At 44.0% G+C, this 56,719-nt stretch overlaps 1 protein-coding gene and 2 pseudogenes across 5 annotated transcripts; 1 reads left to right on the plus strand and 2 right to left on the minus strand.

Annotated features, from left to right (window-relative positions):
- Positions 1-2,517: 2,517 nt before the first annotated feature.
- LOC143388476 (RING finger protein 223 pseudogene) lies at positions 2,518-3,246 on the minus strand (annotated as a pseudogene).
- A 3,741-nt stretch (positions 3,247-6,987) lies between these two features.
- LOC143640183 (uncharacterized protein C1orf159-like) lies at positions 6,988-17,445 on the minus strand. Of its 5 annotated transcripts, XM_077108085.1 has the most exons (10): positions 17,381-17,445; positions 17,014-17,110; positions 15,158-16,926; positions 14,946-15,021; positions 13,625-13,690; positions 12,048-12,182; positions 11,319-11,344; positions 11,195-11,225; positions 9,779-9,931; positions 6,988-7,046 (listed from the first exon to the last, which is right to left on the minus strand). In XM_077108085.1, the coding sequence occupies exons 4-9, from the start codon at positions 14,989-14,991 to the stop codon at positions 9,834-9,836; spliced, it is 402 nt and encodes a 133-aa protein (XP_076964200.1). In that variant the 5' UTR covers positions 14,992-15,021; positions 15,158-16,926; positions 17,014-17,110; positions 17,381-17,445; the 3' UTR covers positions 6,988-7,046; positions 9,779-9,833. The 5 variants fall into 5 exon arrangements, with proteins under 5 accessions (XP_076964200.1, XP_076964197.1, XP_076964196.1 ...); XM_077108082.1 differs by lacking the exons at positions 15,158-16,926; positions 17,014-17,110; positions 17,381-17,445 and having other exon boundaries at positions 13,625-14,072; XM_077108081.1 differs by lacking the exons at positions 15,158-16,926; positions 17,014-17,110; positions 17,381-17,445 and having other exon boundaries at positions 13,625-15,014.
- Positions 17,446-25,897: 8,452 nt separating this feature from the next.
- On the plus strand, positions 25,898-46,024 carry LOC143410749 (zinc finger and BTB domain-containing protein 41-like; annotated as a pseudogene).
- Positions 46,025-56,719: the final 10,695 nt, after the last annotated feature.

The following is a 56,719-nucleotide window of genomic DNA, read 5'->3' on the forward strand; positions in this document are numbered from 1 at the left end:
TCGCTCCTTGAATTCATTAAGAGGTCGCCTGGTTTGACCCCAGCGTGGGCATCAGACGCAAGGGCACCATCATTGTGTTTGACTTTCTGGGGGACCTCATCCGCAAATTTGGTGAGCAGTTCCGGCCCCTCCCCTCCTGGAGGCCACGCCCCATAGAAGCCACACCCTCTCCCGCTGCCCCTCCCCCAGGCTCCATTCTCCCTACTCCTGACCTGATGGCCCCGCCCTCCCACGGGCCTCGCCCCTCTGGCCCTGCCCTCTCCGTTAGCCCCACCCAGAGTCCACCCTACGACCTGCCCCCTTCTCTGCTGACCCCTCCAGCCTCCTCTGCTTGCCAGCTGCCCTGAACGCCGTTGTCCCTAGGGCTGGACGAACCAGCTGGTGCGGCAGCAGCGCTTGCAGAAGGTGCAAACCGAGCGCAGTGCCAGTTCGTGTACCTAGCGCGACAGCGCTACATCTGAGGCGAGCAGCTGCGCTTGCGCGAGCAGGTGGGGGCGGGGAGGGACTGCGTGGGCCCCAGCGGAGCGCGAGTCCTAGCGGAGGACTGGAAGCTCTGCCGCAGTCCCCGACCTGCGCAGTCCCGGTAGCCCGCGGCATGAGTTGGCTGACGGTCGGGGTGCAGGCGAATCCCACCCGTTTTGGGTGGGATCTCCTGGGAGCCAGCTGACCTGCTTCTCCGCCCACAGAGCCTGGGGGCCGAGGGGCCTCTGCCACCCTCCACCCGCGCTGTCCTGTCTGTGCCCTGGGGTAGGGCTGGAGCCCTTAGAAGCTGTTGGCTCCTCAGAGGGCGGCTTCAGGGCCTGAGGTGTTCAGGTGCGGAGTGGCGGGGGCCTGGAGTCCACCTCTGAGACTTGCGTGCCAGACCTGGACCCGACTGGTAGGAGAACAGTCTTGAGATCCAGTGTCCTTGCCTTGTGAGGACTGCAGAGCTGACAGTGACCACATGTGAACCTGAATGTGCCTCAAGTCCAGCCACTCCATGTTGGCCTGTGTGTGAAGTGAGCAACAGGGACAGTCCGTGCCTGACATGACTGCAGCCATCGGTATTAGTATCCTGCTGACCTGTGTGCCCTGCCCATCTCAGGGCAGCAGGCCTGGCCTCCTCACCACCATGCCTGTGCAATAAGGCCTGTGGAATGAGAGCCTGTAGAGATGCTCATGTGACCGTGTGTGCAGACTCACATGCCTGGCCCTGCTGGTGGTGAGGTGACTCCACATATGCGTGACTGTGTGTGACAGGGTGTGACACCCCTGCCTGTGTCCATGGAGGCACCCTTCCTTCTCACAGCTACCTGTGGCATCAGGGCGTCTCTAGTAAAGCTGGTTTTAGTTCTGTTTTTAGGCTGACCCCTGGCCCCCCTAATCCTGGGCCAGGGGTGTATGTGGTCCCTAGGACTGGACCCAGATTCTACAGGGACTCTCTCTGCTCTCTCTCTCTGCCTCGTCAGAGGCCCTGCTGGTAGGAGCAGGAAGTATCTGGGCCTCGGGGCAGGTCTGGGCCTTCCTGGTCTCACTTACCTTGTGGTACAGGATTCCTGGGGCCATGGCAGAACCTGGGTGGGGTAGGGTGGGCAGGAGGCCCAGCCCACAAAGCTGCATGCACTTGCTCGGCAGGTGGGCTAGCTCAGGAGGGCTGAGGTCTCCCAGAGGGACCCAAGGTCTAGATCATCAGGCCACCACTGCTTGTCACCACCTCTGCTTCAGGGACCCTTGGGCCTTGGTTTCCACAGGGGTCTTGGGTCCCGTGGTTCCCTAAACAGCTCTCCTGGTGGGGCTGGGGGTTCACAACTTCCTGGGGGTAGGCAGGGATGGCCATGGTGGGAGATGGGGAAGAGAAGCCCCCTTAGAGCCACTGGGTGCTGGGCCAGGCTGAGGCTCCAACCTGCTGGGGTGCCCTGGGACTTTCCCTGTTTCCCTAGGGGAACCTCATGGTACTGGAGCTGGGCCCCTAGTCCTTGGTCCCACCCATGATCCAATGGGGAACCTGGACAGAGGCTAGGCTGGGTGGAACAGGGGGCTTTCTGGAGGGGTGGGGACTGAGTGGCGGCAGGGACACAGAGTGAGAACATTTTACCAAACATGGATATAAAATATTTTATTTTAAAATGTACTATTTGCAAGCATAGAAGGGCATCTGGGCAGTTTCTGCAGTGGCCTGGGCAAAGGGCCTGCCCTGCCTCTGCTCTATGATCCCTCCAACAGAAGGGGCCAGCCCTGCCTAGAGAGAGCCCTGGGAAGGCCCTGGTGAAATGGCCTCAAAGACAGTAAGCAGTCCATGCATTGCAGTGTGTGGAGGAGGACAGGGGTCTGGCCAGCACCTCCTGGGTCCCTTCCACCACTGTGTGACAGGGGAAGGGATAGCTTCTAGGGCCTGTAGGAGCTAATCATTCTTAGAGATTTTGGGCACCCTTTGTCCATCTCATGAGGACCCTCAGTGGGGCCCTAGGGGATAAATTTCCAGTAGCTGCTGTGCTCCTGACCCCAGCAAGTCAGAGGCCTGGCCATAGGCTGGTGACCCTAGTTGCTAGCCAGGGGCTCAAGGGAGAAGGCAGCGGCAGCAGTGCTGGAGGCGGTAGGTGGCCGGGGGAGGCAGTGCAGGTTCCCAGTCTTGAGCGCGCACTGCACGGGCCAGAGCACCATGCAGAACAGCACCAGCAGCAGGACAGAGACCAATGCCAAGCACCGCCAGTCCCTGCAGCGTGCCCAGCAGCGGGCCAGGCGGCTCCGGCGAGGGGCCAGGTCTGGGACAGGCGCAGGTGGGGTAGGTTCAGCAGGCTTGCTCAGGCCCACATCCACACACACAAAGCTGTGTGCCTCACGGCCAGGTGTGGCAGGCAGTGGGCGGCAGCACAGCTTGGTGCCCTCTAGCCACACTGGCTCCTCTCATTGCAGGTGTGCGGGCATCTTGGCCTGCAGCTGGCGGCTGGTACGCAGTGCAGGGGCCCCAGCAGTTGGCACAGCTGTGGGCTTCCGGCAGAATGGGCAAGGCACAGCCTCACTGCCGGAGCCTGTGGGTTGGGCGGCCGCTAGCTGGGCCAGGCACTCCAGGCAGAAGACATGGGTGCAGGACAGTTCCTTTGGTGTCTCGAAGATGTTGTCATAACCTGAGAAGCAGATGGAGCACTCCAGTGGGGAGGCCACCTTCTCTGAACCAGGGGTGCCGGGTGACCTGGGTGTCGAGACTGTGGGGCTGCTCCGGCAGTGGGGTGGTACTACCGTGTGCCATACCTGCTGGCCTGTTGACATGGTGCTGGGCTGCGGAACAGAGGCTGCTGTGAGTGTCTCCTGCCCATCCTATGAGGTCAGTCTTGTCCAGCATCAGCCCCCAGATTCCAGGGAACACACTGTCCACTTGGGGGTACCTCTGAAGTTTCTGTGTCCCTGGAGCTCCTTCACCCAAGCTATCACCTACCCTCCCCTACTTGTCCCAGGGCTGGGTTTCCAGTGGGCCCCAGGCCTAGATGGCCCAGAGGGTGCTGGGGTGCATCTCATGGCTCAGTGGACACCTTCTGCCCCTGCCTCTACTTCTGATGGCAGTGGTCTGTGATGGCTCCTGCAACATCCCATCTTTTGGGGTACAGGCCCTGTGGGAAAGGCAGCTTGAGGGTGGGCAGCTCAACCAGGTTGACTCAACCCGGAGCCTGCAGGATGGGGGCCCTGGGCTTGTGGGCTGCCTCTGGGCGGCTGAAGTGATGTGAAACTACATGCAGTGGGCGCCTGGGCTGGTCGGCACGTGCTGGAGTTGTAAGTGGCCAAGTAGAGTGGGGGGTCTCTGAGTCTGAGGGCAGCGGAGCCCTGTGATGGTGGGAGACTGGGAAGGCCTGAGTGAAATCCCAAGGGAGGGCTTTCCCAGCTGCACCCTGGACACATTGGGGCCCACTTGTCTGGCTGGTGACCAGGGTCTTGTGCCAATGACCCCCCGGCTAGGGTGAAGCAGGCTTCAGCCATCCACTCTGTGCCCTTGAATGTCAGGTCATGGCTGCCCTTTGAAGAGGAAGCAGGATGTTGAAGGGTCCAGGGCCTTCTCTTCCATGGCCATTTCTACTTCCCTGATGGGCTCAGAAGACCCCGCTGACCAGACACCTGCCCTGCCCTGCCTGCTGCCCCTCCCCAGCCACAGGGTCCTGCCTAGAGGACAGGCAAGTGACAATGCCTTTCATCTCAAAGGCTCTGGTCCCAGGACCCATGGAGCCCTGGAGGCCTCACTAGAGGTGGCCCCTTGCCTTCCTGGCCCTGATCTAGGCTTACTGGCCAGTCCTGGGGGCAGGTGGATGGTGCAGGTATTGCTAATTGTCACTGTGATCCTGTGAGTCACCTGACATCACCGTGATGTCACGAGGGCCCCAGGCTCCTGGCATGTGAAGTCACCACATCTCAGGGACAGCTGTGGCCCTGGAGAGCCTGGGAGGACCTCGGGACGCCCTCCCCCACCTTTCTCCCACAGAACCTGCTCCTTGGCACCAGGCCCCACCCTCACAGAGGCGCCTATTCAGGTGAAGGGTGAGGACAGGCTGAGCAGCCTTACCTGGCAGCGGGGGGTCAGCAGCTCCTGGGCATGATCCTCTCCACCGACCACAGAGGGGTGCTGAGCCTCTGGGCTCCCCAGCTCCAATACTGTTTGCTCCCTCTCCTCCAGTCCTGGCTTGGCCTCGGCTCCACCTGGCAGGTGTCTCTCCTGGGCCCAGTGGCCAGCAGCTGTCCTGAGGTACTGGCAAGTGTAACTGGGCTGTCAGGAATAGAGGATGCGTGTGCTTGTCCTGGTGTTGGCCGTCTGGGACAGGTGTGAGTTCTCAAGGCATGAGCTGTGGGCAGGTGCCTTTATACCTCCAGGGTGGCTGGGGGTGTGGCTTGGGCTTCAGGATTGGCTGGCCATCCTCTTTACCTAGCAGGACAGGCATGGCCACATGGGGATCAGCAGTTCTGGGTCTGGGGTCAGCCCAGGCCTCTGCAGCATGGAGGTCTGTCCACTCTGTTCTAGTTCCGGCTGCCCATGGCTCCTGAGTGGGCCCAAAGCAGGGGAACCCACAAACACCTCACAGTTATAGCCCAGCTTGTCACCTGCACTGCTACCTGCCTCCCCAGAAGCTCCACCCCCTCCCACCCATCCACCTGTGACTATCCTTCTCACGCATGGCACTCTTCTGCCTCTGCCCAGGGTCCCACTCCAGCCCAGCCTCCCTCTATTGGGGTCCAGGAAGTGAGGTGAGAAGTCAAGGCTAGGCAGGGCCTGAGCAGCAACTTTGAGGATGAAATCAGAGCGAGGACATTTGTGATCTGGGTGGTCACAACAGCTTGTGGGCAAGAAGCCTCCCCCCTCCGGCACTGTGTTCTGTGGGGCAGGGACCAGGGGCTGAGGGAGACCCAGGTCCAGCAGAGGATCGCAGAAGCTTTTCTGGCTTTGGCCAGTCAGCATGGGGCTCTAGTCAACCACGGGGCAAAGGCCCGGGCTAGTGTCAGTGTTCACCCAGGGCTGAGGCTAGAATGGAGGGAGGGTGAGGGGACTGCACCAAAGCCCGATGGGCCAAGCAGTAGCCAGTGGCACAGACCACCCCCTCGCCAGCTCACCTGAGCGCCCATTGTGAGTGGAGGAGTACTGCCTACTCCACTCCAGATGACCAACCTGGATCCCTCCAATGGATGTGGCCCTCCCCACCCTTTCTGTCACGGTCAGGCTCTCCTCCCACGTCCTGAGCTTTCCCTCCTTCTGCCTAGCACAGTGGTCGATTCACCAGTGATGCTGAACTGGGACGGGGCCTACTGCTAGCAAGAACCCAGGTTCTGAGGTTGGAGCCCACACACAGGCCTGTGGAAAGGGCACCCTGTGAGAGGGGCCATGCTAGGGTAAGGGATGCCCCTGCTCCTCGGGGGCCCGCCCACCTGCAGGCACCACTGACCACCTCAGTGGACTGGGCATCAGAAGCCCCTGCAGTGTTGCTCCCCAAAATCCTGGTGCTCAAGGACAAGACTCCCAGGGCCTGAGGGAGAGCTGGGGGGTGACGCCTTACCAGAGGGGAACCTGACCTCAGCGTCCCCATCTGCTCCTGGAGTGGAGAGAGATCTCAGGGCCAGGAAAGGAGGGGGCCCAGATAGGAAGCAGGGGAACAGAGAGCAGCTGGGGCCCAGGGAGGGGGTGGGGCCCAGAAGGAGGTAGTGACTAGAGAGGGACTGGCTCCCTGAGCAGGGTCGGGGGCTCCTGGGGTGCTGTGATCAGCCCCTGGAGCCAGTTGTGCGAGCCCAGTGACTCAGCATCACAAGCCCTCCAGGTAGTAGACTCCTGGCTGCCCTGAAACCTCCTCCCCAGGCTCCTGTGAATATTGCCACTGTGAGGTCACCGGGCTCCTCAGGGGACAGTCAGTACCCAGAGGCGAGTGTGACATTGAGGCCCAAGGAATGTACCAGGCCTTGCTGCAGAGGTGGGGCCAGAATCCCTGCCTTCCCCCACCTGGGCCTGGGGGAGTCCCACCCAGCAGTGAGGGGACTTGTCAGGCTGTGTCCAGGGCAGTGGATGGGGCACACCTGTTACCACATCATGAGTAGGCAAGCGAGTGAATGGGGTGTGTGCACCAGCACCCTAACAATGGCCGAGTGAGCATTGTGCATGCATGAAGTGTATGGGTGCGTGTGCGCACACAGGGTCTGCCTCACTCTCTCCTGTCTCCTCTCCCCGTACCCCTCACCCTGGGGGATCCCTGGGCCAGGCCCTCACTCATCCCTCCCCACCTAATGTGGGTGGCAGATAGAGGAGCTGTCCTTGTGCAGGTGAGTCCAGGAGAGCATGGCCTTGAAGGAGCACCCTGAAGCCCATGGTTCACGGCTCTCCCACTTCCAGGGCCATGGGTGAAGCTGGTCTCCCATTTCTGACAATGCTGTACTTGGGGCCAGAGTGGAGAGGCACTCCAAGCCAGGGTGTGCCTGGTGCTGGTCATTCTGCTGACTGCCCACCCTCCCCGAGTTGCTGCACCTGAGGCTGTCTGCATGTCACAGTGGCTCTGCTGGCTCCAGCTGGGATGCTTTCACGCAGGCCCAGGTATGGATGGAGGCAGAAGCTGGAAGGGGAAGGTAGGCTCTGGGGTGGAAGGCACACTTGGGTCTGCCCTTTGCCCCACCTTCTGGGGCTGGCAACAGGCCTGGTCCCCAACCTCTGGAAAGGAGGCAGCCTGGAGAGCATTGTCCCTTTTGTACTCAGCAGTGAAACTGCAGTCCCCAAAGATCTCTTGATAGCCCCTGCTCAGAACCCCCATCTGCTGAGCCTGACTGATACATACCCCACTGAGGCTCAGAGCCCAGGCAGCCCCCAGACCCAGGCCCCATCTAACTGTGCACCCACCACCCGACATCACTCTCAGGTCCACCTGAGTCCTTGCTCAGCTGATCCTTCCCTGGTCAGCTTGGGCACCTCCCCCAGTGCTGCCCAGGGAATACTGAACGAGCAGGTAAGGGAACGAAGGGTGGGGGGCTGGACTCTAGGGAAGAATGTGCAGGGGGCTGTAGTGACCTCTGTTTCCAATTTTGGCCATGGGTGGAGGCGAGGGAGAGGTCCCAGGTCAGCATGAGTGAGAAGGGCCTGGGCAGGGGTTGCTCAGGATGACCAGAGAGGGAGGGGGCCTTCCCTGTCTGCCACACAATGTCCCTTCCTACCTGCCATCAGAAATCATGTTGGTGGGGCTGGGGTTGTGCCTCAGTGCCTGGCACCAGGTTTGACCCACAGTACCACATAAAAATAAATTAAATAATAAAGGTATTGTGTCCATCTACAACTAAAAAATATTTTAAAAAATCACGTTGGGGTCCCTCAGTCTGGCCAAAGCACCTGTCCTGCTGCAGGTACCTCAGGATGGCATGGCCCTGGGGAGGTCCCGGGTGCAAAGAGGCCCACTGGGTCAGACTCCCTCCTGTGGCTCTCGCTGCTCCTCATGTTCTGTCTCCAGGGTGGGGTCCTTTGTTCCCAGAACAAGGTGAAGTTGGGTAGGCCTACTGGGGGCCTTGTTCCCAAGCACTTCTCAGGTAGACAGACCTCAGGCTGGGCTTTCTGAGGCTGGATGGCAGCAGGTATCTGAAGACACAACCCCCAGTCCATATTCTGGGCAGAGGGGCTGGGGCAGGGCCAGGACTCTGGGCATTCCAAGTGGAAGGCACACTTGGGTCTGCCCTCCTTCTGGACAGACTCTCAGTGCCCAGGGGAGGGCCAGTAACTGCCTCGCTACAGCTTGCCCTCTTTGGCCAGTTCTGATGCCCATCAGCAAATGCCTCCATGCCCACCAGCCTCCCAAAGCACTGTCCACCTGTGGGCTTGAGGAGGGACTGCTGCCCTGGGCTCAAGTGGCCAGGACACGGGGGTTTCCCCAAGGGCGAGTCAAGCCCATAGACTGCTATTTGTAGCCTCATCCTGAGGGTTTCTAGGGTGTGAATGAGGCCTGGCAATCCCTGCCAGGTCTCCATGGCCCTGTCTGCATGCCCCTGCCAGGCCTGGCTCTTCTCCACAACAGCCCAGAAGAGATGCCCACATCTTCCCATCTTGGGTCCCAAGGAACCTCGGGTGGCCCTCTCCAACAAGGGGATTTGGAGCAAGCTGTCTTTTGGGGGACACCCTGAGAGCTGAAGGGGTGAATTCAGGGGTGGGCCCTTGGCAGGAGCCAGGCAGTCCCTGACTTGAGGCCCCCGACTAGGAACTAGGTAGTAGCACTCCTGGATCCTGCTGTCTCCCTGTCCCCTGCATATGGCAGTGGGGTGGGTGGTACTGGCCTGGAAGGGGGTGGCAGTCACACATATTTAAAAGAACAGATGACCCTTAGGGCCCTGAGAAGGCAGGGAAGGAGAAGCTCTGAATAGTTTACTCGACTTGACTTCAGATCGGCACCCCACCCTGTTGCTGGGCCAGTGGCTGGCCAGCCTCAAAGATCAAGTCCACCACTCGCGGATGAGGAGCTGCACACAGAATCACAGTGCCAAGAGCACACCCACATCCCCAAGAAGTGGGCCAGGCTTGATGGAGATGAGGCAGGACACCTGAGGACAGTGACAGACCACTAAGTGCTGAGCCCAGCACGTAGGAGGCGGCCACCATCGAGCCTCCTCTACAGGAAGCCTTGGCTGATGGCCCCAGCCAAGCTAGCCATGTGCAGGCTGTGTCTGGTGGCCTGGGATGGCTGGGACAGGACCACTGGGCAAGGGCCGCTGGCCAGCATGCCTTCCACGGGCCCAGAAAACCTGGGGATTCAGATGTGGAAGACCCATGTGTGGGCACTTCACTGTGGGTGCCCAGCCTGGGTGCCTGCTGGCCAGTGTGACCTGCCTGGGGTGCAAGGCCTGGGATGGGACAGCAGTGCCTCAGGGAACTCAGTTCTGTAGCTCCCGAGGGTGTGGCTGTGGCCTCCCAGCCACCACGGGAGCCAGACGACCTGGAGGCCTCAGTCTCAGGCAGCTGGTTCACAGCTCCGATCTGCCTGCCGGCCAGGCCCCAGCTTCACTCCTCTCAGAGGGTCTGTGGGGGCCACTGGGCTGGGTGGTGCTGGAGGGGTCCTGCTACCCTGGTTTCTCCAGGTGCAAAGCAGCCTAGTGACCCCTGCCGTCTCCAACAGTTCTGGCTGTGGGTCTGGCTGTGGCCTGAGCCCCCAGTCTCACATCGGCCTGCTCCTGTTGGTCAAACCAAGCAGTGTGGGTGGAGCAAAAGAACTTTCAAGAACCCGTGGGTGGGTTCCCATTCAGCCTGTCACTCGCTGGGAGCCAGGTCTGGCCTGTCCCAAGCCCCAGGTGACAAGGCCCTTTGTGGGGGGCTCACTGAGGGGTCCTCCAGCCTCCAAGCCGCAGGTAGTGCAGTCTGATCGGCTTCCAGGTCAGACGTTGCTGACTCGGGCCTCTGCTGTGGAGAAGGCAGAAGGGTCCGAGGCCCAGTCCAGGGGCCGCTCGCACCTGACATATCTTGGTTTTCGCACTGAAAGGGGTCAGAGATGAGCTGTGTCAGAGCCAGGGACAGAGGCTCAAGGATGGCAGAGGATGTAGCTGGAGGTGTGGGGCACCACAGGGGCCTGTTGACTCTGACCAAGGAAGAGACCAGGCGCCCCTGCCCGTCAAGAGCCAGTTCCTCCTGCCAGATGCCCCCGGGAGCCTAGCCTGGCTGTTTCCCATTAAACCCTGGGACCCTGCACCCACACATCTGGGCCTGGATCAGGGCCCGGCTGTCCCTTAAGACTAAGGTGCAGGCATTATGCATTTCTAGGACCATGTCCTAAGCCCCAGAGCCTGCAAGTGTGACCTCATTTGGGAAAAAGGTCTGGGAAGATGTGATTTAGATCTCAGATGAGACCCTCCTGCCTCAAACAGGTGGCCCTAACTGCCATGACCAGTGCCCTCCTCAGGGGAGGCAGAAAGAAAAAAGACATGAGGGAGCAGAGACAGAGGGGATGCAGCCACAGCCCAGGGAGCTGAGCCTAGGAGCTGAGAAGGTACGAGGGTCCCACAGACCTGGGAGCCAGTGTCCCCCTCTCCCACTCCTTGGTCTCTAACGTCCAACCTGGAGAGCTGTCAGAGCTCCTGCTGTCTAAGCCACCTGGGGATACTCTGCCATGAGGCCCCAGCCACTTGGGGTCCCTGTGCTCTTGCAGATGCTGTGGATGAGGCTGCTTCAGACCTGAGCCAAGTGCTGCCTGGAACAGGGTAGGCTGGGCCTTAGTTAGGAACTGCTCTGCCCCAGAGGAGAGGAACACGCTGCCTGTCCCCACCAGACCTCTGCACGGTGGGAAGAGCTTGGCCTGGGGAGGGAGGCTGGGTGATTCTGCTCTGGGCTCACAGCTGTGACTGTGGTCAGGGACTTAGCTTCACAGTCTCCTCTTATAGTGGGTCACAACTGGGTGGGGGTGCCTGGTGGGGCAAGACCCAGGGGCTGACCTGCTCCCTGTACCCTTCAAGCAGAGATGGACTTGAGCAGGGCTGGAGGAAGTGAGGGGAAGGTCTGCCCTGTGTCGGGTTCTCCTCTCTCAGTCTCAATACCTGAAGAGGAAGGGACAGCACACAGCCATGTAGGCTGATGGGCACCAGGTGTGCCTGTCAAGCGCCTGTTCCTCCTTCATGTAGTGTCTCCTTGGGACCCAAGAGGTGGGCATGTGTGTCTAGGGGCAAACCTGTAGAGGTTCCTGGGTCTGGCATTTGGAAACCGGCCCAGAGACAAGAACCCCCGGGTGACACAACCTGCCTTTACCTGAGGACTGTGGTGGGGGAATCATTGCAGCCTTGAAAGGAGAGAGAGGCAGAGTGAGATCTTGGGTGCTCAGCATGGGACACGGAGCCCAGGATGCTCAGCCGGGAGGGTGCAGATTACTTACAACTTCGCCAGGCTGCAGGCCTGGGGCTACAGAAGAAAAGAGCACATCACCCTGGAGCCAAGCAGCTGCCTGCATCCAGTGAGGTCCACAGACAGGCAGAGGCTCTTCCCAGGATCCAGGCTGGATCTGGTACCACTTCCACACTCTGCCCAGCAGTGCCCTCAGCTGAGTCTCAGCTTGGCCACATTCATGGCCTTCACCTGGGGCAAACCACTCAAGCATCCCAGGAAGAGCCACCTCCCAGAAACCTCCCTCCCACTTTCCCAGAGCATACAAGGCATGCTCCTCAGGTGGTTTCTCTGGCTCCAAGAACCCAGTATGGGGGACAGAGACCCCTCCATCCTCTGGGTTCCCAGAGGTGCTGCAGGTGAGGCAGTGGCCATCAGCCCCCAATTATGCATAAGGGCATGGGTGCCTCCACTGGGGTTCCCTGGGCCACCGGAGATGGCCACACCCAGGGTCTACTCTGCTCTAGGGATGGCCTGGAAGGCAGAAATGCTGGGTGGGCATTTCTGGGAGCTGACCCCAAGGCACCTAACTTGACTGGAGACCCCAAGACTCCTACCAGCATCAGAAGCCCAGTCTTGGACTCTCAGTACCTGAAGCTATAGTAGCCCCCAGAGGGCACCCAAATGTTGGTGTAACGTAGGCAGAGAGGGGTCCTGGCACTTACTCTGTCCCTTTGGGCACCATCTAGGCCCCTGAGTGGGAGAAGGAGGAGTGAAGTACCTTTGTCTCTCCTGTAGAAGACCCTGGGGAGCTTACTGGAGCACTTGAGGTAGAAGAACCCAGCCACAGAGAGGATGAGACCTGCGCTGACGAAGAACGTCCCCAGGAAGAGGGAAGCTGTCACGTGGGAACCCCCTGCAGGCAAATCAGCCGCTATAGTGGCCAGTCTCAACTGTGGCATGCCAGGGGCCCAGGGTCCATGCCCAACCCAGGCCACCATTCCTGAACACACCTGAGCCCTCACAGGGAGCAAGGGGCCAGCACACCTGGACATAGGCCCAGGCTTCCTGGGGAGAGGGAGGGGAAGGTGAAAGGGAAAGAAGCCTTCATTAATTCCATGCTCCAGAAGTTCAAACGCTAGGCTCCCCCTGAGACTGTGCAGGGTCAGAGCTCCAACCTGCAGCAGGTGCTTCTGCCGCACTCTACCTCTCAGGTGCTGGCAGCTGCTCCTTGCCCGTCTGAACCTGCTCAGTGTCAGGGCAGGATGGCTCAGGGCCAAGGACTGTGGACAAACTGTGACCATGGGATGGAGGAGATGCTTTAGGTGCCTGGGGAAGCCACTTTTTCACCCTGAGGCACAAGTGCCCTTGCCAGGCCCATGGCCTTGCCATCCAACTAGCCCTGTGCTATAGGAGGCCATGAGGTGTCAGAGCTGGCCCTTCCCTATGGGCCACTGCTCTGTGCTGCTGGCTTCTGCAGTCCAGGCCAGTGCTGGGCCTGAGGCCACCTTGGAGCTCAAACATATTTTCTGGGGAGGGGAAGGCCAGGCTCAAATTCCTGGGAAGAGCTGAGCCTCAGAACAGAACTCTGAACCTAAGATCTAGGACCCAGGTCCAGCCCAGGGCTGCTAGATGAGTGGCTGGGATGATGGTTCCCACAGCCTCTCAGGCACCTCAAGCAAAGGAGGCAACCTTGCTCTGGAGCTGGGCTATGGTGCCCCCCCCAGTGCTGGCCCCTCTCCCAGCTCCTGCCTTGTCCGGATCTTCCCTCTCACCTGGTCCCACCCGCCCCAGCCACTCCTAGCCACACTCCCACCCCTGGCCTGACCAGGCCCTCAACTCAAGTAGACTGCAGGCCAGGGAGAATTGACTACCTAGAGACAGGGAACACCCCGAGGACAGTGCTGTGGCAGGCATTTCTGGTGGCCCATATGCCTGCAGTCTTAGAAGCCTATGCCCTGGAAAAACCACTGGGATGGGCAGACTCCTGCTGGGGCCTGAGGTCACAGGGGCCATGGCAGCCATGGAATGAGGCAAGGACCAGACAGAAGGTGCGGCTGAGAAGGCTTCCACCAACAGCCCTTCTGAGACCATGGAGGATATGGCACCCCCCCACACCAGGGCACACCCAGTACCTGCCACACTCAGCCCACAGACCTCAGCCTCATGAGCCACTGGATTCTCAGAAATCCCTACTTCATGGTCAGGGTCCCTGTCACAGAGCGCATGGCTGGGTCTGAAGTCTGATCGTGACCTCCAAGGTACCCTACAGCCCATCAGCTGTCAGGGTCTGTGCTGCCATGGCTCTAAGGAGCCTCTACCCCAGGCCTGGCTCTGGCCTGGTGAACTAAGACTTACCAAAATGTGGCCGTCCAGGCAGCCCTGTGCTTCTGTTCATGGGGAACTGCGCACCCCAGGCAGCAACTGTGGGGAGCAGAACAGAGGGGAGGCCAGGGCCAGGCACAGGACCCGAGAAAGACCCCGACACTGCCTGAATCTGAGACCAGACATTAGCAAGTCTCGGCCCACAGCTGTTCCTCATGGACATGGGACTCGGGAAGAAAGGGCTCCTGGGGGCTGTTTGCTGATGGATAGTGGTTCTGTGGGGACAAGGGCGGCCACTCCAGTTTCCCCAAAATTGGAGATGTGGACCCCTGTGAGAAGTCCAGGATCTGGGAGGAGTATGGGGGCAGCAATCTGGGAGACATACAGCTCCTGCACTCAGAGCTGTTATAGGTCAGCACCATCCCGTTCCTACACCGGATGCAGCTGGTGCTCCAGTCCGCGTTCCAGCGTCTATAGCAGCCTACACAGAAGGCAGGCGGCTCTCAGTAGAGGCAGGATCCAGGCCAGTTCACTGTATCCTGGAGCATTTCTGTATCTTTTGAGTTTATAAATCAACGGTCACTCAAAAACACGGACACTGGAAGTTTGGGTGGAACAAGAGGCTCTAACTCCAGAGAAGAAACCAGCACCACAGGAAGCATGTCACTCTGGCCCCAGATTCCTCTGGAGGCCTGGTGCTGAGGAGGCCACAGCCTTCGCTGAACACCTTAAGAGACAGTCCAGAGGCTGGTGACGGGAATCTGAGATTAACAGTGTGGTGGCCTCATGCTCTGGAGAACTGGAGGCCTGGCCTCCACCTCCTGCCACCCAGGCTCAAGGACCACGGCTCCCCCAGGACCACTTCCTTCAGGGCATGCGTGCAGCTGCCTCAGGCACTCCACACTCACTGGACCCACTCAGGGCAGATACAACCCTCATCTGTAACTACTGCATCCTTGTACTGTTCCCCCGGGGTCTCCCTGCAGGATCAAGCCAAATTTCCATATCAGACTATCACTACCTGAAGTCCCACCCTCTCCCTGCCCAGGTGCTGGAGTGGCCTAGCTCCTACTGGCCAACAGCATGTGAGCAGCTGTCGTCCAGCTTCCTGTAAGGGTAGCGACTGGGTATTATCCCTGTACTTCTTTCCAACATTCAACACAGCACTGAGGCCAGAGACATAGGGTCCATAAACATTGATAGTGGGTGTTGAAAGCTAGCACTGGACATGAGCTGTATTGGGGCTAAACCATTCTTGTCCTCACCACTGAAGAGGGGCAGGCGGGGACAATGCCTACCATGGGATGGTGGCTTGGTAGCTGTTCAGGGGACTGCTTATGACAAAGTGGCTCACCTGGGCCACACAGGCCTGTGCTTGGGCATGTGGTTTTGGCATCCATCACGTCCACACAGCACTCAGGCTACTGGGCCTGGAGGGGTGACAACAGGCAGGCTCTGCAAGGGCCACACTGTCAGTCCACTGTGAGCATTCATGGCTCTGCGTCTTCTAGTCAGCAACAGGCTCCCAGCTTCCCCCTTGGCCTAGAAGCAGGTGAGGACACATACCTGCCCCTGCAAGAGCCCCACTCTGGGCAGTCTCCAGGGAAAACTTCAGTGTAGTACAGAATGAGCCAGGGAGATCCAATGCAGCAGGGTGGAGACTGGACCACTGACCAGACACATCTCAAGAGTCACTGATCCATTCTACCCCGTGGCCCTGGGCGCCCCTCCAAGGTGAGGATAGCACTGTCTGAGCTGTGCAGGGCATGAGGCCATTGAACACTGAATGACCACACGAACTGCCTGGGGCCCAGACCCACCAGACAGGTTCCACAGCAGCCTCCTCACTCCCAAAGGCCAGGCAGGAGGGGCCCTGGGAACCTGATCTGCACTGCGGCCTAGAGGTGATAGGACTCAGAATTCTGTGCATTTGAGAAAGAGCAAAAGCAGGTCTCTCTGACCTCCTCTGCCCTCTGTCCCTCAGGCAGACCAGGAGACCCCAAGGGAGAGGGCCTTGCCCATGCCCAAGGAGAGGAAGATACAGAGAAGAATCTTGACTACCCCACCTGGACAGATCCTGGTTCATGGCCATCAGATCACACTCTCCATCCAAGCACACTTGGTCAGGACCATCCCTCTTCCTCAAGCCTGCGCACAATCACTCAGCACCCCCACTTCTCTGGGACACGGGTTCCTTACGAAGGCTCCCGTGTAATGTAAAACTCACATTCAAATGCTGTCTCTCACACGTCTGTCCCTTGTCACAGGTGCCTCAGTCACACGGCTGAGGAAAAGAACACTTCCTCACCTACGGGGGTCGGAAGGTATCCAGCCCCACCTGGGGAGATGTCCCAGGCTGTGGGCGTCCATTCATGGGGTCTCCTCTCCCTGCCCTGAAGACCTCACTAGGGAAGTTGAGGTGGCCAAGGCCCCTTCTCCACAGGGTCTCCCTGGTCGGGCAGAGCTGCTCCAGCCTCAACCTCCCACCTTGTGGGCCACAGGGAGAAACAGGGCAGTCACCCCAGGAACTGCAGCACCAGTTCTAATGACACTGTCTTGAGAAAAGGGACACTCTCCTGGACCACGATGAATACTGGGAGGCTGGCAGGGCCTTGCCAAGGCTTGGCATGACCAACATACCCCCACAGGGAGGGGCACTTCACTGATGCCCTCTGCAATTCCACCAATGAATGCCCCTTGATGCTGCAGCTTGGTCTCAGACAAAGGGCCCAGGCCAGGCCAGCCATTCAGGGGAAATGAACTCATGCCCAACCCTTGAACCCACGTCCAATACACATGCTGAGCACTGGCCTTCACTGACAGCAGGGCAGCTGACAGACCTTGAGGAAGGAGGGTCCCCAGGTGTGACTCTACTGTCACTGCTGGGCCACTGTTTCCTGTGACTTTAGTATGGTGAATAGTGAGGGGCATCTGAGGAGTGTGAGTGACACAGGGCAGCATCAAGACCACACAGGAGGGGCCGAGGCCCAGTGGCTGCACCCTCACACTAGCCTTGTCCCGGTTAGTGAGGGACACCCCACCCTTTTGCCACCCGGCCCTGGCTCAGCTCTTCTGGACACCAAAGCTCAGCATACTGGAGTGTCACCAGCTTGGCAGAGCCATGATACCCCACTGTCGCTCTCCTGAGCAAATAGCACGTGGGCAGGCAGCTCCAGGCTGCATCTGCAGAGACCCTGTGCGCTCTACAGAAACAAGTAGGTCTGGCAGTCTTCTAGAAGGTAGAACCAAACAGCTACCGTATGGGGGCATGTCTGCTGTCCTCTTCAAGACACGAGCCCCTTGGACCCCAGCATGGAACTCCGTCATCCCTAGGGCTGAGTGCCAAGACTCCTAAGGTTAAAGGGAAGGGCCCACTGCCTCCCTGGAGGATGGTCACCTGGACATGTGACAGGAACACCAACCTCGCTTTCTGTGGACTTGCTGGCAACTCACACCAGAAGGCCAGCCAGGAGCGTGAAGCGTTGCAGTGCCATGCCAGGAGCAGGAGGACAGCGGGGCCTGTGAGAGAGGAGGGCAGTGCCAGGGACACAAGCAGGAAAAGAAGGGAACATGTCAGGGAGGTGGAGCCATAGTTGGAAGGGGCGGGGCTGCAAAAGGAGCAGCTCTGAAGTGGGGGGTGCCACGTGAGAAAGGGAAGGGGCTGCAATGCCAGTGAGAGTGCCCAGAGCTGGGGAGGACCTGGCAGGCTTGATGGGCTGTGGCAAGCAGGGGCATGCGCACAGGTCTCTGCCTTGTGAGGTCTGTGGGTGCGGTCCAGGGCACCCTTACCTGCCCCTCCAGGATGAGAGCTGCTGACATCAGCTCCTCACCCAGGTGCTCAGTAGAAAGCCTGGCCAGAGGACGTGGAGTTCATGGGCCTGACCGTTGAGCTCTGCAGGCCCAGGGTTCAAGGCCTGTGAATCAAGACCATTAGGTGAGGCCTGCTGTTGGTCACTGTGAAGACCACTTTCCCAGCAAGGTGAGTCCAGAGTTGGTCAGAGGGGCATCCTGATCTCTCTCCAACAGGTTCATTGGGTTGGCGTTTGCAAATGAGGTCACTGCATCTCTGGTCTCCCAAGACCAGATGACACCTCTCAAGGTTCTGTTGGAGTCTTGGGCATTGTCACCCAGACTTTTTCCCCGTGGGTGGCTAGGTCCCTAGGGCAGGCAGACATGGGTCCAGAATAATGCTAGAGTTCAAAAAGTTCTAGTCCTGGGCAGAGGGATTCAGGGAGCAAACACATTGCAAGGAGACTTCTTCACCCTAACTCCTGTCACCTGACCATCATGGGGCTTAGTAGTCACACCATGTTTGTTTTTTGGTACTGGGGACTGAACTTGGGTGCTTTACCACTGGGCTGTATCCCCAGTCCTTTTTTTTTTTTTTTTTTTTTGAGACAGGGTCTCATTTAGTTGCTGAGGCTGGCCTGGAACTTGGGATCCCCCCTGCCTCAGCCTCCCCAGTTGCTGGTATCCCAGGTCAGCAGGCCTGGCTTCACTTCACATTTGTAACATAAGAGAGAGCATTAGCAGCACCCACCACACAACCTTGAAGTGATATCATTTGTACTACTTTTTTTTTTTTAGTTGTAAATGGACATAATCTTTATTTATTTTTATGCAGTGCTGAGGATGGAACCCAGTGCCTCACATGTGCAAGGCAGGCGCTCTACCACTGGGCTACAGCCCCAGCCCCCCATTTGTATTACTTTCAACAAATTTCACTTAACTCACAGGGTGATTCTCATGGCGTAACGTCACAGACACTGCTGGATACATATTTTCATGTTAGTTACCTCCAGGAAACTCTGCACTTAAACACAGCTGCGGGGTGGAAGCGGCACACTGTAGGACACTCTGGCACCAAGGACACTCTTCCACAGCAGCAGTCCCCACTTCCTTTCCAGGCAGGTCCTCAGGAAGAATGCAGAGATGCTCCAGTCTGAGGCTGGGGAATAAGGAACGGTGCTCTCTGACTGGCCTGGGGCAGTGGGCAAGTTCCCCCTTGGGGATCCGGGGGAGAGGACTATGGGGTCCACACAGCCCAGGAAGGCAAAGACTGAGGGCACAAGCTCTGGTCCCTTGACAGGGAGGGGCCCATATCTGTCCTGTAATTTGCTTCATGCCAGATTCATCCAGGTCTGTTGGCAAAGTAACCACACGGTATGGTTCAGACAGTGTCCAGTCCTGCAGGATAGTTTTCTATGATGCGAGGTCCAGTGCCCTCCTGCCTACAGCAGCGCTTGCCTTTTCTGGAAGAGTGCCAGCGATCCACCCCACTAAAAGTGCACACTTCCTGAAATCCTCCTTCACAGCTAGTCCTCTTAGATGGTGCCCCTCACCTACAGAGTGTGGTCAAGTCTCACCCTTTCTTTTTGTCCATTTAACATGTGCTCAGTAGATCTCCCCATGCCCTGGGGAAAACTGGTGTCAGGGTCCCTTCTCACTTTCTGGGAAAGGTAACCGGGGCCAGGTCAAGTCACAAAAGGAACCAAAAGTCCAAGACTCCAGTCACACTGGCACTGCTTAGTCAGCTTTATTGAGGTTCAATTAGCACACAACAGACTTCATCCACTTACAACACACAACCTGGGGGTTCTGGAAAGCTATGCACACCACATATCTGTGAGCGCACATCATCAGGGCATCTGCACTACAGCCCTCTGCAACCCTTCCTCCTGCAAACCCTGGCCTGGGCACCCACTGACTGGCTATCACCACAAATCTGCTTTCTAGAATTTCTTTTGTTTTTTTGGTCCCAGGGATTTAACTCAGGGGTGCTTAACCACTGAACCACATCCCTAGCCCTTTTTTGTATTTTATTTAGAGACAGGATCTTACTGAATTGCTTACTGCCTGGCTAAGTGGCTGAGGCTGGCTTTGAACTTGCAGTCCTTCTGCCTCAGTGTCCCAAGCCTCTGAGATTAAAGGCATATGCCACTGCACTGAGCTGTATTCTAGAATTTCTTACAAAGAGATCACTTAGCTTTGTGTCTGGCTATGTCACATGGCACAGGGCCTCTGGAAGTGCCTTGTTGATCTGCACATCTGTACCTTTCAGTGGCTAAGTGGCACTCTACCCAGGGAGGCTGGGCCTCCTCTCCCTCACCACTGCCCACCCCTGTCTAGGGTGCCCCTCAGTCTTTCCCTGGCCTTGCAGTAAACCTGTTCTAACCACCTTCCCAGCCTTGCTGTACTTGTCTCTGGGCAACTGCTCTCCTCTTAGGCATCACTCCACAGCCACCTCAGCTACAGGATACTCCATTTGCTGAAGCTGTGTATACACAGCTAGAGGTCAGGCCACAAGAACCTGCTTCTGACAACAGTGTGGGCAGTTCTAGGTCACATGCATATCCACGTTTGAGAATCAGCTTGTCAGTTCACAGAAAAGGCTTGCATGAGTTCTGCAGGGAGGACTGGTCTTCCAACAATGTCAAGTCTTCCATTTAAGTGCTCTCCCCCATGCTAGGTCACTTCAGTTTCCCACAGCCAGTGCTCCGTGTTCTCAGTGAAGAGGTTTTGCATATCTTTAGTTAGACTTACTACTAAATACTTTATTTCTTGGTATGATTATAAACAGAAAAGAATTTCTGATTTCATTTTCTAATAGTTTGCTGTTAATACGTAACAGAACAGTTAATTTCTGCATATAAACTTTTATTTCCAAGATCTTTGTGATTTTACTTAATATACTCAGCTTTTTAAAAAAATATTTCTTAGGATCTCTTCATAACCACATCACTTGCAAATGCAGTTTTACTTGTCCTCTATGATCTGATGAAACCAACTTGGTTTTTACTTCTGACCTTACTACCAAGGTAAGGGCTCCAGGTGCAATGCCAGCTGCTTGATTTTAGGGATGAAGTACTTCATGTTTTTCACTGCGAAGTACAACATCTAGTGTAGGTTTTCCACTGATGCCTTTTACCACACAGACAAAGCTCCCTTCTCCTCCTAGTTTGCTAAGAGGTTTTTCCTTCATCATGAAAGGGGTTTAAATGTTACTAAATGCTTTTTCAACATTTACTGGAGTGATCATGTGTTTTTTCTCCTTTTTAGTATGGTCATTACATTATTTAATTTATCACTGTTCTATGGTTTTAGCCAATGTAGTAAGAAAAAAAAAAGAAAGAAAGAAAGAAAAGAAAAGCCATAAACATTAGAAAGGCTCAGCAACTTAGTGAGGCCCTGTCTCAAAATAAAAAACAAAAACAGGCTGGGGATGTGGCTCAATGGTTAAGGACCCCTCAGGGTCAACCCCTGGTACAAAAAAAAAGGTTTAGAAAGGAAAAAGTAAAACTGTCTCAATACAGATGATACAATTGTTTACATATGATCCTAAGGAATTTACAAAACAGAACAAAACAAAAAACTCCACTGTAACTCACAGAACTCTGTGCTCTACTTGATAACTTTATTTCTAACGAGCCAAAGGGATATGAGGAACAATTCTGAGGGTGCTCTGCATGCACACTGGGGCTGAATAAAGAAGGAAATGGGCTGCAGATGGTGGGCAACAGGGTCTTACCCAGAGTGGCAACAGCCTAATAGCATGTTCCAGGTTAGAGATTACAGACACATAGATCTGATTGTGTAATCAGATCTATCAGCAAGTCTGTCCACTGAGGTCCTAGAAGCAAAAGTAGTACCTGGGCCTTGATTCTCATATCTACCCCTCCCTCCCTCCCTCCATCTCTCTCTCCCTCTCCCTCTCCCTCTCCCTCTCCCTCCCTCCCACCCCTCCTCTCTCTCCCCCTCCCCCTCCCCTCTCCCTCCCCCCTCCCTCCCTCTCTCTCCCTCCCTCTCTCTCTCTCTCTCTCTCTCTCTCTCTCTCTCTGTGCTGGGGATTGAACCCAAGGCCTTGTGCATGTGAGGCAAGCATTTTGCCAACTGAGCTATATCCCCAGCCCCCTAGATTCTAGTTTCTAAGACCACCCTCCAATCTTAGGAATGAGAGCTCCCTGGAGAAGTGGCTGATTCTGGGTCTAGGGCAGGAAACATAGGAGTATGAGCCCAAAGTACCTTATAGCATGAGAAAGAAAGTGCTCAAAAATCAAAAAAGACAGTAGCCAGATGAAAGTGCCCCAACAACAAAGCTGAGACTACACAAGCAGAAATATACGGCCGAGCCCCAAACCACAACCAGTGCACAGTGCCACACTGGTGACAATACTTGAACCACAGCCAGTGCAGGGCACGTCCACGCTGGCAACAGTGCATGAACCACAGCCAGCGCAGGGCACGTCCACAATGGCGACAGTGCATGAACCACAGCCAGCGCAGGGCACGTCCACACTGGCGACAGTGCATGAACCACAGCCAGCGCAGGGCACGTCCACACTGGGGACAGTGCATGAACCACAGCCAGCGCAGGGCACGTCCACACTGGCGACAGTGCATGAACCACAGCCAGCGCAGGGCACGTCCACACTGGGGACAGTGCATGAACCACAGCCAGCGCAGGGCACGTCCACACTGGCGACAGTGCATGAACCACAGCCAGCGCAGGGCACGTCCACACTGGGGACAGTGCATGAACCACAGCCAGCGCAGGGCACGTCCACACTGGCGACAGTGCATGAACCACAGCCAGCGCAGGGCACGTCCACACTGGCGACAGTGCATGAACCACAGCCAGCGCAGGGCACGTCCACACTGCCGACAGTGCATGAACCAGACAGTGGAGGGCACATCCAAACTGGTGACAGTGCATGAACCACAGTCAGTGGAGGGCGCGTCCACACTGGCCACAGTGCATGAACCACAGTCAGTGGAGGGCGCTTCCACACTGGCCACAGTGCATAAACCACAGCCAGTGCAGGGCACGTCCACGCTGGTGACAGTGCATGAACCACAGACAGTGGAGGGCACGTCCACACTGGCCTCAGTGCATGAACCATGGCCAGTACAGGGTGCGTCCATGCTGGCAACAGTGCATGAACCATGGCCAGTGCAGGGCGTGTCCATGCTGGCGACAGTGCATGACTGATGGCCAAACACAAAATGAAAGAGACACTCTTTACAGAGGAATCCTAGATAGCATCCCCAGCATGGGCTGGACAGAGACTCACTGTAAGACAGCAGGGACAGGGGAAAGGAGCAACTCTGCAGCAGAGACACCTACAAACACCATCTCAACCAGGCCAGGGGTAGTCTGTGGACGTCAGAGATGCCCTAAAGGGGTGTGATGGGATCAGCACCTCACCTGATCACCCCTGGTGCTCCTTCAGTCTGCCATGAGTGACGTGACAGTCCCTCATGTCAGTCCACCTGAGGAACCCAAACAGGATGTTCTACAAACACCCCACCAAGCCTCTTCAGATCCTAAGAATTCACCAGAGAGTGAGACACAGCCACAGCCTGGGGAAGACACAGCAGCCAAACACAATATGGGGTCCTGCATAGGGCCCTGGAGGGGCAAAGCTGGGGACATGCACACTGAAGGGCACCAAGGTCAGGTGAGCCCGTGGTTATCTCAGGGCAAGTTCGAACAAGGTCAGGTGAGCTGTTATCTCGGGGCAAGTGCATCTGTTCCAAAATAAGAGTCTAAATCTGTTCCAAAATTTTAAAAAAATGTAAATTACACTATTGATAACATGAATAGGCAGTTCAAAGAATGGGACTCTGGAGGCCAAGGCAATTTAGTGAAGCCCCTCAAAATCTTAAAAATGATTGGAACATAGCTCAGTGGTAAAGAGCCTCTGGGTTCAATCCCCTGTAGCCAAAAAGAAAAAAAAAAAGAGTGTGGGGTGTTAATATTTGCAAGACAAATACTACCTAACAAAAGCCCTGTTTATAGAATACAGAAGAGACTGTCACAACTCAGTAATAAAAAACATGATGAAGCCCTATGAGACACTTCAGAACAGACATCTGAGCACATAATACACAGAAGAAAAGTGCATGCCACCATCACACCATGGGAGATGAATGACGGACACCAGGCACGTGGATGGTGGGGATGCAGAGCTGAGGAACTGCACACCTGGCCATGGCGGTGGCACTCCTGCTTGTCTTCCCAAGAGAAAGAAAAACACATGCCCACAAAAACGGTCCAAAATTGCACATAACTTCTTTAGCCACACCAGAAATACACCCATATGGCTGAGTGGTGGGTGGCACAGCTGTAGGTGGGATGGGACTCCATGACACTACAGAAAGTGGTCAGGTCACAAACACTTGCTGAGACAGGGTCCTGAAAGGCTTGAAAGGCAACCTCAAGGGATGACAGGCAGGTTCTACATCTGACAGGAGCATGGAGTAAGTGGGTGGATGTGTATATCAGAACTCATGGAACTGGATACAAGACCTGTGTCCCTCACTGGACATAAATTACACTTCAACAATTAACTAAATGCAGTTCATTTTCTACTTTGAAAATCTCAAGATCAAGCTTTCAACAACAAACTTAGTAACCCAGATAGGACCCGAGAGTAGCCCCTGCTCCAGCTTTCTTGGGCAGGCCTGGCTCTCCAAGGAACCCCATTCCCATGATGAGGATTCATGGTGCTGGTGAACTTGTTGACAGCCAACTACAGGAGAGTTAGGGGACAGTACTGGTTGCTCCATCATGGTCCACTTTGAGAAAAAGGAAACTGAACTCAGGACTAAGTCACAACTTTGGCCATCTGACTGATGAAACAGGCTTGCTGGGTGTTTCAAAACCAAAAACTTGGAGACCAAAGTCAAGGAAGTAAAAGGGCCAAGGAAAAAGCAGCCAATATTTTGACCCTTGTCCTCTAAGGTCAGCCAGGACAGAGAATGACGGGACCCTTCTCTGGGTCCTGCAACTCTAGTGAGTCACTCCATCTGCTGATCAGGGAGATGGAGAGGACCCTAGAGAACAGAAAGCTCGGAACCCTCCTGATCTAAAATTCCATCTTGTGCTTTGACAGAGAACAAGCGCTGTCAGCCATCTGATGGACTGTAAAAAAAGAATTCTAGACCTCTGGTGTTGCTGCCACCAGAGCAGGGCTGGACCTGGGGCCTATCCAGGGTGTCTCCACACTAAGGGTGCCAAAACCTCAGTGATACGGTGGCAAGAGGTTGTTCTTTAAACAAGCTACCTGATAAACCCAAGTTAACAGGGAGAACAATCAGGACGAAGGGGGTGGGGGGCTGGAGGTGCCTTTGGCACACAGGGATGCTACCTATGGACCAGATAGCTCAGGTGACTACCTGTCAAGATGTTTGCTTACTTGGCTTTTGGGAAGAATATTGGGAGCAGGATGTGTCAGGAAAATAAAATCCAGATCTCGTTTCCTTCTACGAGCTACTAAAAATAAAGTAGCCATTAATCCTGGCCCAACACAAACTATTGGTCAGTAGCTCTTAGCAAGAAATAAAACAGGACAATGAGGTGCGCTGTGAAACTTCCTTCCCAGCCTTGACCGCCCAGGCTGGGCCTTCAAGCAAACACTGTCTGCCAGGTTTTCACCAGAGGAAAACCGTGGGGGGAGCGGTAGGGCTCAGCAGAGCTCCCACGGCCTAGCACGTGTGAGGCCCAGGGTTCGATACCCAGCACCACAAAAACCAACAACACAAACAAAAAAACGCGAAGAAGCCCCTCTCACTTCTGCCTTCCCGGTATACAACACTAAGACAAACGGCAACAAAAAGGACAAGTCTGACACCTTCACATCTGCAGGGCTCTGCAGCTCAGAGTTCAGCCAAGAGGTGCGGGGGCATTTGCCGACGTGCAGTAAGAAACGCGTCCATACCCGGCCCAAGCTGCACGCTGAACGCCGCTTCGGCGTAGTGGACCAACAGAGCTGGAGACCCGAGTCGCTGACCGCACTACTGGGCAGCCCCGGGACCCAGGGCCGCCCCCGCCTCCTCCGAGCCCGCGCCCTGCCGGCTCCAGGGCGCCTCCTCGCAGCCCTCTGGCCCTGCGTCCGTCTGCGCGCCCACCGCACTTCCTCCCGGCTCCTGGGCGAGGCGGCGGCGGACTGCCGGACACTGGGGGAGTCCGCTGGGCCTCAGGCGGCCCGCAACAACCTCTACCTCCAGGTCTTTGTCCGGCCTGCGGCCCCCTCCCGCCCCAGCCCTTCACTCACCCCGCGCCCCCGGGTTCCTCTTTCGTACCCCCCCCCCCCCCCCCCCCCGCCCTGCGGACAGCGACGCCGCGACACCTGGGACTTGTAGTCTCTCCTCTGCCCCCTCCCCGGCGCAGGCGGGTGCGGCTTCTGGAAGAAGACTACAACTCCCGGCGGCCCACGCAAGAACCCGCTTGCCGGGTGGATCGCGCCAGAATTCTCGCGAGACTTAGGGAAATACGCGCGGAGTGCTATGGGAAATGTAGTCCGGATGACTGGGTCCCGGGCGGGCAAAGAAGAACTACATTCCCTAGGATCCCTCGCCAGGCGGCTGTCGTGGGTTGGAAAAAAAATAATCCCAACCTCCAGTTCTTAAAAGAAAACATTTGCATCTGAGAATAGAATTTGACACGTTTTCATGGTGTTAAAAAAATAGCTTTTAATGTTCTATTTCTCATGAACTAAGACAGAGTGTGTACTACCAAAATGCAAGAATAATCTCACAAAGGTGAAGACAAGGGCTAGAGGAAAACAAAGTTCTAACATAGGAGACAAGCAAAGGGCATTGACAGGAGGATAGTACATGAAAATACCAAAATGTCAGATATGTGACATATGCAATGTGTAGTCCATATTGGTATTAGTGTGGTCTAAGACTTGTTGAGGGTTGTCATTGGTTAGATTACTTGCTAGCATTTTTATCTTTTAACTAGGAGAACAGAATACTAGAGGAGGTCTGGTTTCTTGCCTCTATTCACTCTCTTAGAACTTCTGTATGCTAATGTTAATTAAGGATATTTAATTTCTTCCACAGAAATGTTATTTTGGGGCTATCCTCAGAATAAAACAACAACAAAAAGGGAATAATTATTTCTGAGGAGGGAGTAAAAAATGAGATTAAGGAGAAGCTTTAAGTCTTAATCTGCACATGTACTTAATGCTATTTTAAACAGTACATATAAATTTTATACACTCTTCAGGATGTGAAAGTTTCATAGTCTAAAGCAGTGAGAAATGTCATTTTCTTAAAACAATAGATGGATATGATGGAGGTATAGTAAAATCATTATAGTACATTATATAAAATCATTTATAGATAGAAAAAAATATAGACTATTGTTTGGGCATAAATTAATTTTTCTACTAATAGTATTTCTGTAAAAATAAAAAGTAAGCCAAAAGAAAAACAAAGATAATTCTATCTTTTTACTATAACTACTTAGAAGGTAGGGGTCTGATTTTTGGGGGGGGGTATTTTAATCAATGCTGGAACTGTTACTTGTCAAGTGTTGGTGGTCCTTGTAGAAGTGCACCATCTGCTGGTGGAGCTTGACTTCCATTTCATATTAAGCCTTTTAATGAGACTGAAATTGAAAAACAAACTACTATTGACAGCTAAAAGCCTGCAAGTCTCACTTGCTTTTCATTTCCTTTCCTCTTGTAAATAACATGTCCATGTTTACTTAGCACATTAGTATGTGGGAAAATTCTGAATGTTAGAATTTCAGGGACTGCTGCTTGTGGTTTACTTGGAGTTGTAATGGTTACACACTAGCCCATCCAGGTCAGTGGAACTGGAAGACTTAGGAAGAGGAAAAATTATATCCTTTATATAGGTTCCTTTTATACATCACCACCTGAAAGTCAGTAACACCTGTATTGTTTTCTTTGCCTTAAAACATCTAACAAGTAATGAGCACACATTTGGAAGGAAAAACTCATAAACTGAATTCCTTAAATATTTTCAACCTTCTGAACTAAAATCCACATAAGTTTTACCCAATTCAATAGTGATAATTGAGCATTTTTTACTTACACTTCTTCAAAGTGTGCTTAAGTTATACGGTTAAATCTGTAAGCAACCAATAACAAAGAATGCCACAATCAGTGTTTTTAATTTATTTTTAATGAGAAAGACATAACAAGCATATTTGTATACTGCTGTTCAGTAGAGAGTAAAAATATTGTAGGAAAAAGAATTGCTATAATATCTCTGGCTTTGTATACTATTCTATTAATCTTTCTGGAAATTTGTAGTATATACTTGGGTATATAATAAAACTTTAAATTTATGTATTTTTAACACAGAACTACTTTGAAAGAACATTTGAGAATCCATAGTGGAGAAAAGCCTCATCTTTGTAGTATTTGTGGACAAAGTTTTCGTCATGGAAGCTCATACAAGTAAGTAAAGCTATTTTTCCCTATGTGAGGTAAGATACAATTACATCTCCATTTTATTTATTTCTTATAATGTTTTTTGTTGAATATTTCTAAACATATGTAAAATTGTATAAAAAGCTTTCTGTTCTCTACAATTTTTAATATTTATTTGCATTTTAAAGGATTTATAAAGAATATTATTAAATGTTTCCTCATTGCCAAATTTACTAAATGTTTTACTAAGTTATTATTTTAATATTTATTTATTTTTCCTTGAATGAGAATTTATTTGGAACCTTTTTGTTTCAAATTTGGTGTTGTTTGTTTGTTTGTTTGTTTTTGCTTATGTTTTTGTTTGCAGTACTAAGGATCCAATCCAGGGCTTTGAGCATGCTAGGCAAATGCTATATCATTGAGTTACGTTCCCAGCTCTATTTCTTCATTCTTAATTATACAAGAATATCTTTAGTATAAAAACATGGCAAGTTTAAAACTCTAGAATTCTCAATTTTATGAATGAATCTCTGACCACATTTGAAGTTTATGAAAATGTTTTTCTAGATATATAACTGCTTTTTGGAAATGCTTGTATCATTTTAATTTTATGAATGGTTTCTAGAATTTTAGCGGTAAGGCTTTAGTGTTTACACTTTCATTTATCATTTTTCTCTTAAATTTAGACAGATTTTTTTTCCTTTAGATCCAGTCCAGTTAGATTACTTATTTTAGTTATGGTAGAATCAACACTTATTTTGTCAACTTGAATGAGAGAGCTCTTCATTTTACTAGGAGATATATATATATATATATATATATATATATATATATATATAAAATGTGTATATATATGTGTATACTATATATGTGACAAAAGATAAGAGTGTGTGTGTGTATATATATATATACACACACACATTGTATGTATATATAATAGATTGTAGGGATAGAAGGATTCAAGTTAAATCAATTTTAATAATCAAAACCTTTATAATCTGTGTTTGAATGACTATAAAAGGAGTTCCATTTTCCTCAACTAGTGCAAAGAGTGGTAAAGTGTAATTTTCATAATGTTGAGTTTTTTTATAATACAATAAATTCTGAACTATCAATTTATAAGTGGTATCACTTGTCTTCTGGAATAGTACTAATCTTCAGTTATTTGCTGTGTTATTTGCTATTATTATTATCATGTGTTTAGTCACTTGTACAGTTATTCCATTTGTCTGATTCTATTCCTGTAATATTCCTCCTTTCGATGTTTCTAAGACTTGGCCAGTCAGATAACAACCCCAGATATTTGGTGGATTCATGAAATAGATTTAAGATCTAACATGTTGGGAAGAAATATTATCCAAAAGTGGTTTAAGCATGTGCAAATGTTAAAATGCTTTTTTGGAAGTGGTGAATAGAACCCTGGGGCCAATGAACAGAAGACTGAGAAAGGCTCTGAAAGTCACAGATAAAAGACAAATAGTACCTGAAGGAGGTTGGTTAGACAGCCCATTTTTCATTATGTATTCATTTTCATGTATTTGTCATCTGTTTCAGTGGTCTGCACTTTTTTTTTCTTTATAGGCTTCACTTACGAATACATCATGATGACAAAAGATATGAGTGTGATGAATGTGGATAAACATTTATTCGTCATGACCACCTTACAAAGCACAAAAAAATACATTCAGGTAGGCTATATTTTGTTTTTCTATTTTCAGAATTTTTTAATACCTAAAAAGAACATCATAATACATCATGTTTACATTAGCTGTAGTTTTAATAATTAGTTGTATATTGATTACTCCTTTTTAATGCTGATTCTAAAAGCCTTTCTGAAAGAAGTATCTAAAAGAGAAGTAATTTTATGACATTCCCTGAAATTTTAGTCATATATTTGGTCACCCTTTGTAACTACAAAGTATAGTTTAAAATTTAATTTTAAACAAATTCTCAAAAAATTTGAATTTACATAACATGATGATATGTGGAATTATTGCTATTGTCACATCCCTAATGGAAGAAACTGTGATAATATTTCCCACTTTGATTGTATTTGAGAAATAGTTAACAAAATTTTGGTGTTTTAAAGGAAAATGATTGTAATTGTTTATGTTATACTAAATTTTGAAAGCATCTTTGGAAAAGAGTATTTTAATAATCCTGATCAATTTCAGATCTTTATACTGTATTTATAGTTTTTACATTCTGGGGATTTCTTTCATATTTTCCTCTTAGATTGATGTTCAGGAAGTTCTAAGAGAGTCAACTATGTGAGCACAATAATGGGAAAGAGCCATCTCTAAGAGTATAGTAGAACAGGTGATTATTCTAATAAGCATAATTTAAAATATAAAGTATACAACAAATAGTAGTTATTTTCTTAAATCATATCAGTGAGGCAGATTGCAGTTATTTTCAATTTTTTGTAATTTTTAGTTTCTTATAGTTTTTTACTATTGGGGATTGAACCAGGGCACTTGACCACAGAGCTGCATCCCCAGGCTTTTTTTGTATTTTTATTTATAAACAGGTTCTTGCTGAGTTGCTTTTGCTAAGACTGGCTTTGAACTCAAGATCCTCCTGCCTCATCTTCCCTAGCCGCTGGATTACAGATGTGCGCTACCACACCCAGCTGAGATAGTGATTTTTAAAGACCAAGTATTTGTAGCTAAATGTAAAAATAGGAAATCACCTAGGATTTTTCATTACATTTGCATTTTGGCTCATTGCAAAAGTAAGAAATCCCACAGATGAAAATCTTTCAAAAGCAAAGTACAGGGGCTGGAGATGTGGCTGAAGCGGTAGCGCGCTCGCCTGGCATGCGTGTGGCCCGGGTTCGATCCTCAGCACCACATACAGACAAAGATGTTGTGTCCGCCAAATACTAAAAAATAAATATTAAAATTCTCTCTCTCTCTCGCTCTTTCTCACTCTCTCTCACTCTTTCTTTAAAAAAAAGCAAAGTACAAAGATCTGAAAATGTTCAGGTCCTTTTTATAAATAGTAAAACAGCCTCTTTTCAATGTAATGTATGTTCATTTGAGGTGTTCACATCTAGACATATATAACTATATAAACAACTAAAAAATATCCTGGGTTTTAAAGTAATTTCATTTATTTTGCTCTTTTACATTGAAAGGTAAGATTTGAAATCTACAGCAGAAGGCTATTAATTTCTTTTCCAAGTGGATAAAGGATTTACATTCGTGAAATTAAATATAGATTCCCTTAGGAAAGATGTTTAAGAAAATAATATAAAGGAAATAGCCCAGAATAATAGGTGGTTTTACTTTCTTGGTTTATTTCCTAACATGTGATCTTATTGTTTGGTCATTTATTTATGGGGGGGGGAAACAAACTGAAATGTATACTATAATCAAAGTATTTGGAACTTTATTTTTAGGTGAAAAGGCTCATCAATGTGAAGAATGTGGAAAATGTTTTGGTCATAGGGATCATCTCACTGTTCATTACAAAAGTGTGCACCTTGGTGAGAAAGCATGGCAAAAGTGAGTGAAAAAGTAAAATTTTTCATAATTACTACATAGGCTGAGTCTTGATTGAGGAAGAGTTAGAGCTTTTTGTTTAATTAGGGATAGGTTAATCAGCTGTTTTTTTCTAGTTTATCATAGCTTCTTTATAGATCTTAAAGAATTGAGCAAGGCATATTTTTTCCTACTTATTTTCACTGAATTGAAGGAGTAAGAGGGGGTAGACATAGACTTTGACTTAAATAATACTCTTGCAAATATCTTAGTCCTCACAATTAAATTTTACATTTGAGATTATTTAACTCAAAAATACTCTTAGGCACTATAGTATGCTGCTCACTAAGTCAACTTTTGGGTAATTTATAGTTTTATGTCTATGATAAAAATGAGGGGCAAGAATTTCATTCCTTGAAATTTATTTGATTTATAAGTGCAAATATCAAATATTTATTAAGAAGTGAAATGATGAGAGCATTGTCAACTTTTTGATGAATGTGAATTTTGAGATTGCTGCAGTTTCTAATCAGCCTCAGTATTTGTTTCTTTAATGTTTTAATTTACATAAAGTAAAATTTTCTCTTTTTAGAGAATAGTTCTGTAAGTCATATAATCACTACCATCAGAATACAGACTATTTCCATAACCTCAGAATTTATACCCTTTGTACTCAGTTGCTCTTCCCTTTAGCCCACTATTGATCTGTTTTTGTCCTATTAATTTTTTCTTGTATATTTAAATAGCTGATATTAAAACGTGATTTAAAATAGTTGAAAATCTAAAGGCTTCTTTTTATGGATTTTTGAATATAACTGGAGGAATAAGAACCAGCAACAAGCTCCATACTTAAAAGTATTCATGTTTCTGTAGAGTTCTATGCTTTATTCATTTGATAATTATATGTACAGTTATAAAATTAGGACTTATTTTCATTATTAGTATAAATTACATTGAAAAATGCAAACATTTTTATTTTCTTAAATATAAAGCAACCTTTCATCAATGTGATGTTTGTAAGAAAATTTTTAAAGAAAAATCAAGTCTGGAAATGCATTTTCGGACACATTCATGTAAGACTTAATGGGTACTTCATATATACTTTGGTGAGGTTATTCAGGAGTAAAATATGCCTATATTTGTTCTTGGTTAAATCATTTTCCTCTTTAAGATGTCTACTCATTATATTGGAGTTTATGTGAATAAGCAATATTGTGGTCTTCTAGTCTGTATTCTAAAAGCTTCAGTACTTTTGAATATCATTATTTAGAATTTGGAAAATTATTCTCCTATGTGGCTTATTCTCATCCATACATGTTTTGCTTATGTAATCCTCAGAGTAGTGATTATATATTTACCTCAACAGTTGTCTTGTTGAAACAGTAATACATTAGTTAAAATTGCCATAAACTGATAGAAATCTGGGATTAGATTTTAGCCTTGGTTCATATTTTTAAGTTCAAGGTAAATTGTCTTTATAAGATCTTTGTGCTGTAGTGTAGCATATAAAGTGTACAAATCTTAATGGACAGATCATTGAGTTTTTATAATTAACATGTCAATGTAGCCACCCCTCAGATCAACATGTAGAATACTGCCAGGACCCCAGAGGCATCTTCCCTGTCCCCTCCTTGCAGAGATAATGACTATGTTGACTTATATCAATAAAAATCAGTTGTGTCTGTTTGACCCTCATATAAATGGAATTACATAATAAGAACATTTTTTTTCAAGATCTGGCTTTCACTCAAAAGTATGTCTGTGAGATACTTTTATGAGAGGTTTATTTTTATTCTCATATTAATATACCCTACTTTATTTTGTCCATTCTACTGTGAAGGAAGCATTGCTTAGTTCTTTGAACAGTCTTGTCCATATTTTTGCATAAACATGCATAAAAATTAATTATTCTGGTATTATACCTGACCCTGCAATTCCTGGCAACAAGGATAGACATTACTAAACAGGTTTTTAAGACAATCGTGTCAATTTGTACTACCACTAGCACTGTAAGAATTCTAGTTGCTCCACATTTTCACCAATGTTTCATATTTTGTGTTAGTTCACCTGATGGATATGTAGCACTAATTGAAAGTAGCCTGTATTTGCATTTTTGTGATGAGTAGTGATATTCAAACCTCCCCATATTTTATATGCTTGCTGGCCATTTGGGCATCCACTATTATAATTAATTCTTCTCATTTTCTTAAATCTTTTTTTAAATTCATTTGTAAGAGTTCTTCTATATTAGTTGTTTTAGCCTGTTGCTGATTGTGTATATTGTAGATATCTTGTTCTACTCTATGACTTATCTTTTCACTTTAGTAATGGTATCTTTCTTCTTTTGAAAAAAATTTTTTTTCAGTTGTCTATAGACTTTTATTTTTTTTATTTATTTTTATTGGTGCTGAGGATCGAACCCAGTGCCTCATACCTGCCAAGCAACCACTCTACCACTGAGCTACAGACCCATCCCTGGTAATGGTATCTTTCAATGAACAAAGATTCTGAATTTTAAAGACATCATGTATCTTTTCAAAATTTTTTATATTTATGTTCTTTTCTATTTTAAGAAACATTTTTTAATAATATGACTTATTTATTTTTTTAATTATATATGACAGTGGAATGCATTACAATTCTTATTACATATATAGAGCACAATTTTTTCATATTTCTGGTTGTATACAAAGTGTATTCACACCAATTCGTGTCTTTATACATGTACTTTTAAAAAAATTTTTTTTAATTTTTATTTTTCCCTTAGTTGTTGATAGATCTTTATTTTCTTTATTTATATATGGTGCTGAGAATCGAACCCAGTGCCTCACACATACAAGGCAAGTGCGCTACCACTGAGCCATAGTCCCAGCCCTATACTTATACTTTTGATAATAATGATCATCACATTCCACCATCATTTATAACCCCGTACACCCTCTCTTCCCCTGCAACCCCTCTCCCTATCTAGAGTTCGTCCGTTTCTCCCATGTTCCCTCTCCCTATCCCACTATTAGTCAACCTCCTTATAGCAAAGAAAACATCGGCTTTTGCTTTTGGAGATTGGCTAACTTCACTTAGCATTATCTTCTTTAACCTAAAACATTTACCTGCAAATGCCATGATTTTATTCTCTTTTATTGCTAAGTAATATTCTATCATGTATATATGCCACATTTTTTTTATCCATTAATCTATTGAAGGGCATCTAGGTTTGTTCCATAGTTGAGCTATTGTGAATTATGCTGCTATAAACATTGATGTGGCTGTGTCCCTGTAGTATGCCGTTTTAAGTTCTTTTGTACAGACTGAAGAGAGGGATAGCTGGGTTAAATGGTGGTTCCATTCTTAATTTTCCAAGAAGTCTCTGTACTGCTTTCCATATTGGCTGCACCAATTTACAGTCCCACCAGCAGTGTACGAATGTACCTTTTTCCCCACATCCTAGCCAACACTTATTGGTGTTTGTTTTCATAAAAGCTACCATTCTGACTGGAGTGAGATGAAATCTTAGAGTGGTTTTGAGTTGCATTTCTCTAGTTGCTAGTGATGATGAACATTTTTTTCATATATTTGTTGGTTGATTGTATATCATCTTCTGAGGAAGTGTCTCTTCAGGTCCTTGGCCCATTTATTGATTGGATTATTTGGTTTTTTTTTGGTAGTTAGCTTTTTGAGTTCTTTATATACCTAGAGATTAGTGCTGTATCTGATGCGTGAAGGGTAAAGATTTGCTACCAAGATGTAGGCTCTCTAATCACCTCACAGATTGTTTCTTTTGCTGAGAAGAAACTTTTTAGTTTGAGTCCACCCCATTTATTGATTCTAGATTTTAATTATTTTAAAAGAAGTGTCACAGGCATCGTATTAAAGAAGTTGGGACCTAAGCTCACATGATGGAGATTAGGGCCTACTTTTTCTTCTTTTAGACACAGGGTCTCTGGTTTTATTCCTAAGTCCTTGATCCATTTTGAGTTGAGTTTCATGCATGGTAAGAGATAGGGGTTTAATTTCATTTGGTGCATATGGATTTCCAGTTTTCCCAGCACCATTTGTTGAAGAGGCTACCTTTTCCCCAGTGCATATTTTTGGCAACTTTGTCTAATATAAGATAATTGTACTTTTGTGGGTTAGTCTCTATGTTCTGTACCATTGGTCTACCAGTCTGTTTTGGTGCCAATACCATGTTGTTTTTGTTACTATTGCTCTGTAGTGTAGTTTAAGGTCTGGTATAGTGATGCCACCTGCTTCACTCTTCTTGCTAAAGATTGCTTTAGCTATTCTGGATCTCTTATTTTTCCAGATGAATTTCATGATTGCTTTTTTATTTCTATGAGGAATGTCATTGGGATTTCGATCGGAATTGCATTAAATCTGTATATTGCTTTTTGAAGTATGGTCATTTTGATAATATTAATTTTGCCTATCCAAGAGTAAGGTAGATCTTTCCATCTTCTAAGGTCTTCTTTGACTTCTTTCTTTAGGGTTCTATGGTTTTTATTGTATAGATCTTTCATCTCTTTCATTAAGTTGATTCCCAAGTATTTTATTCTTTTTGAGGCTATTGTACATTGGGTAGTTTTCTACATTTACATTTCTGAGGATTTATCACTGATATACAGAAATGCCTTTGATTTATGGGTTTTGATTTTATATCCTGCTACTTTGCTGAATTCATTTACTAGTTTTAGAAGTTTTCTGGTGGAACTTTTAGGGTCTTCTAGTTATAGAATCATATCATCAGCAAATAGTGCCAATTTGAGTACTTTTCCTATGTGTTATCTCTTTAATTTCTTTCACTAATTGCTCTTGGCCAGTGTTTCAAGAACTATGTTAAATAGAAGTGGTGAAAGAGAGCATCCCTGTGTTGTTCCAGTTTTTAGAGGGAATGCTTTCAATTTTTCTCCATTTCAAATGATATTGGCCTGGGGTTTAACAAAGATAACCTTTATGATGTTGAGATATGTTCCTGTTATCCCTAATTTTTCTAGTGTTTTGAACATAAAGGGGTTCTGTATTTCATCAAATGCTTTTTATGCATCTATTGAGATGATCTTATAATTTTTTTCTTTAAGTCAATTGATGTGATGAATTAAATTTATTGATTTCCGTATGTTGAACCAACCTTGCATCCCTGGGATGAATCTCACTTGATTGTGGTGCATGATCTTTTTGATATGTTTTTATATTCGATTTGACAGAATTTTATTGAGAATTTTTACATCTATGTTCATTAGAGATATTGATCTGAAGTTTTCTTTCTTTGATGTGTCTTTGCCTGGTTTTGGAATCAGGGTGATATTTGCCTCATAGAATGAGTTTGGAAGTGCTCTCTCTTTTTCTATTTCCTGAAATAAATTGAAGAGTATTGGTATTAGTTCTTCTTTAAAGATCTTGTAGAACTCGGCTGTGTATCCATCCAGCCCTGGGTTTTTCTTGGTTTTTTAGACTTTTGATGGCATCTGCTATTTTGTCACTTGAAATTGATTATCCTGATTCAATTTAGGCAAATTATGTGACTCCAGAAATTTGTAGATGCCTTCGATATTTTCTATTTTATTGGAGTACAAGTTTTCAAAATAATTTCTAATTATCTTCTGTATTTCTGTATTGTCTGTTGTGATATTTTCTTTTTCATCACATATGTTAGTGATTTAGTTTTCTCCTTCTCTTTGTTAGCATGGCTGAGGGTCTATCAATTTTATTTATTTTTTCAAAGAACCAACTTTTTGTTCTGTCAATTTTTTCAATCGTTTCTTTTGTTTCAATTTCATTGATTTCAACTCTGATTTTAATTATTTCCTGTCTTTTCTGCTTTTGGTGTTGATTTGTTCTTTTTTTCTTAGGGCTTTGAGATGTAATGTTAAGTCATTTATTCATTGACTTTTTCTTCTTTTAAAAAGAGGAATGAACTCCATGCAATGAACTTTTCTCTTAGAACTGCTTTCATCATGTCCCAGAGATTTCAATATGTTGTATCTGTATTGTCATTCACCTCTAAAATTTTTTTTAATCTCCTCCTTGATGTCTTCTGCAACCCATTGTTCATTCAGTAGCATATTATTTAGTCTCCAGGTGTTGGAGTGGCTTTTATTTCTTATTTTATCATTGATTTCTAATTTCATTCCATTATGATCTGATAGAATGCAGGGTAGTATCTCTACTTTTTTATATTTGCTAAGAGTTGCTTTGTGGCATAGTATGTGATCTATTTTAGAGAAGGATCCATGTGCTGCTGAGAAGAAAGTGTATTCACTCGTTTGAAGAATGAAATATTCTATATATGTCAGTTAAATCTAAGTTATTGGTTGTATTATTGAATTCTGTAGTTTCTTTGTTCAACTTTTGTTTGGAAGATTTATCTAATGATGAAAGAGGTGTGTTAAAGTCACCAAAATTATTGTGTTGTGGTCTATTTGACTCTTGAACTTGAGAAGAATTTGTTTGATGAATGTAGATGCTCCATTGTTTGGGGCATATATATTTATAATTGTTAAGTCTTGTTGGTGTATGGTTCCCTTGAGCAGTATGTAGTGTCCTTCTTTATCCTTTTTGATTGACTTTAGTTTGAAGTCTACTTTATTTGATATGAGGATGGAAATCCCTGCTTGCTTCTGCAGTCCATGTGAGTTGTATGTTTTTTCCAAACCCTTCACTTTCAGTCTGTGGATGTCTTTTTCTATGAGGTGAATCTCTTGGAGCTAGCATATTGTTGTTGTTGTTGTTTTTAATCCAATCTGCTCGTCTATGTGTTTTGATTGGTGAGTTTAGGCCATTAACATTCAGGGTTATTATTTAGACATGATTTGTATTCCCAGCCATTTTTATTTGTTTTTGTCATTTGACTTTACTAGGTTTCTCTTGTGATTAGATTTTCCTTTAGTGTAATCCTTCCCTCTGCTGATTTTCATCATTGTTTTTCATTTCCTCTTCTTGGAATATTTTGCTGAGGATGTTCTAGAGTACAGGCTTTCTAGTTGTAAATTCTTTTAACTTTTGTTTATCACAAAAGGTTTTCATTTCATCATCAAATCTAAAGCTTAGTTTTGCTGGATATAAGATTCTTGGTTGGCATTCATTTTCTTTCAGAGCTTGGTATATGTTGTTCCATGATCTCCTGGCTTTGAGGGTCTGGGTTGAAAAATCTGCTGAGATATGAATTGGTCTCCCCCTATATGTGATCTGATTCCTCTCTCGTACAGCTTTTAAGATTCTATCCTTATTCTGTATGCTAGACATTTTCATTATAATGTGCCTTGGTGTAGATTTGTTTTAATTTTGTACATTTGGTGTCCTGTAAGCCTCTTGTATTTGGTTTTCCAGTTCATTCTTCATCCTTGGGAAATTTTCTGATATTATCTCAGAGAGATTGTGCATTCCTTTGATTTGAAACTCTGTGCCTTCCTCTATCCCAGTAACTCTGAGTTTTGGTTTTTTGATGCTATCCCATAATTCTTAAGATATTCTGCTCATGGTTTCTAACTATCTTCACTGTGAGGTCAACTTTATTTTCCAGGTTATATACTTTGTCTTCATTATCTGACGTTCTTTTTTCCAAGTGATGTAGTCTGTTGGTTATGCTTTCTAACTTTTTTATTTGATTTATTGTATCCTTCATTTTAAGGATTTCTGATTGGTTTTCTTTCAGAGTCTCTATCTCTCTTTGGAAGTAATCTTTTGCTTCCTATATTTGCTCTCTTATTCATTGTTTGAGTAATCAATTTTTGCATATATTTGCTCATTTAGGTCATTCTTTAGTTCACAGATCATTTTAATTATGAACCTTCTGAACTCCTTCTCTGACATTTCATCAACTTTCCTGTCCACTGGTTCTGTTTATTATAGTGTCCTTGTTTTTTGGGGGCACTTTTCTTTCCTGTTTTTTCATGTTGTCTATGTGTCTTCCTTTCTTGCAGTGTGGATCTGAGATATTACACTTTCTTTCCTATATTCTTATAGTACCCATGCAGATTGTCTGTACCTCACTTGATGTTGTGCTTCCAGACCCTGTTGGTGTCCCTTATTGAATGCTACTGCATCCTGGATCTGGGTCCTGTGTAAGCTGGTGTGGGTGGATCTGGGCCTCTGGGCTTGACCTCCCTTGGTAGTCTGCTGTTTGGCAGGGACAGTCCTGTGGCGGGTGTGGCTGCAGGAGGGGTGGACCAGGCCTACTGAGAGCCTGGGTCCCCTGCGGGCTGGTGTGGGAGGTCTGGGGTGGATCTCTGCTCCTGCAGTAGTCTGCTGGTTTGAAAGCTTTAAAGAAACAAACTTCTTTAATTCAGATAATGAAGACAAACTGACCCCAGGTAATCGAAACTTTGGATGTCACTTTCTTAGAAGCTTTATTGTAACCTTCATATTTAGATCTACGCATCTTGAATTTTTGTTGTTATTAAGGAGGGATGAATATTCCCATTTTGGCATATAGTTATCTAGATGTGCTACCACTGTATACTGAAAGACTATTCTCACTGCGTGTTGTTGATACATTTGTTTTAAATTAAGTGATCACATGTGTGGTTTGTCAATTCTATTATGTTCTATTGAACTATCTGTATAGACTTTTAAAGTTTAGTAATGTGATGTTATGTTTAGTTTTGTATGTCAAACCTTACGTTTCTGGAATAAACACAGATTGATTCACGTTCTATTACTCTGTTAATGATATATTACCCTGTTCCTCCATCACGTTGTATTCACGATATAACATCCTGTTCCTGATGTATTACCCTGTATAGCTGAATTCAGTTTGTTTACTTGCTTTTATTTCTCTCCTCCTTTTCTTTCTTTTCTTTTTTTCTTTCTCCCTTTTTCTCTATGTTCATGAGAGATACTACCTATATTTTTTTCCTTGTAATGTCCCTTTCAGGCTTTGTTATAATGAGACTGGTAAAAAAAAATGACATGGGAAATAATAACATCTTTTTTGAAGTACGTAGAGGAGTTTGTGTAAAATTGGCATCATACTCTCAATATTTAGAAGAATTCAGTGGTAAATCCCTCTGAGTTTATTTATTTTATTTAGAGAAAGGTTTTAATTTTTTGCAGTGTTGGGGATCAAATCCAAGGTCCTCTGTGTGCTAGTCAAACACTTTACCACTGAGCTATGTCCCCAGTCTAATTAAAGATTCTTTAATAGTTATAGAGCTGTCAGATACTCAGTGTCTATTTGACTTTAAGATATTTGTATAATCTAAAATACCAAATCTTTTGGAAGAATTCAGGGTATTTTATTTATCTCTTTAATGATTATAGGATCTTTGGTTATAACCATTTTTCATTCCCATTATTGGTAATGTATTTTTTTACTCTGTCTTTTAAAGCTCTACATAATGAATTGATTCATTGCATTCTTCAAGTTTTGTATTTCATATTTTCACTATAATGCCATTAAAATATTTTCTAATATTCTGATTTTTTTCTCTTTAGATTTGATCATATATTTTTCCTTTACTGTTCATTCCTTTTTACATTATCTTTGGCATCTATAATTATTTTCCTTCTGCATGAGAAACACCATATTCTCTTAGCTTTTATTTAACTAAAATGTTTTTATTTTTACCTTAAGGAGGATAGTTTTTCTGGCTATAAAGTGACATTAGCATTTATTTTCTTATAGCACTTTAAATATGTCATCTCTCTTCTTCAAGCTTCTTTGACTTTTTTGAAATTTTTACTGTTATTTTTATTGTTGATCACTTGAAAGAAATGTTTCCCAGTTGGTTTTGCTTTTACAGATTCTTCTTTATCTTTGGTTTTCAATAGTTTTGCTCTTGTATTAATCAGCTTTTTTTGTTGATGTGACCAAAAGACCTGATGAGAACAATTAGAGAAAGCACAGTTTATTTGACTCATACTTTTAAATTTCTCAGTCCATAGATGACCAACTCTATAGCACGGGGCCTGAGATGAGGCAGAACATTATGGTGGAAGAGAAGGGCAGTGGAAGACAGCTCAGAACATGGCAACAAGGAAGCAGAGGGAACTCTGTACACCAGGGACAAAATACATACCCAAAGGCATGCCTCCTGTGACTTACCTCCTTCAGCCACACCCTCCCTGCCATTCATGTGGATAAATGTACTGATTAGGTTAAGGCTCTCATAACCCAATTCTTGTACTTTATTGCTTTGTCTCACACATGAGCTTTTTGGGAAAACCTTGTGTTTAAACCATAACAACTGTAGTATGACTTCATGTGTTTTTTGTTGTACTTTGTTGCTTATATTTTGTGAAGCTTGTGGAACTTACTGCATCTACAACTTGCTGTCTCTTTTTTTAGGAAGGTTCTCAGTCACATTCTCTTTAAATATAGCTTTATTATATACTCTGGGAATTCAAGTATTCATATGTTAGACCATTTCACTTTGTCATATATCATTGTCATGCTATTTTTTTATCCTATATCTCTTTATACGTTTATCTGGATATTTTCTATTGATACAGCTTTCATGGTAGTAATCATTTCTTCTATGGTATCCAGTTTGCTGTTAAATCTACCTATCAAATTGTTATCTTCAATTGTTTAATTTTTCTAACTTTCCTTTCTACACATTCCAATTCTTGGTGAAATTTTCTTTTTTGTATCTTCATGAACATATTAACCATATTGATTTTGATGTCTTAGCCTTATAAATATAGCTCTTTGAAATTTTTGGTAAATCTGTCACCATGTTTTCTTCTCTTGCCATTTGATCACCTGTTCCTGTTTCTGGCATGCCTGGTAATTTTGTATTGAACTTTGGATTTTGTAATTAAAAATTATAGACGCTCTTGAAGATGTGTTTTTTCACTGATTTAATATTCTTCTCACCAGCAGATGGAGCATGAAATGACCTTGCTTTATTTCTTTTTTTATTTCTGGTCTGTCTTCTAGTTCATCATATTTTGGGGTCTTTACTGAAGGAATGGTATCTTTTCTCACTTTGAAGAGTCCTGAATTCTAATCTCTCTCAGCACCCCTTGGGACTGCTGAAGAAACTCAGTCCTTTAGCCCCTCAGCCCCTGGTCTCCAGCTGTCTCACTCAGGAAATGTTCATCTTTGGAATTGGCAGATATTTTGGTTCATTTTTCTATTCTTCTTCTTCTTCCTCCCTGCCCTGCCCAGGCTTCTGAACCCTCAAGTTCTTGATAGTCCAAAGCTCCAACTTTTGTCTTCTTATTCCAGTAAGATTTCCTCAAGCCCTAGGCTGCAATTTGACCTCATTTTCCCATAAACTGAATCTGAAAGCGCACTGAAGAGAGAAGAAAGCACCTCCATACTTCCTGTGTCTCTAGAACCTTGGGCCCATGGGTTCTGGCTGACTTGGTTGTGCTTCATTCGGTACCTTTAAAGAGTAGGCTTTTTGTGCTATGTTTTGATTTGTTTTGTTTTTTGAGCTTTTGTCTTCCCCTCACTCCAGCAAGAAACATGGTATGATATAAACTATCAAGTCTGAAATAAATGCCCCTCATTACATTTTAAGTACTAAATTTTAATCTAAAGATAGTTGATCCTGTGGGTTGAATTTTTAAATTCTAAAGGCTCATATGTGTTAGAATTATAACTGAGAAGTAGTTGGCATTTATTTGAGTATTGTTTTATTTTTTCTGGTGTGAATAGATTCCTTTCTATAGGTCCTGAAAAGTACCTTTCTTTGGTTGCTTATGTCTCTCATTTATGTTCCTCAGAGGCATAAAACTTGGTTTAATTGCTGTTAAATAGATAATTTTACTCTAGAAAATCTCACTATAAAATATTTTTTATTCTATATTTCTCCTTTCATCAAGTTCATGTACTTATTTTTTGGCTTTTGCTACTTGTGTATCTTCATACAACCCAGATATATTTCATACATTCCATAACATCAACATTTCCTTTATGGATTTTGTCTTTTTATAAGCCCAAATTTATTTATTTTTCTATTGAAAATGACATCTGTTTAGAATGATAATAGATATCTCAAAGGATATGCCTATCAGGTTCCAGTTTTCTAAAAGTTGTACACTAGAACTAATTGGCTCTTTAAGTTAAAGAAAAGAAGGAAGGAAGGAAGAAAATCTTTGTATTTATAAAAACATTTTCATGAAGACACTCATAGAAGCCATTATGCCTAGTAAAATGCCAAAGGAAAACACTTAAAACTCACGTTTTTATCTTTAAAAATCAAATCTATGCTTTTTGGTGGTGTGTGTTATGCTGCTGTATTAGTGTTTTTATTTTCAAGGACAACCATAGAATGCTCCTTGCATGTCATATATTGATGTCAGGGATTTATAGAAAGAACTTATAATTCTTACATCTTAACAGTATAAGCTTTTTTTTTTCTTTCTCACTCTCAAAGCAGTATGAATTTTGTCATTGTCTCTAATTCTAGGCATTCAACTGTAAAATCAAATGTCAGAGACAGCGCATCCTATATATAGTTAAAAAGCGCTTTCTTTTCAGAAATGTTACTTCTTTATATAGTGTATTACTTCATGTCTCACTTTCGTTCTAATAACATTGGTAATGCTGTTAGTCTAGAACCAAGTAGAAATCTAATGGTAGCAGGTTCCCAGCATCCCCATCTGTATAAATTTTGTCAGTGGTTTGTCAGTGGTGTAATGGGCTGCAAAATATTAAACAATAATACCTAAGGAGTAATCATTTGAAATAGTTTCTCAGCTCCAAGATAGTTCTCTCTTTAATTTTCTACAAGAATAGATTATGTTTTAAATGGAGAGCTGAAGGAGATAAGGATAAAAAAACCCGTATAAGGGCGGGATTGTGGCTCAGCGGTAGAATGCATGCAAGGCCCTGGGTTCGATCCTCAGCACCACATAAAAATAAATAAACAAAATAAAGGTATTGTATCCAACTACTTCTAAATATATATCTCCCATGTAACAGTAGATATGTAATCTCATTTGTAATAGTAGATATGTAATCTCATTTGCTTTTGTATATTGCAATATTATCATGCCTGTATTTATTTTCTATTGATGGTGTAATAAATTACCACAAATTTAGCAGCCTAAACAATATGTATTTATGAACTTGTAGTTCATTGGGCTAAGATCTAGGTGTTGGTAGGGTTGTATTTTTTTCTGAGGCCTCTTAGGAAAAATGTATTTATCAATTCCTGAGGTTCTTGGCAAAATAGAATTCTTGGAGTTACAGGGCTAGAACCAAAGTTCTAATTTTCTTGTTGGTGGCAAGCTAAGAGCCTTTTACAACTTTTAGTGTCCTGGGTCCTGCCGGGTTCCCTTCTTCCATTTTCAAAGCCAGTAATTTGGGGCTGAGTTCTCTTGTCACTTGTCTCTCACCCATTATTCTTCAGTTAGCAGACAGTTCTTAAGACTCTTTCAGTTATATTGGACTCACCTCCATAATCCAATAAATCTGTCCATTTTAGATCCTAAACTTGATCATATCTGCAAAGTTCCATTTACTGTGTGATATAATGTATTCACAGCTTCTGTGGATTAGAATGTGTACCTCTTTGAGGGACCGTTATTCTGCCTATCACACTGGCTAACCTAGAAATTTTTAATGCCTTATATAAAAAAAGCAAATTAATCTATAGTGTGAAATCCTTGACTCAGGAATTGAAAACTGATCTAGCCTTCTAATTCTTTCCCATCAACTTTTCTTATTTAGACCTTGGGCTAGAGATGATTATGACTACTTCTCATTCTGATCCAAAGAAAAAAGTTGATCAGATTTTCTGTTATGATTTTTATCTTCCTTGGATAGAAGAAAATAAGTTTAACGAAACTTTTGGAGGCTATAGTGGGAATAAAGTGAGAAATGATAATTAGTGCTGAGCAGTGTTATTTCAGTTTCCCATTTAGGTGGTATTATTATTTCATGTTACAGGTGAGGAAACTAGGCTTAGTAGAAGTTGTTAGCTTGCTTAAGGTTTGGCTAGTAAGTTGTGTAGCCACAACTCAAGCCCATATCTTTCTGATATTTAACTAATTGTTTTCATCACTTTACTATACTATCCCTTTTTGTGATAGCATTTACTTTAATATGATTGTTCTTATTAAGGTCTTACAAGTATGCAGATGGAAACCTTGCAATTTAAATTATCATTTTATCAATTGGGTACACTTTACAATTAATTTTATTTTTTTCATACAGGTGAAAAACCATACAAGTGTCAAACTTGCAATCAATCTTTTAGAATTAAAAAAACCTTAACAAAACACCTGGTTATTCATTCTGATGCCCGACCTTTCAACTGTCAGCATTGTAATGCAACATTTAAGCGGAAAGACAAGTTGAAATACCATATTGACCACGTTCATGAGATAAAATCTCCTGATGATCCTCTCAGTACTTCTGAGGAAAAACTTGTGTCCTTGCCGGTAGAGTACTCATCTGATGATAAAATCTTTCAAACAGAAACAAAACAATATATGGACCAGCCCAAAGTTTATCAACCAGAAGCCAAGACTATGTTACAGAATATATCTGCTGAAGTGTGTATTCCAGTAACATTGGTTCCAGTTCAGATGCCTGATACTCCGAGTGACCTGGTACTACCACACTCCCACCATCTTCTCATGAGATTCTGTCACCACAGCCACAGTCAACTGATTATCCACGTGCAGCTGATTTAGCTTTCCTGGAAAAATATACTCTTACTCCTCAAACTGCAAATATAGTTCATCCAGTCCGACCTGAACAAATGCAAGATCCTAGAGAACAGTCTTACCTTGGAACACTACTAGGCCTTGATAACACTACTGCTGTTCAGAATATTTCTACTAATGAGCATCATTCATGAGTAAACATTCCACAGACTTTATGATGGTTATGTGCTAAATGGTAGCTAAAACCTGGTGGCTTTTAAGCTAGTAGGGCTGCTATTTTTTCATTTTTTGTAGTTTCTCAAGTCCTCAGAACAGTTTCAGATCAAGAAAACAGTGTAACTCTGTTGACTGAATACATGAATATTTGGACATAATTTGGCATAATATTTGAAGTAAACATTTTTGTGATTTTTTTAATGGTTAGTGCTAATTTTTAATAGGTTCTTGAACTTTTCAGAATTAGCTACTGACATTATGGGGATTTTTTTTAAATCATCAGTGGAGAGTTTTATTCTTTAGCCTTATATCTTTTCTTCTTTCCCTATTTTACAAACAAGTTAAGAACCCTTAAGAAAGAGTGTAGAAGTATACTGATAATTTCTTATCCTAACTTATTTTATCTACATTTTTAATTGAAATTAAGAATTTGAATATATAAGAAAGTCTTGGGTATATTTGTGATGTCTTGCCATCTATTCATAACTTCAGGTATAATAATGCTTCAGACTTTTGACATACTCAAAGCCAGAAGCTAATTTATATAAGATTAGCATGTTAAAAGAAATGTTGGATTGAAATGATAATCCAGCTATTCAGGGTTTGCCTTTACTTGAGTTATTATGAATAATAAATGCAAACATTGATCTATGCATTAAATTATACAAGTTAAAAATGTGTTAGATGAAAAATATGATAGCCTTAACTAGATATCTCCAAGGTAAGTTAACCTTTTGAACTTTTTTTGTCATTTATTTCAGGAACATTAACAATATGTCATAGCATATATCTTCATCTCATTAATGAAGGAGCAGTTATGACTAATTAGTGACACAATTGAATGCACTATTTTTGAGTTTCATTTACTTTGACAGATTGAAAGTGGGATAAAGAACCTGCTTACTTCATGTATAATCGTTAGAAAAGATGCCAAACAAATTCTAAAATTTGCACCTACTTTACTTTAATTGAATGAAGCTACTACTTGTTTACAGATTCACATACAATCCAGATCTTTATTTTTGCTTTCATAATTAGTGGAATGTTTATAATTATCCTTGATTCTTATTTTTTTTATGAGACACAAGTCGAGGACTTGGAGAAAAGAAATAGCAGTTAACAATGAAAGCTCACTGATTGAATTTGAGGAAAAACATTGAAATTATAGAATATCTTTAAAGATATGCACTTTCCATATTTTCAAGTAAATTTAAACTTACACTAGGATAATGTTTCCTAGTAGGATTGCTTGAGGATTAGACTGGACAGGGTTGATTTATTATTGATTTGTCATTTATCTGTAAACTACTAGAAAATAGCAGTTCTCAAAGTTTTCCATTTTAATTTTGTTTACACTCCCAATTGTTTTAAGCACTTTTTTGTGTGTAAACTGTAAAGTCTGGCCTGGCCCTTGTGAATAAGAAAATCACAAATAAAATAATGAACTTTTAGTGAATAAAATTTAACCAGTTAGTAACGGAAGAAACTGATGAAGCACTTAAGAAATGAAGGTACTTTATAGGAAAATTTGCCATGTTAGTGAAAATAAAAACAAAAAAAAAATGTTGAGAATTGAAGCATTTAACCAAAGTAGCTCATATAAATAATAAAACCAACCTAAGTTTTGCCTCATTTATTAAGGTTTAGTTATAATTTTCTTAGGACCAGTAGACATAATTACTATATTATCTCTTCTTTCTAAAGCACTCTCATTTACTTTATGTGGAAATGTTATACCTGGGGTACTTACATGATTGAGCTTGACTATAAGGTACTGTTAGTCTAGTCTTTCAGATTGACTGTTAAAAATACATCTTTATGATTTTTATTATAAAGACTGACAAGATTTTAACTAAAAATCTTAACTATAATAAAAAATAAATCATACCTAAAAATATACTTTGCCTTATATATAAGCTAATATAGAAAAATTTGGACTCACAAAAAGGCAAATGGTATATATATATATATATATATATATATATATATATATATATATGTGTGTATGTATATGGTATATTGAATATTTGGTGGCCAAAAAAAAGAGGATATTGCATTTTCACATTGAAAAGAATACTTTGCTGTTTGAAGGTATTCACTTTATGGTTCTTTTAATAATGTTCTGATGTTTTAAATATATGGTATAATTGTAGGGATTGGTTTACATAGAACTTTTCTGAGAAACATCTCTTATGTAAAGTGAAATACAATTGTATAATTGTATTTAGTTATTATTGAAGATAAATTAAACTTGAATAGTGGTTTACTGTTTTCTAAAATGATTTCACTTATTATCTCATTTGAACCTCATAACCAGCTCTGAAATAGAAAGGACATGGTGTATTCCCATTTTGTAGAGAAAGAATCGGAGGTTAAGATAAAAGGACACATTTAAATTCATGTGATCAGTAAGTTGCAGAGTTACCAGTAGAAAAGAAGAAAGGTGGCATTAATGGTGGCTTACTATGTGCCAGGGATTACATTCCCTCACTTAACTGTAACCCTGTCTGGTAGAGAGTTTAATTCTTATGAAGAAGCAACAAAAAGAAAACTAATCTGCTGCCTTGAATTTCCAGAAATTTAAGAAATTTTGAAATTGGGAAAACCTCATTGATTTGGGCAAACTGAATGTATATAAGCTTTTGCATTGGGCACAAAAAGCATAAAATGAAGCCTACTCTTTTCAGTTTACCTTTCTATAACCCTGTAATCCATTTTATTTTATAACTATCCTTAAAAGTTTGACTTAAGTTTAGCCTTTTTGAGAATTGTTATTTTATAAACATAATTTATTGTTTTAAGTTAATTTTTTAGCAGATAGCAATTAGCACTTAGTCTGTAAATTGAATAATTTATCAAGTGCAGAAATTTATTAACCTAATCTGTTTTGACTTAAATGCACCAAAGATTTTTAGTAGGTATTAAATAGTCTTAAAAATTTTAAATTCTTTGTTGTTTGAATAAGTATTTGTCCAAAGAAGCACAGTTGAAGTCCTAGAAATATGGGTTTAAAGAAAAAACAAAAACAAACAAAAAAACTAGTTTGAATACTGAGATTAAGTATTAACTGTTTGTGTTTATATGTATAACAATAAAAACAGACAAAAATACTCTGGGAATAGTATACTGACAAACCAATTATAAGTAAGCATACTCAGTTTTCTTAAGTTGAATTGAATGTTGTTTTTAGTGAACACTATCAAATGCTAAATAATCTTATTTTTTAAACTACGTTATCAAAATAATTTTTGCCTTAGAAATTTTGGGGGGGTTAAGTTGTTATATATATATATAAAAACCCACCTATTTTTTGCAGCCTAAAATACCATTTGAGATTAGGATTTGTTCCTCATACCAGCAAGACATAACCAGTAACTATAAGGTAATAGTTTTTGCATGCTTTTGAGTAATTTAGACATTCATTGCTGAGAAAAGAGGAGTAGCAAAAGTAGGGTTTTAAATTGGTGCTTTAGTGAGTGATTTTCTTTTAAGTGATGATAGGTCATGAAATAATTACAAATGTTCTGTGAAACTTAAAGTGTCCAAACATGTTTGCAGAGTGACCATAAAATATTAGTTAAGGGCTAATAAATAATTAAACATCATTCATTGCTTTTCACTCTGTAATTGTTAACAAATTCAATACAGTTGAACTGGTATGTTTATAAGCCTGAATTTTCTTCTTACCATATCATTCTAATATAATTGATGAAAAGTCAGATTTTAAGCATTAGCTCTTTGACAGTGTCATTTTATACCATCTTTTCTTGACTATTTTGTGCCTTTTCAAAATGTTGTACTTGCTTAGTTGATTCTGCTAGCTAGATTGTACTGGTTAATAAATGATTTTGTTTTGTTTTGAGTTTCTTGTTTGTTATGGGTCTTATGTTTGTGTTGCCTGCTGGTTAGGCAACAACTTGTTTAGGTTGTTTTATGTTTATGTAGGAAAATTGGCACTAAGCGCTAGTGTGAACATTTGTTTTTATGATTTACATGTCATTTTTAAAAATCTGTATTGTAGCCTATATAGTTAACTGTGAAGTCACTCCTGGGCCTGTCTTTAAATGCTTATTAGAAGAGTCTAACAAATAAAATGAATAGTGTGTCTGTCTCTCTCTCTATCTTTTTGGATAATCATAACCACGCAGTTACCATAACCACACTGTTCTGCACTGAGTGACTTCTTATTTTAATTTGCCTAAATCTGAACAAGAGGTGATGGTTTGAGGTAAGATTCCCATTAGAAGCAGCAATATCCCAACCAATATATAACTTGAGTTGATGAACTCAGGAAAAATCAGGATTTTTAAAGTCATATTTGGATATTCTAAGACTTAGTACCAAATTTTAAATGAAAATAAAATGTATTCTTTTTAATTGCTGCCTAGCAAATTATACCAAACCTAGTGGCTTAAAACAACAGACATTTATTTCCTCACAGTTCTGAGAGTCAGGAATCTAGATGAGGCTTAGCTGAGTGATTTTGGCTCAGAGTCTTTAATGAAGTTGAAGGCAAACTGTTAATCAGGGTTGCACTCTTAACAGAATAGCTATACTTCCAAGCTCACTCATGTGGCCATTGGCTTAAGTTCCTCACTATGTGGCCTTGCCATAGGGCTGCTTAATGAAATGGCAGCTGACTCCAACCCCCACACCCAACTCTTCACACACACCCTATCAGAAAGCAATCCAAAAAAGAGAGAGTATACCTAGGATTTAAGCTCAGTCTTTTCCTAACCTAATCTTGGAAATGATATTGCGTCACTTCTGCAGTACATTGTGAGTCACTAGTTCTAGTCCACATGCATGGGACACAAACTTTTCCTCTTGAAGTAAGGAGTAGAAAGGAACTTTTGAGATTTTGAAAACCATCACAGATTCATTGGTTATAGATGCAGCTCTCTATAAATCCTTGGATAATGGCAGTTAGTACCACCATGTATATTCAGAGAGAAAAAATATTGCCCCTACCATAAAAGATTTAGTGTAACAACATGCCATAGGAAGTTGCCTGGTGCCACTGGAAAATGAAGTTATTTGGGGGACGTTAGCATTGATCTTTGTTAGGTTGGGCACTCAACAGTGGCCTTTCACATAAGCGTTAGTAAGGGTAGACCATGTGTGAAGTTATTCTTGGTCTCTGCCCATGCTACTATGGCCACAGGGTAAGTGGGTTAGATGAATAAGCAAATGGATTCCTTCCTTAGGAAAGATTCTGACATCTACAGGACAAGGTTATTGTTTTTACCTGGTTCTTAATCTCCTTGCCTGCCATGGATGTTTTCTGATAGGCATTTACATGCAACTTAATTTTAACATCCTGTACTTATTTTGGCAGGCCTTTTTACATGCTTCTCTTCAGATTGTCTTGACACCAATTTTCCATATTGATTTTTCTAAAACTTTGTCCAGTTAACAAACCCATTAGCTATTACCCAGGAATCTGCATAAATCCTTAGACTGTCTTCCTTATGAAGTAGACTAGTAAAACATTCTCAAAGAGTATGTTTCATCCATACCTAAAGGGAAGCTATAATATAGCTTTGTTCTCATCCGGTCAACCCTAGAGATCTCTCCATACACCAGAGTTTTTACTTTCTTCATGAAATCTTTATGAAATCTCCAATTTTACCTAGGCATAGTTTGAGAGGCAGAAAAGTAGTAGAAAATATACATTATAGAAATCTTCAGTCACTTGTTTGCATAGCTTGTGTGTTTTTAAGGCCTGTGTAGATCTGAGTGGGTATGTGTCATTTTTGCTTGATAATGGAATGTTGCTTGTTAAATCAATTTTAGGTCAGCAAACTTCTTTGTAAAAGACTAGAAGCTAAATATTTTTGGTCATGCAGGCCATATGATTTCTGTCACGACTATTCTGCCAGTGTAGTGTAGAAGAGTTATATACAATATGTAAATTAAGTGGCATGACTGTGTTCCAATAAACCTATTACAAGAGAACAATGGGCCAGACTTGGGCCTCAGGACTTAGTTCGCTGATCCTGTGCTAAGTGATAGTTGGCAATAGGCAGTTTGGATCACAAAATTCCTTTTATCCTATGAGTACATATTCAGTCTCTATCATAATCTAGTAGCAAAACTAAGATCTGTTTTTCAAATAGCAGATGTTTGCAGAGAAGTCATAACCTTATTGGCAAACCTAAAATTTTGTGCCATGATACATCTATGGAAATTTCCCAGAGCTTCTATTCCATATCCATGATTGTTATGGATTCTTAAGCCTTTTTATGCCATGTCCCGCGCAGGCAGTGTGAATGGGGTTCCCCTCACTGGAATGGGCTGAGAAATAAAAGCTAGGAAAACTACAATTGTGGAAAAAAAAAAGAATACAGAAAGCAGTTTTAAAGTGGAGGCAGGACGGGCAAGCTGACCAGACAGATCGAACTTCTGACAAAATGGAGCCTGGACCATTTTATTTATATCAAGAAACATCAAAGAGATTCTATAGACTGTTATTTTCCCAAGAAAGGTGGGCTTTTTAGTTTCCAATGGGTTATGCCCATCTCTGTTGGTACTATGAGGAATCTTTCTAGCAGAGTGAAGGGAAAAGTCATGTGCATTGGGAGAGCCATGCGAAGTTCCCAATGCCAGGCCTATCCCTCCCTGGCTTCCATGCTGAGAGAAGGTCCTCATGTATTTCATTGACGGCTTCCTGCAATGCCACATTTCACAGTTAGCAAGGGAGGATATATTGCAGTGTGAACCTGCTGCAGAGGCCTTGCTCCAGTACCCAATTAAAAAAAAAAGTTCACTAGATAAATGGATTGGTGAGACATGCCCTAATAAGATATGCAGTGCCTCCAAAATCTAAAGAGGCGTTCCAAATGAAACCAATGTACAGCAGCTGCCTCTTTCTTTAGAGGGGATATCCTGACATGTCCTAGACCACTAGATACTTGGATACTTTATTGATGCAGTGGAACCCTTAGCTTTGCCATAGTTTCTCTCTTACCACCTGGCCTAAGATAGTGTTAGTATTATACAAACACTTAAATACAAACTGCTTCATGTTTTCTGTACTGAATGAACAGGGCAAAAAAAATATTTTCCTGGACAGTAACCCATCTAGCTTTTTCACTGGCAAAATTAGCAAGGTAAGTGGGTATATGGATGTAATCACTAGTCCAACATCCCTCAAGTCTTGACAATAATCTCTGGATTAGAAAAAAAGGAAGAGGAGGCATGGTCAGAAGCTTCTACTTGACTATCATAATATCACTTGCTTCGTGGATCTAAGACCAAGCTTAAAAATGCTGTCAGGAACTATTCCCATTTTTATTCTGGAGCTAGATGGATCCAATGGACTCTCTGTGAAACAGACTCAGGCCTAGATGCTATTTATCTCCTGATGTCTAGAAGCTCCTTCTATGAGCTCTGGTCCATGGTAGCATTTAAATTTTGTGAAGTGTATCAGAAAGATAGAGCCATCACTTCATAACCAGTGCACAGTCTGGTTATTCCTCTCTCCTCCATCCATAGTCACAGTGATAAATGGCTGCAGTTCTCTCTCAGGAAAGTTTAAATGATGATTTAGGACATATACTTACATTCATTTTGAATGGTTCTTCCTCATAGGTGCAAGACCTTTCCTTAGTCAAGTAGTTTGTGTCTGGGCAAGAGGCTCTAAATCGCCACAATACTAACTTCAGTTTTTCCTTCATAGATTTTGTAATTTACACACACACACACACACACACACACACACACACACACACACATTTATATTTCAAGCAGCATCATAATCCACTGATTATCTTATTTCTAGGGATTTTCTATCAATTAGCTACTGCCACAAATCCATACCTCTACCATTTAGACCTTGGCATATTATGGTAAGTTCTATCACACCTGTTGTGTTAAGTACCAACAAGTCTTGGCCACTTGTGGGTCCTATCATCCACTTTGTTTTCATTGTAGCATCCTCTATCATCATTTCTGTCATATAGAGAACAGGATGCTATTCTTCATATGTGTTTTCAAGAATGCTCGAGTCTCACAGCAATGCATTTCTTAAAGCCTCAGTTGAAGGAAGGATTCTGAGGTGGGGGGGAATATGTGTGTTTAGGGGTGACTAGGTTACACTTATAGATGTTCTACAACATTTCCATGTTCCTAAACCTTTGGAATTTTTATTCTACAAAATAAAAAAGGTAGATAACTCACTGTAAACCACTACTGAGTTCAACTTTCAATCAATGAATCACAAGTAGTAAAGCCAGCCCGTAAAACTATTGTTCCAATGCATTAAATGGCAAAGTGTACCCATGACAATTATTTCTGATTGTTTCTTAAGATTTTTCCCCTTGGTTTAATACCATCATAATCCACTTTCGACTATCAAAATATTGTAACTCTTTTGGTATGCAGTACAGGTTATTTTCTCTCACAGTAGTTGTCACATTTACTTTTTCTGCCCATGTTTTATTTTTTGCAATCTGAGTTAATAAGCGATCGTGGGGAGGGGAAAATGCTGAAAATTGACATTGACTTTGTGAGTCCCTGCTCCAGGTGCAATTCTTAGAAAATAAGGAAGCCCTCAAATTGACATAGGGTGAAGGGGGCTGCCTCTGCTGGAAAGGGAAGTTTATAGAAATAAAGAGGATTACAGTTCTCAGCCTTGTCAATTCTCCAAATGTCACTGTTAGTCACCCTTCTGCCACCATAATAGATTGTGAGATATAAAAAGAGAACAGGATTATTTTGGCTCAGTTTTTTTTTGTTTGTTTGTTTTGTTTTGTTTTTAAGGTTCCAGTCCTTGAACAATTGGCCCTGTTTCTTTGGGCCTGTGGTCACACTTCATGGCAGGAATATGTGGTAGAGCAAAACAACTCAGCTCATGATCAGTGAGCAAAAGACAGGAAGAGAGAGGTGGGAGTCCCACTATTCCTTTTACGGGGCATGCTCCCCAATGACCTGAATACCTCCCACAAAACACCATATCTTACAGGTTCCACTACTTCCCAGTAGCTCCTCACTGGGGACCATGTCTCTATCTCATGGACTGTTGGATGAACATTCCAGATCCAAAATATGATAGTCACCATACCCATTCCCAAGGAAATCCTCCTTCTCCATAAAACCTTTTACCTAATCTAAAAGAATTAACACTGTAGAGCATTTAAATAGTGTTGTTAAATTTGTTATCCAATCCTTGGATTTACTATCAGATATTTGTGTTTAATTCTTGACCATATTTTCCTTAAGAATACAGAAAGTGAGGGACTTCTTCAGAGTTTCATAGATGCCTCTTGTTTTCAGAAAATGTTCTTAGCTGTTTGTTTCACAGATTTTCATCTTATTCCCTATGTATGCTCTCTAGGGTAGCCAGACAAAACTAAGTAACACTATAATCTTTATAATCATTTATAAAGTGTTGGCATAGCAACTAGATGTCACTGCCACTTGATATTTGAATGAATTGCTCTCCATATATACTACACTTCATGCTCCCATCAGCAATAATTTGAATAATCATGATTCCATCACATACCTCAGACTACCATGATGTTTTCCCATAGAAGAGGTTATGCCTGAGCTCTTCAAATATGATCAACTCAATTGTAGAATTCCCTGAGGCCACTATTGTATCAATCAGGATCACAAAGCTCTCTACTTCAATTTAGTATAATTCAAGGAAATTTTAATAAAGGGACTATTTGCAAACACGTGACCAGATCTAAGGACATCATAAGTGATAGTGCAATACCTTAGGACTAGTAATAAAATGGTCTTCTGACCCTCAGGTCCAAGTTGTGAAGGGAAAGTCCCATCTGGAAAGGGTACCTCTAAAGCTATGTGTGAGGTTTAATGTTGAGAAAGCCAGCTAACACTCATGGAGGAGCAATTAGGAGAGAGAATTACTCTCACCTTCCTCTTCTGAGGCAAATGAGAAACCACACAGTGAGAAAACCTTTTGGTTTAGCCAATAGAGATTAGCATATTAAAGCAAAATGCAGAATGGAAAAGATTGGAGAGTAGAAAGGAAGAGGCAAGTAAAAAATATTCAGTACAGTTCATTCTATTTTTTTTAAATATAAGCCAACAGTGTTGCTTTGTGAGAAACCCATGAAGCATAGAGTAAATATGAAAAATTTTGCTATTAACACATTGAGTTGAAGCCAAAATTTGAGTGTCTTAATATAAGGAGGATTTATTTGCAATACTAATTTGATAAGTAATAATTAATTCACAGTAATAAGTAATATATATATATATATATATAATGCATTTGAAAATAATTGTAATTCATATTAGCATTCTTATTAATTGTGCATCAGTACTGTAGGATTTTAAAAAATCCTCTGGACATTTTTTTTACATGTTGATGGATCTTTATTTTATTCATTTATTTTAGTGGTGCTGAGAATGGAACCCGGTGCCTCACATATGCTACGGAAGCACTCTACCACTGAGTCACAGCACTACCCCTCTGAACAACTTTGTTTACATATTAAGGTATTCTTCAAACTCAGGTCAAATGTGGTGTCATGAACATAATTTCACACATTATCTTCCTCATTTTGTTTTTCCTCTCAGTCTTTTCTTTCTATAGATTTTGTGTAACCATACATCTATACATTATTACTGTTTTTTAAGTTTCTGCTGCCTTTAGAGGAAGTACATTTTAGAGGGTAAAAGCAAGACTGTGGCCAAAC

Source organism: Callospermophilus lateralis, unplaced genomic scaffold (genome assembly GCF_048772815.1).
Source record: "Callospermophilus lateralis isolate mCalLat2 unplaced genomic scaffold, mCalLat2.hap1 Scaffold_130, whole genome shotgun sequence".
Taxonomy (NCBI): domain Eukaryota; kingdom Metazoa; phylum Chordata; class Mammalia; order Rodentia; family Sciuridae; genus Callospermophilus; species Callospermophilus lateralis.

Bases quoted from the DNA above. Each gene is read 5' to 3' on its own strand.
- LOC143640183 (XM_077108082.1), bottom strand. From the start codon at position 13,814: ATGTCCATGAGGAACAGCTGTGGGCCGAGACTTGCTAATGTCTGGTCT. The intron at 11,345-12,047 runs GTACTTCACTCC...TTTCTTCTGTAG, and splicing joins CTTCTACAGGAGAGACAAAG to CCCCAGGCCTGCAGCCTGGC. The intron at 11,226-11,318 runs GTAAGTAATCTG...TCTCCTTTCAAG, and splicing joins GCCTGCAGCCTGGCGAAGTT to GCTGCAATGATTCCCCCACC.